General features: G+C 48.2%; 1 protein-coding gene across 1 annotated transcript; it reads right to left on the bottom strand.

Moving 5' to 3' along the window:
- Window positions 1-28,319: 28,319 nt before the first annotated feature.
- Window positions 28,320-40,020, bottom strand: Pdyn (prodynorphin). The gene is made up of 3 exons (XM_026409756.2): window positions 39,952-40,020; window positions 30,664-30,808; window positions 28,320-28,928 (listed from the first exon to the last, which is right to left on the bottom strand). The coding sequence occupies exons 2-3, from the start codon at window positions 30,790-30,792 to the stop codon at window positions 28,320-28,322; spliced, it is 738 nt and encodes a 245-aa protein (XP_026265541.2). The 5' UTR covers window positions 30,793-30,808; window positions 39,952-40,020.
- Between the last annotated feature and the right edge of the window lie 31,908 nt (window positions 40,021-71,928).

Below are 71,928 nucleotides of genomic sequence, written 5' to 3'. Positions count from 1 at the left end.
AAAATTATGGACAAAGGAAAACTACTGTGTCTTATCTTTTAAGACAAATGACTTTTTCCCCCTAGTGAGACGGATGAATAGCAAACTCAGATTTGACACAAATAGAAATTATTATTAATTAACTGCATAGACAGTGTCAGCGGCCAGACTGGTGGGCTACTGGTCTCTTTTTATTGTCTTGGTAACTCTATACAGGAGGTATGGGGGGTTTTGTATGCATTTTACAGGTGAGGAAACTGAGGCTCTGGGAATGTATGCTACCTGGAATTTACTCAAGGACACCGGGCTGGTCAAGGACACAATCAGGGAGCAATCCCCCATCCCAGGACCCTTCCTTGGCCCCTGGTCTTCGCCTGCCGTGGGCTTAGGATTAGGTCAGCCTAGAAAAACCCAAGTTCGGTTTCACAGAATTCCTTCCCCATTTGGTTCTGGGTTAACAGTGGCCATGTGCCAAATTTGGGGGCAGGTGGGGATGTACCAGGGATTGAATTCAGGGACACTCAGCCACTAAGCCACATCCCCAGCCCTATTTTGTATTTTTTTTAGAGACAGGGTCTCACTGAGTTGCTTAGTGCCTCACTTTTGTTGAGGCTGGCTTTGAACTTGTGATCCTCCTGCATCAGCCTCCTGAGCCTCTGGGATTATAGGTGCTCAAGGTTTCCAAGGCTGCAGTGAAGATGCCACCATGATGATGGGCACCGGGGCTGGAGGGGCCGCTGGTTCCCCACGTGGCTGCTCTGCTGTTCGTGGCATGGCGGGGGTCAGCGCTCCCCCTCAGCTCCTGCAGCCACGGCCAGTCCTCCTCCTTCCCCTGGGCCAGGAGGACATGCAGCTCCTATGGGCAGGTGCCAGGTCTCGTGTAGGTCCCTGCGGGGGCACACTGGAGGTACTGACAGACAGACGCATTCCCCTCTGTCCTTCCTTTCATCCGCAGCGGCTCTCCTTTCCAACTGGCTGCTGCTCCAGCTCCTCAGACCTTCCAGGTCCACCCTGGAGGCAGAGGTGGCCCCAGCCAGCTCCCACAGGGCACAAGGTCACAGGCTCAAGGTGAATCCCTTGTTCTGGGCACAACTCCATCTTCTGTGGGTGGTGGGTTTATTTGTTGTTGTTGTTTGTTGCCGCAGTCTGGCTGGGCACAAATCACGAGCCACTGAAGCAGGAACAAACTATTTCTGAACTCCACCAGCATACTCCACACAAGCTCCCGAGAACTCCCCGGAACGCCACGGGGCTCCTCCAGGAACCACCAACCGGAAATCCCTCCTCCGGCACCTCCCCAACCAATGCGAACTCTTCAGGAATCCCCGAGAGCTCAACCCAAACTCAATGGGAACTCCGCGAGAACTCAAAAGTCATCATCTTAATGGCTCGCTGGCGTCACCTCTCAACCACTACTTCTGGCAAAAATGCCATGCGTCATCCCAACTTGGCTGTGGCCCTCAACAGTTTGTCTGTTTTGCTTTTTGTTATCTGCAGCCCTGGGATTGAACACTGGGCCTCGGGCATGGTAGGCAGGTGTGCTACCCCTGAGCCACGCCCCCAGCCCCCTTGCCCTGGATCACTCACAAAGGCTCTGCGTCTCTGGTGGGACCCTGACTGCTGCACAGGGAGCTGATTTTATTTATTTATTTATCACTTATTATTGGCTTGCTCCCCTTCACCTAGATTTGACAGATTCAATTAAATTTCAATTTCAGAAAATTAATGAATACTTCTTAGTGTATCTCATGCAATATTTATGGCATATGCTAAAAATTATTTGTTGTTTGACTGAAATTCAAAACTAAGTGGGCATGGGATCTTGGATTTTACTGGTAACCGCCCTGTCTCCATCCCCCAGAGAGACCTCCTGGACTGAGCCTGTCCCTGTAGCCAGATGTGACAGAAGAGCATTCAAGACTGTACGTGAGCAACAGGCCGAGCTGTGGAGGCCGGAGCAGGACAGGCTGAGGTGCTACTGCAAGACCGCAGTGTCTCCCTGAGGAGGAAATGCAGAGCTGGGAAGTCCTCCAGGGGCCCCTAATCCACCCACTGATGACCACTGCCTTCAGGAGAGTGCCCAGCTTCCTGCAAGAGGCACTTAAAGGCCACCTCACCTTCTGCCCAGCTCATACCTCCACCTGGGGACTTGACTGACCCTAAAGACAACCTCTTCTCATGCACAGCCACACAGCACACCTTGGCTCCTCTTGCCTGTGTCCTGGGTAAATTTCTATGCATCCCTCACTCTCCAATGCCTACTTTCTTAATTAAATAAGGAGCACATGGGCTAACGGACCCACCCTGAGGAGGAGCTGTGAGAGACAGAGGCAGAACAGCCCTCTGGCCTCAGTCTCCACAGACTCTCATCCTGTAGGCCCTGAGGACAGGTTGGACTTAGAGATGAGTGTTTTGGCCGTGCAGTGGCGCGCATCTATAATACCATTGGCTCGGGAGGTTGAGGTGGGAGGATCACAAGTTCAAAGCCAGCCTCAGCAACCTAGTGAGGCCCTGAGCAGCTTAGCAAGACCTTGTCTCAAAATAAATAAATAAATAGGGCTAGGGCCGTGGCTCTGCGGTAGAGCGCTCGCCTTGCATGTGGAAGGCACTGGGTTTGATCCTCAGCACCACAGAGAATAAAAAAATAAAGGTATTGTGTCCAACTACCACTAAAAAAATATTTTAAATAGATAGGGCTGGGGACGTGTCTCAGTGGTTAAGCATCCCTGGGTTCAGTCCCTGGTATTAAACAATTTTTTTTAAAGAGTGTTTTGGAGTAGGAGGGTTGTTTTTTGTTTTTGTTTTTCTTTCTTTATTTTTTTTAAACTAGCAATACAGTGTGTGGGGACAAGTGCATGGAGTACTGCATACATGGCATACGTTAAGGGTGTCTGAGTGGCCTTGTCCCCATAGTAGTGGTCCAGAATGAGGGACGAGAGGGCTGGGCTGAGACTTGGTGGTAAAGCGCTTGCCCAGCATACAGAGGCCCTGCGTTCCATCCCCAGCACCCACCCTGCACCCACCAAAAACAGCACGAGGGACGTGGCCAGAGACTTGCCTAAGGTCGGCTTCCGGCTCTGCTGCTTACTAGCTGCCTTCCCTGGGCCTCACGCTGGGCATCTGTAGAATGGGCATGAGAAAATCCCAAGCTCCTGAGGCTGCTGAGAGGATGGTGTGAGTTGGATGCCTGGCTAAGCTCCCAGCAGAGCCTAAGCACACTGCGGGGTTGCACTGCGGCTGCCGTCACCCGGGCTTGGGGGCTGCATGAAGGAAGACGATCTGCTCCAATTCCCTCAAAAAATGCTGTCTGCGCCTGACTCTCCAGGAGACGTCTGTGTGCAGCCCTCTGCCTCCTAAGGGTTGTTAAGCCCTTCAAATTCCCATCCTGCCATTTCTAGTGTGTGGCCTTGAGCAAGCCAGGTCAGCCTTGCTCACTTCACCTGCCAAATGGGGAGGATGACACCACCCGGCAGAGTCCAAGCAGGGGGCACCTGCACCGCTACACGGGCCTGGAGACTTGGACCCTCTGCCTACTGCCATTTCTGATTCTCCCCATGGCTGTTCTTAAAACCAAGGAAAAATCCAGATAAACCCATTGTCCCTAGCCCAATTCACCTCCTCTCAGTAATCTCCAACCACCTTTCCCTGCGCTTCAGCCCATTAACACCCCCCAGTCCTCTCCCCGGGGAGGCAGAGTGGAGCTCGGGTCCCCTGTGTCCTCGCACTCCGCCGCCGCTCTGTGAATAAACTCTTTCTCTTCTGCAAAATTCATCCGTGTCAGTGATGGGCACATCGTGCTGCTGGCATAACGGGGCCTGGTTCCATGACATTCTATGTTTCCATTTCAGTTTGCATGTAACTCTCCCCCACAGTCACAAACCCGTAAGGACTGGGCCCCCATGAGCAAGTCTGTACCCAAACCAGAGGGCATCCAAATACGCAGAAAGAAAGCAGGAATTGAGGCAGCAATCAGCCATCCCCTCTCTCCTTTGACTGATGGCCCATCTGATCAGGATCTGATCAGAGGAATCGATCAACAGCCCTTGCTCCTTCCCCTATCTTTTCTAGGAATCACAACTTAGATTTGTAGCTGTCTAATTTATTATTATATGGTGCGGTGCAGAGTAATTACACACTGTGGTATAATTTGTTATAACTTGGGCTGAGGCCTATAACTGTATAATTTATTATTATACAGTACAGTGCTGAATAATACGAAGAGTATATAATTTATTTCAGGCTTATGAGCCTAACCTGTAATCCAAATGCAGCACGCCGACTCTGTGGATGAGTTAATGTTTCTACGGTAACCTCGACTTAGATCCTTCTTCCCTTCTAACTTCTTTCCTTGGGCCTTTCAGAAGACAAGCTGATAGTGCTGCCAAGTTCCTGGAACTTTTATATTTTAAACAAAAGTGAGATCTTGGATAATCCTGGCCCAGGTTGAGAAAATGTGTTACATATTGGGTCATGAAAAAAAAAAGACAGCCCAAAGCCGTCACCTTGTCCAGTAACAGTTGTCATTACAGGGAGGTCACAGCTTGCCCGAGGACATGCCAATAGCAGGTGGAAAACCATGACCCGACTCCAGCTTCCTGGGTCCCCAGCAGGCCCCTGGCACGCGGCATCTCCATTCATTTGATAACTAATTTTTGTTCTGTTTTCAGCCCTGGGAATAAGTCATTGGACCAGAAAATGTTCTGTCCTCATGGAGCTTGCTGGCTGAGGGCTGGGAGCATCAAGCTTCCAGGTCCCTGTTTCATAAAGTGTCCCTGGGATCGGCGTCATCTGTATGGCCTGGGAGCTGGAGAGAAACTGCAGCATCTCAGTCACCTTGACCTGCTGAATCACAGTCTGCATTATAACAAGACCCCCTGGGATTCGCATGGCTGACAAGCTGGGCTTGAGTTTCGGTAGCATTTAGAAAAAGCAATTTCTACCTGCGCTTCCCTCCCTGGAAAATTCACACCCTCTTGCTGAGGTTTAAAGCAGAGCTCCTTCTGTTTCTACCTCTCCTTCTCCTCCTCCTTCTTCTTCTTCAACATATAGAGATTTTCATCTTGGTCACAAAAGTTCATTGCATGCTTTTTGGAAATCTCAAACATGCAAACACATGCACACGTAAGCACATACACACACATACACACACACAAAGAAAATCAAAATCACCCAAATTGCTCATCATCTAGAGATGACACCATTAATATCTCCTCATCTGCCAGACGTTTTTATACACTTTTTTTTTCCTCAACAAAATGTCAAGAAAAGGTAGAATCACGTTGCCTGGTTAGTTCTCGACATGAAGCATGCACCCACAGGAAGGCTGGCTCAAACACAGATTGCTGAGCCTGAACCCCCAGGGTTTCAACCAGAAGCCCTGGGACCATGCCTGGGGACTGGCATGTCTAGTTTGTTCCAGGTGGTGTGGAGTCACTGGTCCGGGGACCACACTTTGGGAACCACTGGACTCTGAGACTAAGCATCAGTGGTTGGAATCCAGCTCTACCACCTGCTACCTGGCCACAGGGTAGCTTCTGCAGCTAGAAGGACAGTACCCACCTCTTAAGATGATTCTGAGAACTACATGAGCTAATTAAATTAGCAAGGCACAAAGGAAGCATTAATTACAATAAATATGCCTATAATTTTAAAATCTAGGTTTCTTAACAATCGTTCATAAGCATTTTGTCATGTCTTTATTCTTCTGTGTATTTGTTTTTAAAGGCTCCTGGATTGTCCCTCATGTTGATGCATGGGTCTGGTCCCCAGTCTTTGACTGCACAGCACTGTGATGAGCATTCCCGTGGATAAATCACCGCACCTGTCTGCCTATTTCCTGAGGACAGAATGTGCTAAATGTGAAATTGCTGAGAAAAAATCACATGACTGTGTTTAAGGCTTTTGATAAATTTTGCTAAATGGTCTTCCAGAAAAATTAAACCCATGCAAAATGCCACCAGCAGCCGATGAGATATCTTTTCTCTACAATCTCATTAATGTCCCATGTGACTGTTTTTTTTTTAATCATGTCAATATTTTGTTTGTTCATTTGGATTTCTTGGCTGACTACTGAAATGCGGACCATCCCTCCCTCGAATATCTTAGGGCTTTAAGTTTTTAAAAATTAAAAATCCCTCAACGACTGTGTCTGCGTGGTTAACCAGCCCTCTCCTCTGACTCAGCCTTGGCTTTACTCCATGCTTCTCACCCTGTGGGAGCAGAGGCGTCATCTCACAGGTAACAGCTGCCTGATTTAAATCCCACCTGTGCAGCTGGTAACATACCTCCCACTTAATAGACGGGTGTGCATTCGAAGAGGCTGGCAAGAGTAAGAGGGCAAACAGAGGAAGGGAAAGCATTGATTTGTTCAGCCCAAATCTCATCTCTCCACAGCCAGGCCCTCTGCTAAACATGGAGGACGAAAAGCCAAGGCAGTCTCCAAGTCCACGTTGGGGCTGGGGGAAAACAGGGTGCAGATGAAAACCAAGGGGTGGGGATTTCACAAAAGAAATGGTACCAGCTTTGAAGTCAGAGAGGTCCAGGGTTCTGTTTCTGTCTCATCCAACTCCTAACTTTGGGCAATAAAAGTGAACTCTTTTTAGACTATTTTTAGGCTTAAACCTGTTAAAATAGCAAATGGAGAAAAAATTTGAAAACAGGTAAGGTATGAATCTCAAAATGTCAACTCAAAGGCCAAATATTGTTTGGCTCATCCAGTGTTTTTGCAAAATTAAAAGAAAAATCGGGATGACTTAGGTTACTGATTTTCTAGAAATATATTGGTTCTTTAAGAGAAGATCAAGGTTCACTTATTGACTTCCACTGGCTGAACTGGAGTAAGAGAGAATGATCCTCTTTCTTGGAGCAAAAAACTGGGAAAATTATATATGTATATATATATATATATATATATACATATATATATATATATATATATATATATAGAGAGAGAGAGAGAGAGAGAGAGAAACAGCAGTTGTCAAGGCGTCGGACAGCAGACCATCCCCAAGAGGCACAGAACAGAAAGTGAGAACAGAAGCCCAACCATTGCCCCAGCTGACTCTTCCAGAGAGTGCTCAGGCCAGGGCCCAGGAGAGGGAACCCACCGGAGCTCAGTGCTCTCTCTGAGTTCAGGAGACACAACTGGGAGGCTGCTGGGTTTGAATATTTCTGTCCTTAGCCTCCACTATAGCAGCAGGGCATTTGGGGAGGTGTTTGGGTCATGGATTGATGCTGCCATAAAAGGGCTTGATGGAGCGAGTTCATCCTTTGGCCCTTCCACCTTCCTCCATGTGAGCACACAGCATTCCTCCCCCACAAAGGATGCGGCTTTCAGGGCGCCATCTTGGAAACAGAGACTGGGCCCTCTTCAGACACTGAAGCTGCTAGTGTCCTGGCCCTGGACTTCTCTGCCCCCTGATCTGAGAAATCAGTTTCTATTCTTTAAAAATTGCCCATTCTCAAATATTCTGTTTTAGCAGCACAAATGCACTAAGACAGGGGCCAAGGTGGCTAGAGGTCACAGGGCAGGTATCATGGAGAAGAGAGATGGAGGGAAAACGAGGGAGAAGGAAATGAACTGTGCATGTGCAAGAGCAAACGTGAGCTCTGGAGATCAGCAGAGAGACTTGCAGTCTTCCAAGTGTGGAGGAACATGTGCATGTGTGGAAACACTGAGGCCAGGAAGGGGCCACCTGGGAGCATTAGAGGGAGCAATCCCAGGAGTCCACACAGGGCTGAGAATAATCCCTGTCCTCAGAAGCCAGAGGAGAAAACCTCATCACCTACAGGGCAATAGGCAGAGTATTCACTCGAGTGTTTTTGCCTCATTAATAGGGCAAAAATTAGCTCTAAATTAAGTATTGTTCTGGTCCTACCTCATAATGCTTAAAAACAAAGATTAAACTGATCTCAAGTAACTTTGTGTTCCAGAAAAAGCTCAAAACATATATAGAAATTAAAAAACAAAAATCTAGCACCCAACAGAGTAAAATTCTCAATATCTGGCATCCACTAAGAAATTGCCAGGCAGGCAGAGAAGCAGGGAAATTCAACTCATTAACAAAGAGAAAATTCAATCATAGGACACTGACCCAGAAACGACATAGATGATGGAACTGATGAAGACATTAAAACAGGAGCCACCGCTGTCTTTCATATATTGAAGAAGCCAGAGGGAAGGCAGGATGTTCAGAGGTGACATGGAAGAGAGTACAAGAACTCACAGAGACTGGGGATGTTAACTTGAAGATAAAATCATAGAAACCATCCAAAAGGAAATTCAGAGGTGGGGGGGGGGAGTAGGAATAAAAATCAGGAGGAAAAAGATGATTCAGTGAGCCACAGGACAACTTGAAGCATGTTCTCTATTTCAGAGGGGGGAGTGGAGAGAGAGAAAGAGAGAGAGAGAGAGAGAGAGAGAGAGAGAGAGAGAGAGAGAGAGAGAGATGGGGATGGGGAGAGAGAGAGAGGGAGGAGTTAGACTTCTAAGGACAAATAAATTATGGTGCAAAAATTTCTACTCTTGATGAAAACTCTTAACCCATAAATCTAAGGAGCTCCATGAACCCCAAGCACATTGACTTACCACAGTCTTCCTCCTACCTCCAGATGACGTGGTGCCACTTCACCTTACAATGTCCCGCTTAAGAATCTTCTTACATCCTACTCCCACGTCTCCCCTCCTGGCCTTAGAGAAGCATTAAGAAAATGACATGAGACCCATTATGATCAAATTATTCAGAACCAGATATAAAGAAAAAAATCTTTAAAGGCAATCAGAAAACAAACAAACAAAACCGTGCCACAGATAAAGGAACAACTAGAAGGCGGGCATCCGAATTCTCCAAAGAAACAATGCAAGGGAGAAGACCCTGCAGTCAGTCACGTCTTTTGAAATATTTTTTCAAAGATCAACCTCAAATTCCACATCCACAAGAAGACAGCTTTAAAAAAAAAGGAAGGCAAAATAAAAATGTCTTCAGGTTTGCAAAAGCAGAAAAAATTCATCACTAGCATACCTGTAGGTAAGAAATGGCAACGGAGTTCTTGAAGCAGAAAGAAAATGATATTGGACGGGGGTCTGGAGCTACAGGAAGGAATGAGGAACACTGGAAATGGTAACTACGTGGGAAAATAAAAATTCTTTTTAATTTAAAAAATCACATTAAAAATAAGATCAACTATTTAAAGCATAATAATAATGTTCTGGGAGGTTCAGAATAAGTGTAGTAATCCTACAACAGTAGCACAAAGGCCAGGAGGGAAGTGGGAGCTTAGCACTGTCTGGTTTGATGCTATGTGAAGTGGTGTGGTGTCACTGGAGGACAGGCTGCACTGAGTTAAAGATGTATATTACAAGCTCCAAACCACTGCTAAAGTAACTCAGTGATCACTGAGATGGGCGTGTAGCTCAGAGCTAGAGCACTTGCCTGACATGTGTGAAGTCCTGGGTTTGATCCCCAGCACCACAAAAGGGGAGGGGGTGGGCTAACAACAAATAGGACAAACAGGAAACAAAGAGCAGCGTGGTCAATTTAAGCCCAACGGTGTCGGTTATCACATTAAATGTCAATGGTCTAAACATCCCAGTTAAAGTGGCAGAAATTGTCATATTGGATTAAAAATCAAGACTCATAATATGCTTCTGCTAAGAAACCCACTTTCAATACAACCAGGTTAAATGTCGGAAAAGACATGTCCTACTAACTGTAGCCAAAAGAAGGCAGGTGTTACTATCTTAACAGATAAGATGAATTTCAGAACAAAGAGGAACCTCTGGGATGGAGAGTTATTTTATAATAATAAAGGGTCACTTCACTAAGATACCAATGCCTGGCCCCATCCCCTAGAAATTCTGACTTAATGGGTCCGGGGTCCACCTGTGCTTGGTAGCTTTCAGCACCTCCCCAGGTGCCTCCAGCTGAGAACCCCATCTCCATCTGGCCCCTCTGGATTGCCTGCTGGGTTCTTCATGGCCCTGTAGTAGCTGCAGGAAATGATAACAGCCGAGTCTTGTGGACAGTCCCGCAGGCCTGCTGGTGCTTAAGAGCTTGGGATGCACTCTCTCATCTAATCCTTCCAACCGCTCCGTCAGGTTGGTAGGAACATTGTTCTGAGATAGAAATGTAGGGATACGAAGGGAACTCCAAGTCTCTGAAGAAAACAAAAAAATCTCTGTCAAATAATAGAACCAACAACTCATAAACCACTGGTAAACAGGGCAAAGGAGAGGCCTGAGGGACAGAAAAGGACCCGGAGGTGAAGACATATTAACACCCATCAGTCACTGTGTGATCCACGGTTCCCTGTGAGTTTCTGGGATGTAGGCCTCCACAGAAAGAGACCATTCACAGGGTGAGTGCAGGGGTTCACATGTGACTCAACCGTGATCCTCTGACTGATAACCCTGTGACCCGTCCCCACTGCCAGAGACTGATGTAAGATGACATTCCATATCAGGCCAGACCCCTCTGATGGGAAAGCGTGATTTTGGTCAATATTTTCCAACCAGGAGAGAAGCTGAGCCCCTTTGGATCATACATATTTCACTTAATTACTTTCCCTAATGGAAACTTGACCTTAAGCTCTGGTGGCACAGTCCACTCTCAAGATGGCGCCCATTCTGCTCTGAAGGCGCATGTTTTTACTCTCCCATAAACTTCCTTCTATGCTACTAAAGACCTGACTGGCCCTTAGGTTCTTTCCGGTGATGGATTCAAGCCTCTAGAAGGTTCTAGAAGAGCCCTCCTTGGTACTCTTCCCTTGTAGCCTGGCTCTGACATCCCACTCTGCCCCTTGGACATGTGATCCTTTCCCTGCAGGGCCAAGGGGAAGACAGGACCACCTGAGCCAGGGACTGAGAACGAAGATGTCCCAGCAGGTGCTCCAGGAATGTCAGTGCAGCGTGGCCTGAGTCAGCCTCACCAAGCACCTGCTGGCACCTCTGAAGGGATCTTTGAGGTTCTTGGCTCTGATCCCAGAGTCTACCTGTCAGCCCAACAGCTGGGTGGCACCTGGGCGACACAGCCCACCCTCGGGACGGTGTTTTTCTCATTAGCTTCAGAGACAGGATCCCTCTGTGAAGACAATGCCTTGGAAACCAGCCCCAGATGCCAAGCCACCAGATTGTCTTCCAGGTGCCGCGAGGTAGGCCTTTGTCAAATGCCTATCGAGTTGCTCTCACGGTAGGATAAATGACCAGGCTGCATCCACCATCTCCGGGGACCTAGGAAGAGTTATGGGTCTAATCCACATCCAAGCATCCATAGAGATATTTTGTTTGTTCACTCATTTGTCTGCAGGATGTTTATGGAGCACCTTCTGTGCTTGCTGCGTCCAACACAGAGAATACAGTGAAGACTGACGAGGCTTCTGCCTCCCAGGGGCTCCCTGCCTAGTAAAAAAGAGACATGCATCAAAGCACAATGACTGTCGAAATAACAGTCGTGACAAGGTCTAATGGAGGCACCCCGTCGTGTTTTGAAGGATGATCAGGAGTCTTCCAGGGGACACAAGCCAGGGAGCCCACGGCAGGCAGAGCCGGGGCTACAGTTGTGAAGAAGCAGGGGGATAGGGGCAGGTGGTTGGGGTCTTCTGGGGCTCGGTTAAGCACGAGGCAAGCCTGGAGACGTGGAATGTGCCAGATGGCAAAGGGCCTTGGGTGCCTGGCTGGGGAGTTCACACTTGACCCCCTGTCCTGGAACAAGGTGCCCTTGAAAGGCATTCTGGAGGTGAATGACAGGAGGATATTGCACCTTCAGAAAGGATACTCCACTGGCAGAGGCATGGTCACATAGGGGCGGCAGTGGCCACTAGAAGCAAAGATGGGAGACGGGCGGGCAGGAAGGTACTGGCAAGAGGTAATGGGGGCTTGAGTTGGATAAATGTCAGTCTGGCTAACAAGGAGAGGTTGATGGGGTGAGATGGAGCGGGCGTAGTTTAGTCACAGTGATGGGGTAGCTGTTTTTCTTGTCATTCATCACTATACCTTGGAGGTTAGAACTGGCTTTTACCTAGCTCTTAAATTTTAGGGTCAGCTGGGCATGGTGGCACACGCCCATGAACCCAGTGACTTGGGAGGCTGAAGCAGGAGGATCTCAAACTCAAGGCCAGCCTCAGCAATTTAACAAACCTCTGTCTCAAAAGAAAAAATAAAAAGGGCTGAGGATGTGGCTCAGTGGTTAAGACCCCTGGGTTCAATCCCCAGTACTTTAAAAAAAAATTTAGGGTCAACACGAGGACCAAAAGAATGGATGAGTGGATGGAGAGAGGGAGGAATTGTTGGAGGAATGGATGAATCGATGGAGGGAAAGAAGACAGGATGGATGGAGAGATGGATGGAAACATGAGGAACTGATGGAAGGATGGATGGACAGATGGATGGTTGTTTGTGCAAACAGGAAAGTATATGGAGTGATGAAGTTATGGGTAAATGAGTGAATGATTGATGCAGTAAGAGAACGAGTAAATAAACAGGTGGATAAATAAAGGAGTGAGTGATCGAATGGATAATTGGCTGGATGAGTGAATAAGTAAAACAAGGGGTTGAGAGAATGATTGAATAAATAAGTAAAATCTTTGCCTAAATAAAATAAGGATCTACAGGACAGGTGAATGAGTTAATAAACAGACGATTGAGCAGTTGACCACCGACGGAAGGCCGTGTGTAACCCGGGCCTTCAAGTAACATGGGTTGGCCCAAGGTGGTCATCTGATTGCAGACACTCTGGTGTCCCCAGTGCTTAGAACAGCCTCTGGTGCATACAGTAGGTGCTCCATTGACCCTTGAGGAATAAATGAAGGCTGGTAGATGAGCTGACCCAGTGCCGAACTAAACACAGGCTGGTATCGAGAGACTGGGTTCAGATCCTAGCCCTTCCCCTTTCAATGATGTCATTAGAGCTCAGCCTCTCTCTTCTCGGGGGCTTGGTTTCCCCATCATGGGACCATTGTCTTCCCCTGTCAAGTCTATTGTAAAGACGCCCCAAGAAGAACCACAGAGTCCCAAGGCAGCAGTAGGGACCCAGCACATGCTGGTTCACACCACTCCCCACCCCCGATGCTCTCCGCACTACTGGGAATCACTTCTGGATTTTTGAACATATTACGAAGCCCCTTCTCTGCCTCCTCTCTCTTGGAGTCATAATTTATCATTTACTCGTCCAAGCAACTGAACTTAACCTGCAGCGCCTCCCCAGATTCGGTCAAAGGAGGCAAAGACTCTCTTCCTTTGACCAAAACTTGGGTCAGGCTTCTCTGTGCCCTCTGTCCTCCCGGACTCCAGTTTGAGAAGAACCCGACGTCAGTTCTTAGAAAACCTCCCCCTTGGTATCTGGTCACACATCTTCCCACTCCGGCCCACCTGCAGCAATGATCCTATCGAGTGGGTTTAGCCAGAAACTCTTGTCCTTGATGTTTCCCTCAAGATTTTTCATCTGCTGGCCCCACCCTGCTCCTTGGTTATAAATCCCCACTTGTACAAACGACTGCATACGTGAGTACCCCCTGTATCCTGGTTGGAGTCACGCTTCAATCCAATCTCTCTCCTCCACCACAAGACCCCCTTGCAGGGGGCCCTACACCTGAGGCCAGGCTCCCCTGGAACAAAGTCCGCCTTGCCATCTTTAACAAGGGCCATGAATAATTTTTTCTTAAGAGGCTGCATTCACAAAACACTCTTTCACTTAGGCATTTCGATCTTTCTTGAGAGCCCTCCATATTTATGATCTGTGGGTTTTGCTTTCATCGTCATTATTATTTAAAACTTCCCCCCAGAGCTTCAGGCACAGCTAGGTAGACAGAATATTTGGGGACCTGTTTTTATCTTCATATTTAGTTTTCAATGGAGGAAAGATGGGATGGATAGAGAGAGGGGTGGGCGGGGGGACTTTGTACTTGAGTGAGGCTGAGATTTCTGGAAGCCAGCTATCCAAGGTCATTCTCTGCTGGTGCCCTCTGAGAGCTATAGCAAGCCTTATTCCTTTTCTTTAGTGAGAAAATTACTTAATCATTTGCCGCCAAAGGGAAAAGACAGCGCTGAGAACATATTTTAGCAGAAAGCACCAAGACTTTTCATCTTAATGCTAACGACCATCTCTTTAGATTCAATGGGCCCCTGAGTTCTCTCCTTAAATTCTCATTTCTTTTTTCTGCTGGAGTTGGAACCCTTGAGATCCCCTGGTCAGGGGGGGAACCTTCTTCAATGCGTATTGCTCCGTGTCGCCACGAGGGGGCGCTCCCAGACCAGACACAGGCGGCTGCAGCCACCTGCCTCGCTGCTGCCATCTATCTGCACAGGCTTGTCGGGGAGGGTGGGGCGGGGTCCCCTGCCCCATGAAGATCCCCATAAAGTTCAGATGCAGCCCTGAAGACTTGAGCAAGGCCACTACAGAGGAGCGGGATGTGCCTTGAGACTTTTCAGGAACTAAATTGAGGACCTACTATGTGCCGGGGCTTCCTAGAATAAAAACTGAAGGCCTGTACAGGATGCTGAGGATCCAGTGGACACTTGACCTTGGCAGCTGTCCCTGCGATCAATGTGTTGCTAAGCAAGAAGGGGGTCTCAGCTGTGACTTAGCTGCAGCCAGACCCCAGGTGAACTCAACAAGTGGGCACTGTGCTGCCACCAGGTGAGGGACTGGTTGTTGGCATCCCCAGGTCTTCAGTGGGAAGAGGACAGTTTTTATGAGAAGAAAACTACCCAGGCTGGTAGTCACTATGTGGTAAAGGGACAAGCAGGAACTTTGGGGTTACCTGCAAACCCCAACTTAGTTCCTAAGTGAGCTCAGGAAATGTCAATGTGGGAGAGGTTTTTCTGTATGCAGAAAAGTTTCCTTGTAAGTAATTGTTATTTAATTAGCATTCAATGTACTACAGTGGCTTTTAAAAAGACTAGTCATTCTTAAGCCTTTAAGCTCAATTTACAAAACTTATTATTCTTTTTCTACACAGTCACTTCCAAGGGGCTTTTGATTAATGGTCAGTGGACTCGGTGAAACCATCCATCTCACTTACAAACTTGGTTAATTAAATTATCTCGAACATTTTACGCAGGACTTTCTCATTTAACGGATTCAATTTCCTTTTTTTAAACACCTTCCTCCGCTGACCTGACAAGCCAAACTTTCCAAAGTCAAACCACTTTGGAAAAAAAATCTCATTTAAAAACTTCAACAATAGCACATCTCAAGATCTCTTCTACATCCTGGTCCCGTGAATAAGTTTAGTGTGAGAAGATTCATGTGTCTCTTGATAGAAGAATCACAAAGTCTGAAATCAATTACACATTTTAAATTGGAGTCTCAAGGCTAATTTGTTCATACTCGAGGCAAAAGAAAAAAAGACCCTTTTCAATGTTCTGAATACTTTAAATACCAAATATATAACAATATGGATTTGATCTCTAAACCTTTTCAGGGTAAAAGGCATTTGCCCGGAGTTACAGTTTGGATCTGAAATGGCCCCAAGGTTCAGGTGTTGAAGGTGTGGTCCCCAGCTGGTGGTACTATTGGAAAATGATGGAAACGTGGGAAGGTGAGGTCTACGTGGGGGACATAGGCCACTGGAGGATCCTGGGATCCGGGACCCTGACCCTTTCCCACCCTCCTCTCTCTCCCTCTGATTGCTGGCCATGAGGTGAGCTTCCTGTCGTTATGTTCTGCTCACCAAAGGCCCAAAGCCATGGCACCAAGTCACCATGGACGGAACCAATGAGCCACAATCAATCTTTGCCCCTTTTCCGTTATCTCAGGTATTTGTGTCACCGGGGGTGGAAAGCCAATATGCCCGGTGAGGAGAAAGTTCTCCATCCCCACAGGAGCTGGGATGAGCTCTCTAGCCCAGGTTCCATCCCAGGGGCAAAAGCTCCATGCTCCCTCTGCCTCCTCAGAAGTAGGACCTCAGGCTCTGAAGGCGTTTGGCCACCTGGAATAAAGATGGCACTCCTCAGCCTCCCTTGCTGCTGAGTGCGGCCTACGGTCCAGCCAGCGAGATCAAAAATGTTAAGTGGCCACGTCCAGAATCCTCTCTGAGAAGACAGCAGGAGTGTGTGTCCCTTCCCCTTTGGTTTATCCACTCCTCCATCTGGCCATCCGGACCTTAGGTGTGATGCTGGACTTTGGTCACATCCTGGACCTGGAGGACCGGGGCCCCCCTCTGGGCTGGAGGGGTAATCTAGAAGGATCCCGGGATTCTGGTGACTTCATGAAGCTGCCCATCGGTTCAGCAGGGGATGGATGGTTGGAGAGATTCCTTCCAGCGCCAGCTTCTTGGCCATGCGATTTCACCCTCTTCTCATCTCCTGCCCCCCCCCCCCCAGTCTGGTCTTGTCCTGACACTTGTTTTGATCAGTGACACGTGGCAAAACTGGCACTGGGCAGCTTCTGAGGCTGGGCTTTCTGGGGGCCATGCAGCTTCTACATCTGAGCCCTTGGAGGGCCGAGCTGAGACGCTCGGGTGAAGGAGCCAGTCTAGCCTACGGCAGGACGCGGGTCTCCAGCCAGGAGCACCAGCTGCCAGGCACTCGAGTGAGCCCCTGCGGAACCTTCCAGTTGAGACAGCCCTGCGGCTCTGGCTGCAGCTGCGTGAGGGAGCCCAGGCCGGATCCACAGGGGAAACAACACTCCGCCAGTGCACAGAATACGAGACATAAATTGTTGTTTTCAGCCAGAGTTTCAGGGTGGTTTGTTTATGCAGCTCAATAAAATACCGGTTCTAACTCTTTCTTGAAAAAAAAAATTAATCCTATCTGAGCTACGGTTGTTTTGAGTCTTAAGTGAACCAAATCCTGACGGATCTGTAGACCAGAGATCTTTGCTGGGATGTGATACCTCGGTGTCTGGGATTATTCTCTCTTGCTGGTGATGGATGGATATGCGGAGCCCTTTTTTAATTGGTTGCCATGGCAACAAGGGACTCTATTTCCTCTGAAGAGGTTGATTTTGTGGGCAATTAGATTCTGGCCATACCATTACCTAATTCTTCTGTGTGATCTAAGACGACAACCCCCCACACACACTCCCTGCCTTGTTCTGCCCCCTCCCTTCCCCCCACCTCAGAAGGTCAAAGCTGCTTCCTTTGCTAATCTCTTTATTGCCTAATTGAATTCTGAAGCTGTTTTTTGCCTGTGCCGTCTGCCCAGGCTGTGACTCCAATAGATATTGACTGCCTTTTTTTTTTTTTTTTTTTTTTGGATTCTGCATCTCTCTCTCTTTCTGGGCTCTGGGTGATACTCTCCCCAGAGTCAAGTTAGGGAATAAAGGTTTTTCTCACTCTGAGCCTCGGTTTTCTTCTGTGCGAGATGGAGACCACACACGGACCTGATGGGGTGTCTGGCTATGAACTCCTAGAAGCTCTCAGTCCCTTCACTCCCTGCTCTGAGGTCCCAAGTGGCATCCAGACCTTGGGTGATCAAAGCTCCGTGGCTTGCTGTGGCCAACAGGGCTGCTGAGCTCCCGGCCTCCTCCACCCCACACCAGCCATGCTAGGCTCCGGTGCCTCCCCAGGCCCCCCGGGGTGTCAGTCAGCTTTGTGTCTTTGTGACCACGATACCTGATCAGGACAACTTCAGACAGGGAGAGATTTATTTTCGCTCCTGGTGTTATGGTTTGGATGTGAGGTGTCCCCGAAAAGCTCCCGCGTGAAACAGCGCAAGAAGGATGATTGGGTTGTAAGAGTCTTAACCCAATCCAGTGATTTCACCCCATAGGGATTAACTGAGTGGTGACTGAAGTCGGAGGGGGTGGCTGGAGGAGGTGGGAACTGGGGTGTGGTTTTGGGTGTGTGTCTGTAGGTGGGTGGAATCTCTCTCTCTCTCTCTCTCTCTCTCTCTCTCTCTCTCTCTCTCTCTGCTTCTTGATCACTGTGATGTGAGCTGCTTCTCTCTGCCACACTCCGCCTTGATGTTCCGTCTCACCTCCAGCCCTGAGGAATGGAGCCGCCTTCTGTGGACTAAGACCTCTGACACCGTGAGCCCTCACACAAACTCTTCCCCCTCTATAGCTGTTCTGGTCAGATCCTTTAGTCACAGCACAAGCGGACTAAAACGCCTGGTTTCGGAGGCCCCGGTCCATGGTGCGTTGGCTCCAAGGCAGGAACATGGCGGAAGGGAGTGGCTGAGGAATGCTGCTCAGCTCAGGGCATCCAGGAAGCAGAAAGAGGGGTCTGGAATGGATCAGGGACAGAGGTAGCCCCCGAAGTCATGCCCCCAGTGACCTGATTCTTCCAGCCACACCCACCTCCCTGTAGTTTTTACCACCTCCCAGCAAGTCCATTCAAATGATTAATTCATCAAATGGATTCATCCACAATGAGGTCAGAGCCGTCATGATCCAACCATTGTCTAAAAGCCTCACCTCGGAACCTTGCTGCACTGGGGGATCATGCTTCCAACACAGGAGCCTTTGGAGAGACCCAGATCGTAACACGCACTGTGCCCCCACCTCAGGGCCTTTGCCCCTGCCAGGGCTCTCTCCCCAGCCCAGAATGCCCTCCCTCTGCTCTTTCCTGCCTGCCTTTTTCTTCATCCTTTTTTATTGGGGGAGGGGGGGTGCTTGGGATTAAACCCAGGGGCACTCGACCACCGAGCCACCTCCCCAGCCCTATTTTGTATTTTTTTTAGAGACAGGGTCTCACGGAGTTGCTTAGTGCCTGGCTGTTGCTGAGGCTGGCTTTGAACTTGGGACCCTCCTGCCTCATCCTCCTGAGCCGCTAGAATTACAGGCTCTTAAGGTCTTTTTAAAATACCATCTCCAAGGGGCCATGTTCCCTGACCATATTATCAAAAGAGCCAGCTCTTTCATGTCACCCCCACCTGTCAAAAGTAATAATAAACATAGCCTAATTAAATGATGACTGAAATAAATCATGAAAGCTCTTAGTTGAAAACTTTGGTCCACAAGAATCCTGCACATGGATGTTTCTAGCAGCTTTCTTCAATCACGATCAAGACTTGGAAGCACCCGAGATGGCCTTCAACCGGGGGAGGGACGAACCGTGGGCCACACATCCAATTGAATGTTATCCAGACAGAAGGAAGTGAATTCTCAAGTCACAGAGGCCGGGAGAGCCTCAAGAGCGCGTGTCTAAGTGGAAGAAGCCCGTCTGCCAAAGGCTTCATGCTGCCTGGCTCCAACTACATGACACTCCGAAAAGGCGCGACCAGGGAGACGGTAAAAAGATCAGCGGTTGCCAGGGATTTCCAGAGCAAGGTATGAACAGGTGGAGCACAGGGACCCCGAGGACTGTGGAACTGTTATTCTATGTGCTACCACAGCGGCAGGTACATGTCATTGTACATTTGTCAAAACCCATGGATTATGTAGCACAAGGAGAAAACTCGAATAATGTGTCAGTACTGTCTCATGGATTGGAACAAATGTCCCCCAGGGATGCAGGATATGGTGGGGGAAACTCCAGATGTTGGGGGAGACGAAAGGGTACCTAGGCACTCTGTGGACTCTCACTCACTTTTTTTTTTCTGTAAACCTAAAATTAAAAAAATAAAGCATTAATTTTTGGGGTTTTTTTTTTTTGGGGGGGGGGTACAAGTGATTAAACTCAGAGACACTCGACCACTGAGCCACCTCCCCAGCCCTATTTTGTATTTTATTGAGAGACAGGGTCTCACTGAGTTGCCTGGGGCCATGCTTTTGCTGAAGCTGGCTTTGAACTTTCGATCCTCCTGCCTCGGCCTCCCGAGCTGCTGGGATGACAGGCGTGCACCTTCTATTACTGTTTTTCAAGATTAAAGATCTTATTGCATGTAACTTATACAAAGGACGATGGACTTTATCTGTTCCTGCCTCATCCTCTGCAGCAGGAGCTATGGGGCAGTCCTGCTGGTGAATGATCCAGCTAGCCAGTTGACAGGACGGGGTTGACACAGAGTGGCGTTCATTCCCTGGCCATAGGGTGGACCATGCCACTCACCCTGACACCCTTGGAGTAAGCGCCCAGCTCGTTACTACAGGGCACAAAGCCTGTTGTGACCTGAGGTCGCTGCAGCCCTGCCCCATACAGCTCCCTTGGTGATGCTGGGCGACACTCTGCTGCCTGGGGCTGGGGGGGGGGGGAGGCGGTTTCCAGCGCTCTTTGAAACCTTCCAATTCTACAGCAGAGAAAGGCTCCTTTTGGAACTGGAAAGTCTCAATCGCCCTCTGATGCTTGCAAAGTGTCCTTTTTTGTGTGTGCTATCTCGAGCAGGTTCACAGTGGCCCCTCCTGTGGTGTTATTCCTTGAATTCATAGTTCCACCACTTTTATTAGTGGGACATATTCTCTGTTTTCCACTCATGGCAATAACATCGAGTTTCCTTCGTAAATCAAATTACAGAGGTTTTTAAAAAGTAAGTCATTACAGAAAAGTGTTAGGAAATGGTAATGCCCGTGCGGGCTCTGGCAGAGGTGACCTAGATGTCTGAGTTTGAGAAACACTAGTTGAATCTCGGTGGCCTTTTAGCAATGACTGCTTGTGACGATGTGGTTCATTGAAGCTCATCAGTTGGAATACATCCATCGCAGGGTTATCGACAGCAGCAATAGCCATATAATCGCACCGTAAGCAACTCAAACGTCCATCCCATAGGAACGGCAACCATTGAATTTTTCATCCAGGATTCTTTCAAAAGTGCAAGAGATACGATTCATGATGACAACAGAATGAAGTCACAGGCTTGGAAAATCAAAGGCAAACCAGGTATTCGTTCCCCCCGCCCATCAGGAATGCTTCAGGAAAGTGTGGCATATCCAATTTGTCAACTGTTGTGATTGTGCAGATTTATATCTCACACTTACGAAGAATGTGTAAAAAAAAAAATACATAATGTTACATGAGAAAAGCGCATCATCCAGGATTCAGAGACGAGTAACCACCCTGGGAGGAGATATGTTAAAATGGATTGATGATTGATATCTTTGAGAGGAGATCAAGGGAGATAGCTGTTTTCTATATTGAATGCTTAGGTATAAATGTTCATGCTTCATCTTGTCCAAGAAAACTCTGATTCAGTGCATGTGGGGCCATGTCATTTCTTTGACTGAAATCCTCCACTTGGCAGCTTCCCGTTCATGCACCGCTCCCCAGAGTAACTCTTCATGTAGTTGCCATCGGTGTTTGCTCTGCGGGGTCTCCCTGGCTCACCTGAGGGCAGAGGTCCCCCACTGTGCCTTGGCCCAGGGGAGGACTCAGTGAGCATTCACTGTCTGAACCCTGACCATTGATTGGTTAATTTCACGTGAACATTCTTGATGCTTTTCTGGACTTTTCAAATGTTTCTAAATGGGCAAGAGACATTATTATGGTCTGTAAAATCGATAAGGAAATTGAATAGCAATATTCCCTCATGCTTTAAAAATACAATTCGATTTGCACAAATTTGATTTGCACACTTGCCAATGATGCATCTTTTATGTAAAGCCAGTCCTCATTCAGAGGCCGTTCTCCCAGGGAGTTCAAACCCCGAGGCCACATTTCTCAAGACTGAGATAGAGGGTGTCGGGGTGGCGCTCTGAGCTGCCCTCCTCCTCCATCCCATCAGTTCTCCAGGCCGACTTCTCCACTGCCACCTGGCACACACTGAACTCACCCCGACCTGATGAGCCAGGGAGCTCGGTCCACCCAGGGGCCATGGTCTGATGCCCATGTCTGCTGAATAGGAAAAGAGTGTTGTGACGGTGGCTTTGTTCCCAAGGGGAAAACAAAACTCCTGTGCTGTTCCTGGTCACCTCTGTCTCTTATCCTTACTTTGGATGGTGCCATTTACTGGAAGATCACCTCTGGTTCCCTACAGCCTGCCCCTCCTCCATGAGAGCCACCGCCATCTCTTTACATCCAGCTCAGACCATGTCTCTCCTGAGCTTACTCCATTTCATCATAGGTCAAAAGTCAAGGTCATTTCCAGGGCCCTCAGGTTGGGCAACAGTATGATCAACGGTCCAGACCAGGATGCTTGGATTGCACAAGAGGCTCCACCATGACCAGGGTAACAGTGGGCACAGGGACGGTGCTGAGATGCAAGAGGTCCTATGCCAGCTGGTCCCCTTGATTCGGCAGCCTCATTGCCCACCCTCTGCCTCTGCACGCCAGCTGTTCCTTCCTCCCCTGGGCCTGTCTGTGCACTTGCCCTTCCCTCTGCCTGGGGGCTCTTCCCCCACCCACCCAACCCTGCCTGCACAACCGCAGGCTCCCCACTCAATCTCCCACACATCTCGTCACATGTCACCCCTCTGGAGAGGCCTTTGTGACCTCTCTGAGAGACCGCTCCTGCTCTCCACCAGTGGCACCCTTACTCTTGCTTTTCCTTCCCACCTCTCGGAACCATCTGACACCCTGAGACCTACTGAGGACTTTGCCCAATCACCACTGAATCCCCTGGTGCTCATCCAGTGCCGGGTATACAGCAGGTGCTCCATAAATGTCTATCAGAGACCAGATGGCCTCGAGTGGGGAAGACACGGACACTCAACAACTTTGGGCCAGGCGCCACCCTTGTCTTCTCATCCCTGACCTCCTCCTACCCCCCAGGGTAGAATCCATCACTGTCCTTTCGAGATAAGGACACGGAAGCTGTGTTCGGCATTTCCAGGCGGATGCAGATCAGATACTAGACATCAGCTCCTGAGAGGACAAGAGATCCTACGATATTGTTAACATAATTTCACAGAAGAGAATCTGTGTCCTGGAGAGGTCTCAGGCCACCTCCCACAGCGGGCTAGCAGGGCGCGGACGGTGCTCGGGTCTCCAGGCCCTGGACTCTCAGTCCAGTGCTCCTTCCTCAGGTTCAAAGGCTGCACGGCTCTCACCAATAATCCAAGCACCACTTACCCCCCCAGGCCCCAGGACAGGTGTCCTCCGGGGGCTGAGACAGACAGTTGCACATCGAGGAGGGAAACTTCCCGTCAGAGCGATGGAGCGTAAGGGGGGCAAAGAATAATGGGCTTGGCTTAAGTTAGAGAGAGTACAGGTGGCGGGAAGCATCCTAGGTGCACATTTACATTTTGGGGGAGTAATTATAAATCTCCACAGCTAACGGGAGGCGACGTGGACCCAGTACATGAATCAAGAATGTGAGATGACACCTATTAGGGAACCGTGGTTCCCAACGCAGTCGTAGGGATCTCTGTTGTCTTCACTTTGGGGTCTTTAATTAGCAGACCAGCCAGGTCGGTCGCTGGGCTCATTTGTACAAAGGGCTCGGAGCTCGAGGGCGAGGGAGGAGCAGTCCAAATCCGAGGGATCATAATGACTGTCACGATCATTATGACAAGACGTTGCTCGCGCGTGATGGTGTACAGCGTTGCCATGGGAACCGCTCGCCTATTAGTAACGTGCATTTTTTAAGGTTACTGGGACGTTGGCATCCCCTAACCAAAGCCGGCTCTGTGGTGGCTGCACGGTGGCCTTTGTGGCAGGACAAAGGGTCGGTGTTCTGGAAGGCCTGCCATGCTTTGGTCCTGATTCCAATTCTAGCTTGCTCCCTGTTCCCCACAAGCAGCTCATTAAAATGTCCTTGTGGAACCCCGTAGGGGGCAGGAATGTCCTACACCGTGGACAGAGAGGTGGTCACACAGGGGTGTGTGTGCGCTCAGCAACTCCCTGGATCACACTTTATGGTAGGCACGAGACACCTCAATGACAAATATTTATGTTTTAAATGTCACTGTCTTCTCACTCCCAACAGAACGTTTTCCCTTCTACAGGGATGTGTGCCTCACCCCAGAGACTTCCGACCCAACGCCACCAGGTACCGCCCTGTGAGAGGGGAACACAATGTATGACGCACACCTCCATCAGACCCTCCATCACCAGGCACCACCCTGGGAGACAGGACCGCCATGGGTGTCACACACTTCCTGTGTGTCGCCAGCCTTGGAGACTTTCCAGTACTGAGTCTTCGCTTCCATTTAGTGAAGCCCATGTCTCTTCCCCCCCTTGACAGATTGAAAACCGAGGCTCCGTGGAGAGCAGTGGCTTGTCCAGGGTCACACAGGGATGCGAGGTCTGAGCCCAGGTCCTTCCTGACCCCTCTACCCTCTGGACCTGCCTCGTGGTGACCCAGTGAGATAAGCTGAGGATATAAGGGAGGCCAGTGCGATAGTGTTTTGAAATCCGCAGCTCAAGGGAGGGTTTTTTAAAATTAAAAGGAAGTCATTGAATAATGGCAAGAGAGTGATTTGTGTCATGCCAACATATTCTTGTTTGTCATGTTTTAAAAAACATGACTCGTCCACATTGAAACCCCGAGAGACGTCCTCTGTGGATCCAGGTGTCTGCAGTATCGTGCGAGTCAGGGTCTGGCTGCTCTGGGACCACGTTCCCGTGGCACTAGTTCTCCAGCTTCTCCAGACCCCAGCAGCCGGCTCCGCTCACTAAGTGGGTGACCATCTAGTGTCCAGTGGTCCAGCATTTGTCCCTCACCTACCGGGAGCCACGTTTTGATTTCCTTCTCCAGAATGACCCACTTCTTCCCCTCCTCCAGGTCACCTGTGGTTGAATTCAACCCTGTCTCCTGGACTGTCGATGTGGCTTGGTCCTGACCAATCAGAGCCCCACATTAATCTGTCCACAAGATTGGCATTAGCTCGTGACTGGATACAGGAGCCAATGAGGTCTAATGAAATTTTGACTAGAATCACTGTGAAAATAGCACATGGGACTTCAACCTGCATGGCAGAGCCTGGCGCTTCTGGAAGTCATCTAAAAGCACCTGGAACTTCACAATGAATCCAACACCCAGGAGAAAGGAGTCCCCTGACGGGAGGTCCTGAGGTTCTTAATGAGCTCCTCGATCAAGCTCTACCCAAAGCAAAATATTGCCATACTTTTCATTTACATAAGCCAATGAATTTCCTCTTTTGTCTCTTCATTTCACCTGTTTGAGATAGTCAATATTTACTTGTTTGCAAGTGACAGAAAATCCTTCCCTAGAGGATCTCCCAGGCTAGCATACAGCAGGAGCGGGACCCAAAGGGTAAAAGTGACGGGAATCTAAACGTCAACCTAACGCAAAGATGGGAATTTCCAATGTTGAATCGGCAAGGAGTGGCAACGTGTTGTGAGACCCAAGTCAATAAAATTATTCAGGCAGGTTAAAGTTTACTCTCAATGTGTCCATTTTGGCCCAAGGTAGGTGGTTGGATAAGATGAATCCAAACCTCAGTTTCCTTCCAACTTGATTTTCCAGTGAATATCAAGAATAGAAGAGTCCAGAAAAAATGAGAAATGATACCCCATTTATGTATGATATACCAAAGTGCATAAATGCATGCTACTGTCATGTATAACTAATTAAAACAAAAAATGAAAAAAAAAGAGTAGCATATTCCTTAGAAAATGGTCTCCTCGATACCCTAGGGAGATGCTTCCCCCACACCTGTTACCCCTTATCAGTGTATCCCGATTCTTTTCTTTAGAGCAATTACCACTATTTTTAATTCTATATTTATATTTTGTTGACTTCTTTATTTCTCTCTCCCCCACCAAGCGGTCAGTTCTGTAAGAGCAGAGAGGCCTGGGTTTTGTTTTCCTAGCAAAATGCTTACCACACACAGTAGGTCTGCAGCTTTGTGCCTTGAATGACTGAGACCTCCCTGCCCCTGTGTTTTCCACGAAGTTGTTCAGAAAGCCAGTGTCCAGATGGTCCCTGTGGGGTCTGTAGCCATCTGGTCCCTTGCACGCTTGACCCATTTAAACACATCTCATCTGTACCCTGTAGTGAAGGATGTATTTCATATTTTTGTTGTTGTTGTTGTTGTTGTTTTGCGGTGCTGGGGATGGAGCCCAGCATGGCTCACGCATGTCAGGCAAGTGCTCTACCACTGAGCCAGGCTCCCCGCCCTAGGATGTCATTTTAGTACAGGACATTCTGCTAGCTTGTCACTCAAGCACACACATCCTCATTAGGAACATCTTTCTCTCTCTCTCCTTTCTTGGACTTTTCCAGCATAGAAAGCAGTTCCCTTCCCAACACCCCTCCTTGTGTTCTCTATCGTGTGGCTGCACACTGAGCTTTGCTGCTGTCCCTTAAGATAATGGAGGAAAGGAAACTCTCATTTTGGGGGCGAACTTTATGTGCTAGTGCCGCAGCCCGGCTGCAGCAGAATAACCGGGGGGTGACGAGCAACTTGTGTACATTGATACAGCAGGAGTGGGAGCCATTTATTGTAGGACAGGAGCGGTATTTATACATTCCACACAACTTATCTTAATTAGCATAAACTAGATACAGCAGTCAACCAATAAGAAATCTCCACACTTAATGGCTCACTGGTGTTACTTCACAAACCACTCCCTCTGGCAATATGCCAGGCGCCATCCAGACTTGTTTACAGACTCTAACATGCTAGGAGCTTTACATATATGATGTCATTGAACTCTCACAGCCACTCGACAAAATTGGCACTTTAACTCTTTTTTTTTTTTACATTTTTTTTGGTTGTAGATGGACACAATATCTTTATTTTTATTTTTTTTATTTTTTTAATGTGATTGAACCCAGGGTCTCACGCGTGCGAGGCAAGCACTCTACACTGAGCCACAACCCCAGCCCTGTAACTCTTTATTTTTATAGAAGAGAGAAGTAAAGCCTAGAGAATCAATAATTTACTCAAAATTCAACTATCAAACTTAAGACTGTGGCACTCTGAAAATTTTGGCTCTATCATGCCAGTTTGTTTTCAAACATGGCTGTATATGTGTGTGTGTGTGTGTGTGTGTGTGTGTGTGTGTGTGTGTGTATGTGTGTGATGAATGTGCTCATGTGTAAACTGTGTATGGATACATGATAGATATTCATTCCCTAGCACTCTTTTCTGCAAATGATCTTTTGTTCTCTCTGGGCCTTCGGCTCACGAGGGCCTGGTGCACACGCACTCGCACACACAAATCATTAGCATCTATTATTTATTGTACTGGAGGAGAAGGAAATTACACAGGCCTATTAAGGGCAAAGCAAATTCCAAGTAAATTGCATAAATGGGATTTTTAAAAAGCACACAAAGTAACCCAAAAAAACAATCTGTACATTTCCAAACACTGAGAGAGCCCCAGAGGCTGTGCATGAAGAGGTCTGCTCAGAAGCATCTTGTACAAATGACCCAAGTTTGAGTCTGTTTTCTCTCCTGTCCAGCAGCATCTCCTGGACCACAAACCCAAACCTAGTGTCAGGGAGAGAGAGTGGGGGGACTGAAACCCAAGCACCAGGATCTCTGCCTCTGATTCTGGGTTATTTGAATCAAGGGAACTCATTTGGCCTCAAACACTCCATCATGTCTTTCCTCTTTCTGGTTTTATTTGGAGACACAGAGGAAGGAATTGCCCAGGGAGTGGAGAAGGGCTTTCTCTTTCCAGGCTCTAACTCTGGACTCCCTCATCCAATGCCCGATGCATACGCTGGGCCAGATGGCTTGGACTCCTGGCAGCCAATTCATCTGCTCAAGAACATGGCTGTGCTTAACCTCATCCACTTGACTCTGCTTCAGTTCATCATGGGGGAAGGAGTGGGATACCAACCGGTTTAATTAGCTTAATGAGAGCTGAGGGAACCGGTCCACATTCTGAATTTGTTGCACAGAACAAATTGGTTTGCTCTGCTCCCTCCTTGATCATTTAAGAATTCAGAAGGAGAACAGATCTGGCCAAGGTACCACAGGAATGGGACTTCCGGGAGCTCAGCTCCCAGAGAGGTGGCTTTCCAAATCACAAGGGCTCAGAAGATGCAAATCAGACATTGAACCCTCTAAAAGACTGGACTCCCCCGTGGCAGAATTCCTGATCCAATGAAAGGCAAAACGTTTAATCTTTTCACCTAATGCTCAGTCTCCAAGGTGAGGTGCGCAAGGAGATTATTTGAGGTTTGAGCATACAAGGCTAGGATTTCTATTTATTTATTTTTTCCCTTTGCTAATTTTATGGTACATATGTATACTGCCTGCCTGGGGGGCATGCTTATTGGATTTTTTAGTTGTTGTTGTTTTCTGAGAGGGGCATGTAATCAGGAAAGTCTGGAGATCATACATCCAAAGAACAAGTCCCTCTGGATTCCTGGAGTTGGGGGTGGGGGTCATAAGATCGGGGTGGAGGAATATCAAAAGCTGCTGGTGGTTGTGAAGGTCGAGGGTCTGAGCCAAGCACTGTTGGAAGGGGGATCTCCATTTTTTTCTCGTCACTGACCCCAGGCAACTCCCACAGTCCCCGGCGGAAGGGAGGAAGGCTGCTCTTGGAGACTTTGTAGCCAGTGCTGAGCTGAGCACGAGGGCAGGGCGGGTGCGCGGGGAGGAGGAGCGCTTGCGCTCGGGGCGGGAAGGTGGCGGGGGAAGCTCCGACTCAACTGCACAGGGAGGGGCTTACGCGTCGGAGAGCTCGGCGGAGTAGGCATAGGGGTCTTCCTGGGACCGAGTCACCACCTTGAACTGGCGCCGGAGGAAACCGCCATAACGCTTCTGGTTATCCCACTTGAGCTTGGGACGGATGCGCCGCAAGAAGCCCCCGTAGCGTTTGTACAAGTCCTCGTGGCCCGCCCTTTCCCCGTCGCCGTCCCCCTCCCCGGCCACCTCTGAGCTCCTCTTGGGGTATTTGCGTAGAAAGCCCCCATAGCGCTTGACCTTGGCCTCCTCCTCATCCATGTCCAGCGCAGCAGCCTCCAGGGCGCCGTTGTTCGGCTGGGCACCCCCGGGCAGCTCGGATTCCGCTCCGTCCCCAAACCCACCAGGGAAACCCCTGAGCTTCTCCTTCGTCAGGGTGCCAGGGAGAAGTTGGCTTCTCTCCGCCTCCTTCAGGAAGGGCCCCAGGAGCTTGGCCAGCTCGCTGTAGGCCTCTTCCAAGGCTGCCTGGCCCTCCAGATCTTCCTGGCCAGCAAGCCCAAGGGTGGACGGGTTGAGAGAAGACAGGAGGCCCTGACATCTCCCCCACTCCTCCGAGGGCAGCAGGGCGTCCTGGCATTCCAGAGAGCAAATCTGCAAAAGACCCCGGAGACCATGGTGGTAAGGTCACCCTCATCCAACTCTCAGTTATTTTATTTTAATATATTGGTACTGGGGAGGACAGAACCAAAGGGCGCTTAACCACTAAGCTACATTCCCAGCCCTTTTTATTCTTGATTTTGACCCGGGATCTCACTAAATTTCCGAGGCCAGCCTTGACATTGCAATCCTCCTGCTTCAGCCTCCTGAGTCGCTGGGAATACAAGCGTGCAGCACTGTGCCCGGCCCTAATAAATTATCAAAACACATGCTCTGAACTTAGCAAGGGCCTGTCTCTAAATGAAATATAAAAAAGGATTGGGAGCAGGGCAATTACACCTGTAATCCCAGCAGGTAGGGGCGGGCTGAGGCAGGAGGACCACAGTTCAAAGCCAGCCTCTGCAACTTAGCAAGGCCCTAAGCAACTCAGTGAGACCCTGTCTCTAAATAAAATACAAAAAAGGGCTGGGGATGTGGCTCAATGGTTAAGCACACCTGAGTTCAATCCCTGGTGCGCCACACACACCCACACACACCCACCCCCCCACACACACACACACAAACCCACACAAACCTACATGCTGTGCCCCACCCTGGAGCCCCTTTTCCAATATCTGAAAAAATAAAAATGAGTGGCTTTGGCTAAGCACTTGGCCACCCATTTTAATGCTCCCAATGATGCATAAAGGTAGATGCCTTTTGTGTCCCTGTGAAAGAAAACAGACTTGGAGAGTTAAGACAGCTTTCCCAAGGACACGTGCCTACAGGTGGCAATGCCAAAATTGGACTCAAATTGATCAAAATCGATCTTCCCACGGAGCTCTGCGTGCTCCTCCAGAGGGAGAAGATAGTTCTCCTAACGTTCTCAGGGTGTGAAGGATGCTGAGAACACTTGACAGACACGGAGCAGGGCAGCATGCTGTGAAGAGCACGTGTGAGGGGTCTCAGAGGCTTCATCAAGAGTGGAGTTGGGGGACACAGTATCTGCCTCATGGGGGGGGAGTGACTATGAGGATGACCGCAGTGGTTGACGCTGCCACGTGAGCCCTGGCAATCTAACGCCACAAGTCCTCATGCTTCACCATCTGAGACTGTCTGGGCTCACAGAATTACCCTCCTTTTGCAGAAAAGGAAATTGAGGCTCCAAGAGGGGTTTCCAGAGTCAGAGAGCCAGGAAGGGACACCCTGGGCACCTCTTCCCCAGGCTACCTGCCATCATGGGCGAGGCACTGGGGAGAGTCTGCAGAGTAAAGGCCCCAAGCCTGGCTGAGAGATGCCGAGACCCAGAAGAGGAAGCAAAGTTTGGAGCCTGCCACACAGATCCCAGCTGTTAGAGGTCCGGGAGACAGCTCTTTTCATGAGAGTGACTGGATTTAGAGGTGGCCATCAGCCCGGGGCTGGGGAGGGAGCAGCCCTGAAAAGTGAATGTAGATCTGCTGACTGCGAAGTCAGTGCCTCATGATTGACAGACACTCTCCCTGTTGCCAGGCATCCAGCTCCCTGGGAACCTGAATCTCTGTCCCAGCCGGAGGGAGCCCATGGCGGTGAGGTCTTGGGTGTGGATGGGAGCTGGGAGACAGTGGCCCCTGGTGCCTCGCCTTGTCCAGGGACAAGCCCTGCACAAGGTTATGAGTACCGCGAGGGCACAGCTGCCCGGGCCTGGGACCTCCCCTCCCTGGGCTCCACACTCAGAAGGGCCTGGATATCAGGAAGCTGTCCGGAAACCTACCAGGGGGTTGACGGGTTTGGGTCCATCCTGGGTCTTCACGGCACACCAGGCGCAGCGGGACAGGCAGTCTGCCGCGGCAGAGGGGAGAGCGAGGAGGCACGCGGCCATCACCAACTCTGGCCACCCCATTCTCTTGTGTCTCTTCCTGTTGGGAAGGAAGAAGGCGAGGGTGATGAAATCCAATCACCTGGTTCCAGGTGATCAATGCAAGCAATTGACAAGTGCTGAGTGCCTGCTGTATGCTAACACTTCAGTTCTGAGCACCAACTGTAATTCCCTTGATGACATTTCAGGCTCCGTCCCACAAAGGCACAAGCTGTTCCCTCCACCTTCTGCCAGAAAACCCTTCCTCTCCTCTTCTGTTACCTGTCACTTAGATCCTAGACTAGACATCACCTCTTCTGGGCAGCTTTCCCAGGCTAAATGAGATGCTCATCTTTCCTATTCTCCCAATAATTTGCATCTCTTCCATCAAAACAATGTACTACTTGATAATTAGCTGTATGAGCCTTCAGAGTCTGGTTCCACAAAGGCAGTAACCGTGTCTTGTCTTCTCTGTAATACTTGCTCTGTGTTCCTCAAACAGGCCAAGCTTGCTCCTGCCTCAGGGCCTTTGCACTTTCTGCTTCTCTGTCTGCAGTACTCTGACCTCAGATTTTTGTAAGATTCCCTCTTTTGCGTGTTGAATGAGTTCAGTGTGGCATGGCCAGAGAGGCATTTGCTGATCCCTGTGTCAGCTTCCTCCGTCTCCCACGTCATCTGCTTTGATTCCGTTACACCCATGGCCTTCCCTATTTATTTGATATTTGTTCACTTGGTGGTGGTGCTTTGTTAGGCTCGGGCACGCTCCCCCTCTAGAATGTGCACCTCCAGGGACACAGCTCGTACCCAGCTGCTTCTGTGCTATATCCTAGCACCTGAAAACCCTGGCCAGCACATAATAGGCCTTCAATAAATACTCCCCCGACGAAGTGCTGCTTCACCAACAGCTGTTAAAACCCACCCCTTTCAGCCAACTCCTTTTATAATCCAGAAGTGAAGACTCAAAGCCATTCAAGTGGGCACGCAGTGCAGTTCTGTCCTGTGTGCTCAGGTGTTTTGGGGGTGCAAAGATCCCATCTCATGAGCCCCAGAACCCCATGCTGTAGCCTGAGGTGGGATCCAGTCTCCATTTACTGAGCCCTGCCACACTGGGCCCTCACTCCATCACCTCATCCCACTCCTCACTGTGAGACAGGCACTTGGGATGCACAGAGCCACCCCCACGTCCCGCCTGCTGGGGTGAAGCTGGGGTGCGAGGCCAGCCCACATAGTGCCGCCAGGTCTAGAGCAACTTTCACTCATTGAGAGTGGGGCCCTCGGGAGACCCGGGGCTGGCTGCCCGCACAGCACCCCTGACCTGTGTGTTGAAATCAGCCCGTCAGCAGCTGAGAAGTGGTCCTGGAGAGACTGGAAGGCTCTCCCAAGATCACACAGGGGCTCAGGGTGGGTCCCATCTGCTCCCGGAACGGGGACGCCCAGAATGGGAGACTCCGGGAAGTGGACTTGTGTCCACCTGCGTCTGCCTCCTGTCCTCGGGCTTCTCTATCAGCAGCTGAGCGGATTAGTGTTCCGGGTGAGCGAGCCGCACCATTTATATGGAGACACAAACAGGTGGCTCACACTTTCTCGGATGGCAGCCACAGCTGGTGTGACACGGAGCCCCGGCCACCCGTGACGTCCTGGCTGGCGGCTTCCCGTTCTGTTTTGCGGTGTTTTGGGGGTGTAAAGATCCCATCTCATGAGCCCCAGAACCCCATGCTGTAGCCTGAAGTGGGATCCAGTCTCCATTTACTGAGCCCTGCCACCCTGGGCCCTCACCCCATCACCTCATCCCACTCCTCACTGTGAGACAGGCACTTGTGATGCACAGAGCCACCCCCACGTCATCGGCAGTCTTGTGTCAATCTCGTGGGAATCTTCTCTCTCTCTCTCTCTCTCTCTCTCTCTCTCTCTCTCTCTCTCTCTGCTTCCCTGAGCCACACAGATGTTCCCCTGCGCCCTTCCTCCACCAAGGCCCACATCCACAAAGGCCCAGAAACCATGGCGCCCGCTGACCCTGGGCTGAAACCTTGGAACCCAGGAGCCGAAATAAACGTCCCCTCCTCTCAGTTTTCCCAAGTGTTTTGTCACCGTGATGAAAAGCTGAGGAACAGAGACAGGTCGCTCTGAGAGACCTCAGGGGTTAGGTCATACACGCAGACTCAAGGCGTGAGCACTGGGTCACACCCACCCGACAGGTGAGGGAACGGAGCCTGCCCAGACTCAGAGCCAGGAGGGGCTCCAGGCGAGAGACACACCCAGGCAGTCCGGCTCCAGAGCTCTCCTTCTGGGCCAGTGGGTACTGCCCAGGCCCCTAGGTCCACCCCACTCAGCCTCCAAGCCTCCGCTCTGGGAGTCCGCAGCAGCCTCCCCCTGGTTCTGGAGCAGCCTCCAATCTTGTCCTCTTAGACACACTTCGCAGGGCACTCCAGGGCTTCCCTGATCCAGAGGCAACATTTTCGAGGTGCTCACTGTGAGCTGGGCCCAAGCTCAGTCCTGCGTGGATCTTAGGGAAGGGGTCCTCGTGATGAGCCATAACTGGACTAGCATTCTCCCCATTTTCCAGATGAGGAAATGGAGGCCCAGAGAGGTTGTTTCACCTATCCAGGGCCTCCCAGCAGGTACACAGCACCCTCACAGACTGGCATGAGCTCTTGACCCAATGACCAATTCCCGACCCGTGCCACCAATGCTGCTGCGCTCCTCCCCCAAACCTTTGCAACACCCCTGATTTCTACTCCCTGGAAGCTTCTCTCACCCCACCCACCCTGCTGACCACCTGGCTAAGTCCTACTCCCCCTTCAGATTCAGGCTCCACTGCTTCCCACCTGGATTAGGCCCCTCCTCTGAGCTCCCACAGCCACCTGTGCTGGCCCTGTCCCATCATTACCTCTGAGCTTTCAAGTTCACTGCCTGGGGGCACCTTGCAAGTGGAACGTCCCTGAGGTTGAGTGGGGGGGGGTGAGGATGGCAAGGAGACCAGGGTAGAGGAAGGGCAGAGAGGGGTAGAGGGAGGTTGGAAAAGTGCAGGGGTGGGCAGAGGCTGGGTAGCGCTGCCCCCGTGGCCAAGGCCGATCTGCAGCTGTTCTAAGTGTGATAAGACCAAGGACGTTTGGTCCAGGCATGAGTGAGTGAACCGGTGGTGTCCCTGCACCTCGTCCAGGGCTGCAGTGAGAACAGGGGCGCTGTGCCGGGTCACTGAGTACACAGGTGGCATTTTAAAAACCAGCAAGAATTTTGTATTCAAATCAAAAAATTCAATTTTCAACGCCTCTTTAAAAAATCAAACTCCCTGGAGACACTGGGCTTGGGGTCCACTATGGCAACAGACACGTGCTACCTGGTCACCGCTGTCCCTGCTGAGCACCTGAGGGTTGCAAGCCCCAAACAGCCGACTCCAGCAACTTGGAGAAGCAGAGGGGGAGAAGGAGGGGAGGAGGCCTCCAATTCCCGTTGACCTGCAGCAGGGTCCCCAAGTGAGGTTAGTGACGGGGGCCCAGACCCCAGCCCACCACTCACCACTGCTTTGGGAAAACCACTTAACGTCGCCAGGTCTCCATCTCTACTAAAAAATGGGCCAATAATAAGGTCTCAGATGGTTGTGCAGGAATGAAATGTGAGACCCTTATGAAGCACCAAGCATACGCGTGGCACACAGTAGGTGCTTCAATAGTAAAGTACGGTGGCTTTGGCCTGGTCTTACTTGGGCTGTAAGGGAAGGGGAGAGAGGAGCACAGAAGAGAGAGAACATAGAGCCCTGGCATGCGGTGGGAACCGAATCAGTACCTGGATGAACTAATAGTCGTGGGCCCCTGTGACATCAGTCCTGCAACTGCCACCAACTCCCAGGAACCTCGGAGGTGGGAGTTTTTATTCCCATTACACAGGCTCTCCACAGCTCCCCCAGGTCCAGCGTGGCTCAACCAGTGTGACCTGGTGGCCTGGAGATTCTTCTTAGCGATCTTGCTTCCTTTCCTTTGTAGCATAAATAAATGGTGAATAATGTCAGCTGGGCCCTGGGGAGAGCGTGTCCACCTCTCTAATGGGGATCTGCTGAGGGATGGAGCTTGGAGGTCAGAGGTCACAGACGGCCCTGCTTCTTGTCATCTCTGATTGGGGACGAACTTCATCCTTCCTCAGGGGGAGAAGCGGAAAGTGGAAAGTGAACGCACTCGGCAAGTGTCAGGGGTGACATCCAGCCAAGGACCCTGGCGGAGGCCATGCTCAGCCCACCAAGCAAGGAGGGGCCCCTCTTGCAGAGGGTGGACCAGGGGGCTCACCAAGAAAGATCCTGGCCTCTGGGCCGTCCCTGAAGCATGTCCGTGGCCACCACCTGACCACTCAGCAACAGTCCAGTAGGGAATCACGGGCCGATGGGGGGCGAGGGGAGACTGTCCCCTAACAAGAAGCAAAGGACACTGGGGATTTGCCCACCTCCGTAATCCCACCAGCCAGTGCCTCTGTGGATGGACGCGTCCTGCTGGGCCTGTCCTCACCCAGTGCCCAGCCTCGTGAGGAGTCTGTTTCCAGGGCTGCTCTCATGCTGATTGTTGAAGCAAGGATCGCGTGGCCCAGAAACCAGAAATATGTCCCCCCTGTTCCTGGACACGTAAAGTGTGTGACCCCGCTGCCTTAAGCTGATCACCGCGTTGTGGTTCTGATGGTCTTTGGGGTCATTTGCTTGGGCCCCCAGGCATTTGCACATATTACCCAATAATAAGCCCTGCCCTAGGCCTCGTTAGCGTGGACAGCCCGTGGGCAGCTCCTGCCCGGAGGTCAGCGCACTGCATCTCCCCCACCAGGAGTTCACAGCCCTTTCTGTCACTCCTGCTGCTGTCCCGGCCAGAACAGAGAGGACCTGGGCCGCTCGCCTAGGACTTTCCTTCTCCTTAGGAGAGAACGACATGGGGTGTGGGGTCAGAGAGACCCAGTGCCCTCTCTGTGACAAACCCCAGTCTTCTCATCTGCAAATGGGGGTGGGGGGTATCAGCTCCCCACAGTGTCCCCTGAGACGGCAGCCTTTAGAGGGCCCTCACCCGGGGACCCTCTTTTCCCCCAGGGCCCGGAGTTCCTTGAAAGAGGACGGGTCTTCTGGCCTCTCCCCTCCTCCGTGATATTTCTACCCGGGAGTCAGCCAGGGGCTCAGAGGAGCAGCAAGCATTTTTATTAAAAAAGCCAGCACGGAATAATAATGGCTTGATTTAACGTCGCAATTATCTCTCTGAGCACTTTATCGCATATGATTATCCCTATTTGATAGAAGAGGAAATGGGAAAAGGTAGAAATGAAGTCACTTGTTTAAGGTCACATCATGAGTCAGGAGGGAAGGGGAGACAGAGCTGAGGCTCCCACACTGGCTGCAACTCCCCGGAGGGGCTGGCAGTGTCTCGGTGGTCCCCCAGGGACAACCACCCTGCGGGCCAGCGCGACGGGGCCACTGCCATGTCCCAGGCCCCCTGCACGCCAGATGGACCCCGCAGATCAGGGACTAATATTATAGCTCAAGGTCTAGGGGCCAGTGCGGGTCCTGACGCAGTCCCTCCAAGGTCGCAGAGCACCCAGGGGCAGGGATGGAACTGGTCCAGGGCACCCTCCTTAGCGCGCCAAGCTCTTCGCTATACTTTGGATCTCAATTATTTCATTTTTGCCTCCAGTGGATGGGGTGCAATTAGCCCCATATCCTAGGAAAAGAGAGGCTCAGAGAAGGGAAAGGATTCAGCCAAGGCCCAGAAACCAGGGAACAGCAGAATGAGGCAGAAGCACCCCAAGAAGTCACAGAGGCTCAGATCCACAGGAAGGTCTTCCTGATACCTGCCAAGCTCCACATTCCTCAAGACGAAACCATTTCAGGAGATTTTACTTCAACGTCAAATAGAAAGTGCATCTTTGTGGGTCTGCCAGGGGGCAGGCAAAGACGGACCCGAGACAGAGAAACTGTGTCCTTATTAGGCTTTCGGGTCATTGACCGACTAGCAGGGACGGGGCCCAGGTTCTGCAATGAAAGCAAAACCACCGCCTGATGCAGCAACCCTCAAACCACAGGACGCAGGACCAGGGTCTCACGTCAAGGGTCGGACACATTTTGCTGTGCAGAAGCCAAAGATAACGGTGGCCCTGACGCTGTGGTCAGGGTGTGACCACCAGCTGCAGGGTAAAGGGTGCTTTTCCAATGGCAGGATCTCTGTGGAACCCTCACCCCTTTTGTCATTTGTGCCATTAAGTGCTGGGGAGAAAGGCAAAGGAGGGCCACCAGGGAGATGAGGAGAGACAGAGGGAGGCGGAGAATAGAGACAGACACAGAGAGAGGGGGGCAAAAGAGTGACGTCCATGGGACTCACACAGCCAAGATCTAAAGACGCCTAGAAGGGCAGAGAGAGGGGCAGCCGACCAGGACAGCAAATGAGGATGAGAGAAAGGGTGGGGGGAGGCTGCCTGGAGGGGAAGAGGGAGGTGACGGAATGAGGGACAGGGAGAGGGCGGGCAGGAAGCCGGCTTTGAATCAGGAGGCCAGCCCGCCATGGGAGCCACAGATGCCCATAACTCCCCTCAAGTCCTTTCCCCAAAGAGGCCAGAGACCCAGCCACATAATAACTGCTCAGTAAACACCATCGAACTAAATTGAATTGCCCAGGAATAAGACAGGGGGCAAGGACAGATCAAGCCACTGCATGGACAAACAGTCCCTGGTGAATACGTCCGCAGCTTGTGGTCAACCGCTCTGGTCCGCAGAGTGCACTGGTGGACTGAGGGAGGAGCCCCGGCACCTGGCCCCGAGCCTTTGTCCCTCCTTGGAGAGCCTCAGCGGAGACTGGAGGTCCAGCATCAGAGGACCCCATCTTGAGGGGCTGACCTGTGTCCACCTGGCTGCCCCGGGCCAATGCTCACTGGCCACCTCTGCCTCACAGAGACCCTCTGAGATTATCCCCCCTCTTCTAGGCTGCAATGAGAACCCTGAGGGGGGCAGCCTGGGGACCACACTCTCTCAAGACGGCGCTGACATCAAACCAGCAGCTATTGATCCTTCGCAGAATGATGGATGGGGACTAATAAATCCAGCGATTGTATAAGAATAACCCAGGGAGGAGGGCATGGGGCGGGCGGGGAGGATCGATCAGGAGGAGACCTGGTGGCCCAGATCCCGTGGATGGAGAAATGAGGTCCTCTGTTGAGGTGGACAGAAAAAAAATACAGGTGTTGGATCCGGTTTCCATCCAGAGCAGGATGGAAGGGGAAGGTGGAAGAGATCATGAAAGATGGAGGGGGAGGTCCAACCCTGCCATTTTAAAACTGAAGGCTCAAAGGGACTTGGCAGCATTTATTGAGTATCTACTGAATGCTGGGTGTATTCCAGTCTCCCTGTTAATGGAGCCTCACAATAACCTCAGGGAGTGAATAGTATTATGATCCTGGTTGTCTAGGTGAGGAAGTTAAGACTCAGAGAAGGACAGCTACTGTCCCAAAGTCACACAGCCGATGAGGGGTGGGATCTGGAGCTTGAACCCAGCACTGTCTCGGGTGTTGTCATTTAGATGCTCTATGATGGGAAATCCCTGGCTCTCAGGAGTTTCAAGAAACTGATGACCAATTCCTCAAACAGCCCAGAACCATTTCTTTGCCCGTTCCCCTGTTAACCTGTCAAAACGGACTGGGTCCCACCACGTGGCCCCAGGAACCACCAAGACATCCCACTCCCAGCTGCCGGTGGAGACAGTGGAAACCAGGGATGTGCCTGCCCCCGTCACACCCAGCGCCAGCAGGGCAAAGCCGTGGGCTCGGAATCGTGTGGGTAAATGCGAACCTCCCCCGGGCAGCGCCACTCACCCGGCTGGGGCTGCTGCAGGAGCTCCCCACGCAGATCTCAAAGCTGGGAGGTGAATGACCTGGGAAAATAGAACAAAAGGCAAGGTGGGGTGGGCCTGGGGGGCGAAGGTGAGGGGGAGGAGGAGGAGGGTGCCCGCAGAGGGGTGGGGGCACGCGTGGAGGGGAGGCCCCTGGGGAGCAAAGAGCATTGACGGGCGGAGAGGCTTTGCAATGATCTCCACAGCGATGCCTGTCAAATCAGAAAGACAAGCCTGGTGTGTTTCACCAGAAAGACGGTAACAAGGACTTTCAGTCTGTGGGAGGGGAACTGAAATCAGATCCAATAACCTAAAGAGCTTGTTTCCCCCTGGGAAGCTTGGAGGCTTAATTAAGGCGTGTTTGTAAAGCTTGGGAGATTCTCAGAAAAAGACACTCAGGGAAGAGTAAGAGCTGGCAGAATTGTCTATGCAACCTTGAAGTTATCAACTGGCTTTGTTTCCTTTCTTTCTTTCTTTCTTTCTTTCTTTTATTTTTTTAATTTCTTTCCTGAAGCTCACCGCTATTTGCCGGAGTCCAACTTCCAGATTCTGTAGGACTTCCTTTGAATGTGGGTATCTTCACCAGAGAGCAAGTGGCTTTGATTTGGAGCTACCGCCCCTGCCTAACTCAGCTGCCTCCGGCTGTAATTTACATGAAAGCAACAAGTCCTTTCAAAGTAAAATAGACACGAAAAATCCTGCTCGGCCTGGGTTTCCGGGCATCTTGTCATCACCCCCCCCACACACACACACACAACTCCCTCCAACAAAACAACCCCAAACTTCATTCCGTGTAAAACTACGTCAAAGGAAGCTGCTCACATCAGCACCTTATCAGCAATTAAAAGCCATCAGAAAAGAAGGCCAGGGCTGAACTTGGTGGTAGCACTGATGTACATGATACATGGTAAATGCCAGCGCCCTGAATCTTATTAATGTCCCCAAGCCCTTGTTCTCTAAGTCCAGCGAGGATCGCTGACTTTTAAAATCACCCTGATTAGCGAAACCTCTCTTGTCCTCCAGCGAGGGGCAACCCGTTTTCCCCGCACCCCGGAAACTGGCGTGGGAAACTCTGTGTGGCAGAAGGCAAGCCGAAGAAGACCCCGTAACTGAAACCAAGGACCCCTCTGGGGAGACAACTACCTGTGTCAGGCAGGACTGTTCAGGGAGAGGGAGATACCGAAGTGCAGCCAGCCCCTCTCCAGTCTGGCTTTAGTAAACTGGCCTCAAAACTGTAACTCCCTTTCCAGACAATCAGCCCCAAATCCACCACCCCCAGCCCAAGCCCCTGCCCTCTCTGGATGCAGAGGACCAGAGGGACCCAAATAAAACCAAGAGCAGGAATTCCAGCACTGCTTCCCGAACTCACCTGTGTGCTGCTTTGTTCCTGGGCGGCTTCTGGGGCAGCAGGTCACGGTGTGGTGGTGGGGTGGCAGGTGGCTGGTCCCAGACTCAGGGGCTGCCCGGACTCCACCTCAGAGGTGCCAAGGAGGCAGCTGTGAGCCCCTTCCAATGGCAGTCTGGTGCCTCGTCCCCCCCCTTTTATGGACTAGAGCCTCCCCCTGTCGCTCAGTCCTCGCTGAGCACAGGCTGCTGGGAGCCAATGGGGAAGTCGCTCAGAGCAGTCAAGAGCTCAGGCCCCCAGGCCCTTCCACTCAACTCCCGGCCGACACAATAGCTTCTCTTTCCGAGATGTGGAGGAGGAAGCAGCCGGGTTGGGGGGTGGGGGTGGATTCTGGGTGTAGTGCTGTTTGTCACTTGAAATCCGGCCACTTCAGCGTTGGAAGCGTTTCCAGGAGAGTGTCACAGGAAAAAAAAAAAGAGAGAGAGAGACAGAGGTAGGGGAAGACAGAGACAGAAAGAGTTAGAGAAAAGACAGACCAGGAAAGAGAGGGAGAGAGCCAAGCAGAGACCCACAGCCAGGCGGGTACAGAGACAGATGGAGAGACAGAGAAACGGCAAAATAGAACTGGAAACAGAGAGAGAGAGACCTGGGAGCCTGGCAGACAACGCAGGGGGGATAGAGAGAGACCAAGAGACCCAGGGGATGGGATGGGGACACACAGAGGCACAGGTGGAAACAGAGAGGGATGCAAACACAGGGTGGAGGGACCAACTGGGGTGCAGAAGACGAGAGCCTCCTGATAATGAAGGGAGGGGATGGGAACAGGAGAGGAAGCCGGCAGACACGTGTGTTGCCCTGTGTCGGTGCCGTGGCAGCGCCGTGCCGGCTGTGGCATGCGTGTGCTGGAATGTTTTCGTGTGCACATTTTGCCTGCAAATGCCAGTTGACTCCGGTACATGCCCAAGCCCGTGCCAGGCACACTACCCCTGGCAGAAGCTGTCATTCCCGCAGCCAGAAGCTGGGGTTGAGCTTTCTCTGGCAGAGATGCAAAAAGGCGTCCCGCGAATCCCCCTCAAAATGTGGCTTCGATGTGCCTTTGCACATGCTCCATGTGGGTGGCGGAGGGCACACCCACCTTGTGTCCCCTCGGCCTGGCCAGAACACAGAGGGACTCGGAGTTTGGAAGGAAACGTGTTCCTCTTCTCAAGTCAACGGCACAGGAGTGGTCTGGGGGGGAGGTTGGCGGGGCTGCCCAGTCTGTGGGCACCTATGCTGCACCCGGCAGTGAGCTAAAGTTGTTGCGTTCCATCCTCGTGACCTGGCCAGATAGGCAACGGCCTTCCCATCATGCAGAAGAAGAAAGACTTGAAAAGCAGACTTGAGAGCTGAGAAACTTGCCCAAGAACACACAGCAAGTCAGTCCCCAAGTGAGCATTGATAACCAGGCCCCAGCTGGGCGTGCCCGTCTGTCAGCCCAGCGGCTCTGGAGGCTGAGGCAGGAGGATCGCAGGTTCAAGGCCAGCCTCAGAAACTAAGCAAGTCTCTAAGCAACTTAGCAAGATCCTGTCTCAAAAACAAAACAAAACAAAAACCTCTGGGGATATGGCTCAGTTGTTAAGCACCCCTGGGTTCAATCCCTGGTTCAAAAACAAACACCCAAGCCCCCAAGTCCTGCTTCCTTCTCTACCTGTCCCTAGGCTGGAAGGTTAGAATCTGCTCACTCTGAGACCTGGGGCTCAGGAGTGTCCTTCTCTGGGAGTCCATCTCTCCACTTTTAAAAGTGAGTTTGGTTTCCAGTTCTGTCTCTTGCAAGTGATGCCACCTGAGCCAGGTTAGTGACTTCAGCCTCAGTTTGTTCATCTGTAAAATGGGGACAAAGCCTCCAGCTGGTTGGGCTCTTGCAAGAGTAAAACGAGGACAAGCGATAGCACTTGTCTCGGCTGACCCTGGGTGAGAGCTCCGTCGCCAGCGTCCCTGTGATTGCTTATTCATTCCAGTGCCACCGTGCGCAGCTTCCCCAGGGTGTCACCCTCTCCCTGTCCTGGGTCATTATGCTCTTCATAGAGGAAGGACAGAAGGGGCCGTTCTCTGAGCTCCTAATGCATCTCAGGCATTGCCAGCCATTTCGTTACATCCTCACCAAAAGCGACCCGTGGTGTGACACCATGATGTCCCCAGGCAGACAGGGCAGCTCAAGTTCAGGGAGGGAGGAGTCGCAGCCGCAGCACTGTCCCCTCTACCTTGAGACCGTCCCCCCACTTCCAAAGAGGCCTCCTCTGCCCCACGCCTGGCTTTCCCTCCCCACCTGGGCGCGTGGGCTCCGACAGGCAGGTGCCTGGGCGGAAGCCCCTCTCCCCAGCCCTAGCGGCTGATGGCTCCCCAGGATCCGTGGCCACATGTCAGGTGGCTTCCTGGCTGGCATCCGGAGGACTCCGTGGAGTCTATTCACTCTCACCTGGGGAGCTGCTGCGTGTCCCCAAGGCCAAGTCCTCCCGCCAGCCGCTCTCCATCCTCCTAAGTCCCCGCTGCCCAACCTCTGCCTCTGTAAGCTCCTGGTGAAGGTCCTGGGGGCAGGTGGATGGCTCCCACTGTGGCCATCAGCAGCTGGAGGGACAGAGGAGCCGGGGCCTCTCAGGACCACTATTCATTAAAAAGAGAAGTAGGACGTGGGGAGTGGGGACACTTGGGCCTAATCCTGCCTCAACCCCTAATGTCTAGTGTCCTCCACCTCCGGGGTCTGTCGCCAGCCTCCAGGGCACACAGTTCACGCATCTCCTCTCCGTCTCCTCCCGCGATGTCCTCTGCACACACGTGGGACAGGGATGGCCTTCCCCTAGTCCTAGAGAACCTTGACCTAGAGCTCAGGACTCTCGGGGTCACGGTCAGGGGCCCAGGCAGCAGCACCGAGGAACCCCAGGCTCTGCAGGGCTCACGCAGGCGCCTGACTCCAACCCCCTGCCTACTCGCCGTGTGACAACGGGGGACACGTCGCCTCTCTGAGTCATCTTCTGAAGGCAGGAGATGGGACTGGCTTTGTACGGTTGTCAGGACTGATTCCCAAGGTCTGCCTTGCTCCCTGCCTGTCCTCTGTGCATGACGATGTCGAGATCTCGAGGTGGGCAAAAAACAGAAGGAAAAACTCGAGGGGACAGCCGTCCAACCATCGGCTACAAAGAACGCGGCAAAGCAAAAGCCAAATGCACAATAACAAAACTTTAAAACAAAGCCACCATCTTCTCCTCTTCCTTCCTTTCTTTCTTGCTTTCTTTTTTGGTACTGGGATTGAACCCAGGGACGCTCTACCATTCAGCTATATTCCCAGCCCTCTTTATTTTATTACAGGGTCCTGCTCAGTTGCCGGGCTGGCCTCGAGCTTGCAATGCTCCTGCCTCAGCCTGGAAGTACTACCTGGGATCAAGCTGCAAGCTGGTATCTCTTAAAGGCTTCCTCCGTGCAGGGACCTGTTGCAAACCCTCTATGTTTATCAACCACCCTGCAATTAGAAGAGATTCCTACTCCCACTCTACAGATCGGGAAACAGAGGCCAGGAAAAGTAAAGTCACTTGCATGAACCCAGGAAGCTAGAAAGGGGCAGAGGGCAGCCTGAAGCCACCACGACGTGTCGCTCCCTGCGTCTGCCTGGTGCTGAAGCTCCGTGTGTGTCCTGCACTCACCTGAGGCCTGGAACAGCAGGCCACACAGATCACTAAGGCGTAGGCGGAAGGTGGTCCCTCCTTGGTCAGCTTGACATCTCCTGGGTCCCTGTGCATGCTGAGATGCGTCCATGGGAAGGCCAGAGACCCCCCAGGGGCCTGGATGGGGAGAGCAGGCCAGACCCCCGCTGCCCCAGACGTGTGTGTGTTCAGCTGTCCTGGGAGGAGTCGGGGGCTGTGTTCCCTTGTTTCTGTTTCCTTTAAAAAAAATTGTACATCTTTATGGGCTACGATAGGATGGTTTGGTATTTATTTACACTTATATATTGTGTATTGATCGACTCGGCATACTTAGGTTATCCATCATCTCATGCATTTATCATTTGCTTGTGATGTGGGCATTCAAGACCTCTCTTCTAACCGTTTTGAGTTTAATAATACAATATTGTTGACTGTAGTCACCCTCTGGGAGCAGTACGCCAAAACTTATTCCTCCGATCTGGCTGTGACTTGGAGCCCTTAACAATCTCTCCCTGTCTCCCCTTACCCTCCCTGGTTCTGAGTTCAGCTTTTCAGATGCCCTAGATGCTTAAGGTCATGCAGTTTTTCACTTGGCATGTCCTCCAGGTTCATTCAAGTTGAAGCAATAACCCCCGCTGCCCGCCCATCCTTTTTTATGGCCAAATAATATTTTATTGTGTATGCATACCACATTTACATCAGTTTTCATAGAGTCTCAATCATAACGGACAAAGGTAAAAACATACCAACAGATGAAGGGATAAATACAATGTAGTTGAGTCACACAAAAAAAGTTCTAACCCACGCTGCAACCTGGATGCACCTGGAAGACACCATGCTAAGTGAAACAAGCCAGAGACGAAAGAGCCAATCCTAGCACGGGTGCATTCCTAAGGAGAGAGCAGACAGGATCCCTGTCCTCCTAGAACTCACGTCTAGCTGGGAGCAGATGCACTAATAGCATGCAAATAAATATGTAATTACCGATAGGGTAGGCTCTAAAGAAAAAAATTCAGGAGTTTCTAAAAGTATTTACTAAGGAACGTACCCAACCCAGAGGTCAAGATAGACTTCTCTACAGAAGGGAGCTTTGGAACCAGGATCTAAAAGAGAAATAGGAGTCAAACAGTGAAGCAACAGAAGAGATTTCCAGGAATGTGAAATGGATGTGCAAAGGTCCTGAGGTAAGAGGTACATGGAACCGGAAAAGGGCCAGAGAGCTAGAATGTGGAAACTAAACAGGGGTGAAAGGAAGGGATGGAGACCAGACATTCAGGACCTTACAGATCACTATGAGTCCATCCTTTAGGAACGCTCTTTGTGAAATATCTGGAATTGAAGTATCTGGAAATAGAAACACATTTGTTGCTTGCTTCGCCTGAGGTTAAGGTTAGAGGTTAAGATCTACAGTCTCTGCATTGGCCCGGAGGTTCATGATCTTCTCAGAGACCAAATCACTTGGGAAAGACCTGAGTTATTCTTCCCTTCTCTCCCCACTCCCCAATATTGTTGACTTTTGTCCCCAGACTGGTTGCTCCGTGGTTCAATGATGACTGTCACAGTTTGAAGCATCGGGGGCTCAGGTACCTCCCCTGGATGCAGGTGAGGAGGTGAGAGAAAGGCAGGGCCGCCCTTACGCTAAGCAAGGGTTGGCTTGGCTGCGGCACAGACAACCAGTCATGTCTATGGGAAGAGGTTTGGTCCTCATCCCAAGAGCATCTGGAGGCTATTGAAGAAGCTGGGCTTTCACAGTGAGGTGCTAAGACACAGCGTGGGTCTCCCGAGGCTCACTCCCTCCTCAGGATGCTCAGGGTCACGGCTGAGGAAGCAGGAGGCGGTCAGAGAGAACGGTCCCGTGGGTAGGACTCCCTTTCCCTCCAGGCGAAGAGCTTCAAGCTACCAAGCCTGGCAGCAAGGCTGGGCAACCCTCTAAGCTGCCAGGATCTGCTGAACCCCAGGCCAGGCAGACACAGCAAGACTGGCTTCTAGCCCGGGCTCCTAACCATGTGCTATTTCCTGGGCAGAATCATGCTCATCTGCCCGGGAGAGGAAAGCTCTCTGTGGAATGAGGTTATGAGATTGTGTTCTTTTCCTAACCATGAATTCAGAGTCCTGGTAGCCCATGGGCAAAACCTCCCCTGGTCTCCTATCTAGTCTCAGCTGGCTGTGCTGGTCTCCCACCCTGTCTGACAGTGACTGTCTGTCTATTTGGCACCCATCTCTCTGCCAAGTCATCTCCGGGTACTATCTCATTTAATCCCCCTGGCAAACCAATAAGGTAGGTGCTATTTTTTTCCCTTCATCTGTAAGAACAAGAAACTGACTTTGGAGAGGTAGAGACTTGCCTAAGATCACACAGCTCATATGTGGAATAGACCCCAAGTTTATCTCGCTCCAAAGCCCAGTCTTTGAACAACTACCTCACTGGGGGCAAGCTGATACCTAAAAGTGGCAAATGCACACATTATATGATGCACCAAGGGTTAGCCTGTGCAAGCCACAGTGCCAGGAACAGGGATCAATGATCTTTAATGCCCCTTCCTTAAGCCTGTTAGGTAAGTATAGTAAATCTCACTTTGCAGATGAAGAAACTGAGGCTCAGAGAGCTAAAATGACTTCCCAAGTAGCACAGCAGGTTCCTAGTGGAACCATAACTTGCAGCAAGGTCTGCTTAGCTCCAAAGTCTGAGCTCTGTTCTGCTATGTCACACTCACCCTCTATCCTCCCCAGTCACCTAGGGGCAATCCCTGAACAAGACTCCAACTAGCACCCAGCAAGGAGAAGGGACAGCAGTTCACTGAGCACCTGCTATGTTCCAGGACTCATGGCCACACCTCTGGAGCAATGCCCTGGGCCTCTGCCACCAGTCATACAGTAGGTCAAGGTGGGGGTGGATGTCGGGTCTAGACTTCACCGCACAACAATGTGGAAGGATTTTACCCAAGTGACAAAGAGAAAGCCCCTAAATCTCAAGCCACTGAGACTTTATCATAGCCCCTCACGTCCAAGCCCTGCTACCTGCTAGGCGTGTCTCCCAAACTGTCTCATTCAGCCATTGCGTCCCCACGAAGTCACTATCACCTCCACTTTGCAGACAAGGGGACGGAGCTGAAGGCTGCAGAGTCACTTGCTTGAGGCTGCTGGGTCCATCTGTGTGTGGGGACCAGGACAGCACCCCAGGGAATGGCCTCCAAAGCTGCCTCCAAGCCTCCAGTTCTAGAGTTGCTCAGCACCTGCCAGAGGACAGATCCACCCAGGAAGCCTGGATACGGGATCTGAAGCCAGACCCTTGATCTAGGAGATGCTCCCCCTGTCCCGTGAGCTCCACGAGGACATCACTCCTAAGAAGAACTCTTCACACCAAGCAAACTTTTTTTTTTTGTTTGTTTCCAAGAGGGGAGGTTACATAGCTTCTTCCGGGTCTGCAAAGCTTAGTTTCTCCTAAAGCATGTTGAACTAACAAGTTGTGGCATTTGTGATGTCTCTGCTGTTCAACACCCTGGGTACCCACCACATGGGCCAACCCCTCTGCTCGACACTCAGACACACAGCTGGGAAGACACAGGCTCGGCCCTCTAGGACCACAAGGTGGGTGCCATTTCAGTACCACATGGAAAGATCCCAGAACATAGTAGGTGCTCAGTAAACAGGTGCTCAGTAGGTGGAGACAAGTGTGAAGTCATAGAAGAGAGGTACTGAAGCCAGTCTGGTGGATATAGGAAGTCACCCAGGAGCTGGAGACAAAGGCTGGGGTTGAGGGCTGCTTGGGAGTGCTCCATGTTATCATTAAAGAAACCGAGTCAGGGTTTTTTAAGCAGAAAGAAGGAAAGAAAAAGAGTGGAAGAGGGAGGGAGGAGAGGAAGGAAGGAAGAAAGGAGGGGAAGTTGATTGAACATAGGGGATTAGAAATTGAAGAAGGTGCTGGGGAGGAGGGTCACTGGAGAAGAAGTCTGGGTCTCCAAGAATGATTTCCAGATCACAGCACAACTGTCCAGCCACCAGCCAGGAAGTGGCAAACAGGAGGCCGCTCCTGCAAATAGCCTATCACCACTAGATCCAGAGATCAGGACAGTGGGACCAGGGAGCCACCATGAGGCCATCACAACGGCCCATGGTGACCCCCTGAGCTCTGAGATGCTGCTACAGAGACCCCCCACCTCCAACACCGCTCCTGTTAGAGCAGAGTGTCACAGCCTCAGGAAGCTGTGCCCGTTTCATTTCCACCTTCTAACCTCACCAGGTGCAGCTCACTGCACCCAGGCTGCAAGGGAGTGTGGGGAACAGGCTGAAGTCCCACCCCTGCCGTACAGGAAGGCACGCTGAGAGGAGAGGGGTGAGGAGGTGGCTCGGAGGACCTGCCACATACGGGAAGGAAAGCAATGGGTGTCCTGGGTGAGGTGGACACGTGCTGTGAATTTCCTCTTCTGTCCCCACCCAGAGGTCCTTTACCAGGTCAGTATTCCCCAGGGGGCAGGGAGGCCACTCACAAAGACCTCTGTCCTGTGGCCCGCACAGAGTGGGGAAAATCTATCAGAGCAGAGAATTCAAGTTTCCTCTCTAGCCATGAGAAAACGGAGGTCCAGAGCAGAGAGCTGAAGTCTGCAGGCCACACAACCACGTGGCCACACTGAATTCAGAGCCTGGCTGGGGCTGGGAGTGGTACCTGGTGTCGGTGATCCAATACAATCTCAAGTAGTAGAAAATGCGGAGACTCTGGAATCAGACAGACCTGAGTTTTCTTTCTGACTTCACTCCACCTAACTGTGTGACCTTGGGCAAGTCACTTTACCTCTCTGAGCGCCAGTTCCCTCCTCTGTGAAATGAACATAACAGAAGCCCAAGTTATACAGACAGAAAATGCACAAGAAAGGGCTTATAACAGCTACGCTCTGAATGGCAGCCAGTGCACGCCGTCTACAATATCATTGTTAATGTATAAGCTGCTATTATTATTAATAGTGGCTAATCTTCTAATTCAAGATTTAAAATGTTAAAGGTCTTACATGAGGTTTAACCCATGCTTCTTTTTCTTTTTCTATATCCTTAGCAGCTTCAAAAGAACTTCCTTATAACTGCTGCACCCACCCTAGCCTGCCATTCCCAGCCGAGCCAGGTCCTAGCCACAGAAATGCAGCAGAGGGGACCCCAGATGGCAGGATTAGAGGTCGAGGTGATGGGGAAGAACTGGTTAACTTTAACTAAACAGCCTGGGTTCGTCTCTTATAGAGGTTCTCAAAAATATGGCCCTAGAGACCCACAAACACCTACGGGCCTTGTGACTAGAGTTAACCAAACACACACACACACACACACACACACACACACACACACACCTCAATGTGCACAGACACACTTGAACACAGTCAAATATGTAGGCCTCACCAGCACCCTAACCCTAGCCCTTGCCCTAGCCCTAGCCCTAACCCAGCCCACAGAAACACAAGCCTCCTGAGGCCAGCACACAGCAACTACAGCAGCACCCAATAAACGCGGGACCCCCTCACGCTCCCTCCTGACTGTGACACCTGTGGGGAATGGGACAGCTGGGAGCCCGGTTCTTGACCTCCCTTTAACTAAGCCCTCAGCCTCTGCTCGGGACTCCCTGGAAGAGGCCCTGTCAGCCCAACACTGAGCCTTCAGTCCAGGTCTCATGTCAAAGAAGATCATGAATCCCCAGGTAGCTCCTCCCGCTCTGAGTCACCTCTATGAGCCCCTGTAATAATGGCACTCACGAAGGGAACTTTCTGCACCCCCAGTCCCTAGCGCAAGGCTCAGCACTGACGTGCCACTGGGGGAGGTGCGCCGAGCTTCCCACGGTTGAAGAAAGCAAGAGGAGGGAGCCGCAGACACCCGCGCACCACGAAGATCACCTTTAAATAAATCCCCACGGGGCTCCTCGGCAGCGTTGAGAAGTGCTGCGTGCCTCGTGAAGTTGTCACAGAACACGGTCTCTCCTTTCTTCTGCTTGCCTATTGAGAGAGGCACCCTGGGGTTGGATCCAGGATCTAAGTCTGATCGATCATGGGGACTCTGTATAACTGAGCAAGTCACTTACCTGAATAAGGGTGTCTTTCTTGCTCAGCAGAATACAGTGGTTAAGAGCAAGCAAGGGATCCAGAGACAGCTGTGTGACCTTTGGCAAGTCACTTAATCGCTCTGGGCTTCAATTTTGTTGTGTGTAAAATGGGTATAATAATGGCAATTCTTGCAGTTGTCACAAGCATGAATCAATATACATAAAATGCTTATAATAATCCCTATTATATATATATATACAATGCTTGATAAATGCTAGTTGTTATTCTCATCATCACTACCTTCCAATGTTTGGGGGAGGGTTAAGAAAAGTTAAGAATGAGATGTGTCAAATAATTAATTTTTGAAGATATATAAGTGCTTATTTGATAATTACACATTAATTGTATGCACCGATTAAATTACTATAAAGGACTACACAAAGATGTACAATATTTTAAATAAGATATCAAAAAAAAAAAAGAATGAGATGGTGCCATAAAAGGAGCAGAGATATCAGGTGCTACCAGTATCAAGGTTGGTTCTGTCAATGCAGGGGATTTCTTTTAACAGAATAATGAATTACGTGCTAGATATCCAGGAAAAAAAAATTAAGATGACAAATGACTCTGGGGTCACACAGAGTTGGGACTAAGTCCTATTTTATCTCTTATGTACTCTGTGAGCCTGGGAAAGACACTTAACCTTTCCAAGCTTCAGTTTGTCAACTGTCAAACGAATAAATGACTCTGTTAACACTTCTAAGAAGGTTGAGGACCCTACAGAAGGCAGGGTGTGTGAAATCCCTTTGCATCCCAAGAACAGGAAGGAGAGTTCTCTTCTTGCCTGGCGGGGGCGGCGGGGGTCATGAGCAGGATGCAGGAGTCTCCCTATGGGGATGACGAAGCCCCTCTCCCTCCTGGAGTTGATGTGAGGCCAAGTTAAATTCTTGTTGAAGATGCTGGGAGGTGAAGTTCCCTTTTTTAAGCTTCCTGGCAGGAATTAGCCCCTGCTTTTTTCCCTGGGGACTGACTAAAGAGAAATGGAGCCTCACTGGTAGAGGCTTCTAGATCACCTGGACGCAGCCTGTGTAGACCACTGTTGCTCCCTATCACTCAACGTGGAGAATGGGAAGGGCCAGAGTGAAGTGGCTTTGTCTCAGATTCTGCTGCCCAGAGATACTTCCTTGCCTTTAGACATTCTGGTTTAAACCAGTGACTCATTTCCTCCTTTCCCCAGCAACTAGATCTGAGATTTGCATTAGACAGTGGTGCTGGGGTACATACAGTATGCACTCAAAAATTGTTGGCTGAATGAATAGTACATTTCTAGTTCTTACTGTCCTCGCTTTGTTAGATTTTTGGACTGGCAAGCTCTGTAAAGGCAAGGACTGTGCTCTAATTATGTTTGTCTTCCTGGTGGCATCTGGTGTTGGAACTTATCCATGGCAGGTAGAGTAGGGACTGTCATTTTGTAAGGGTAGGCTTCTCATCCCATCACTTTGCTTTGACCTCCTCAGGACCTGCAGGATCCAGACCTCTCTAATGTCCCCTTTGTTAAATCTGCTCCACTCACTCTGACCTCTTTGCTGTCCCTTAGACGTGCCATCTTGTCCCTACCTCAGGGATTGTGCTGTTCTTATCACCTCCAATATGTACAGATCTATTGTTTGTCCTCCCTGCTGGAACGGAAGTCCTAGGAAGCCAGAGACAAGGGAATTTTTTTGTACATGGAGAGCCTATCACAGTGCCAGGTCATGGTGGGCACTCAATAAATATTTATAGAATGAATGAAAGAATAGCCAAAATATCAGCATGGTAAATACTGGTCAAAATGAATCCCCTAGCCAGTTGGAACACTCACCCAGCTCCAGCCTGTTTCTACCAGACCTGATCTCCCTCTGGTTTTCCTATAGCCAGTTCTGACTCAGAGCTACCTACATTTTTGTGTGACAAACATGGATGAAATCAGCTGGAGGAGGCATCTATGACTATTACCTCGTCATTACCCAGCAACGGGCCGGGGAAAGGGTTCACCAATTCTCTAAAATGCTTTAAAGCAGGGATTTATGGGGACATGGGGTCCCAGTTCCTCCCTCATTGTGAAGATGATCGCTCTGTGGCTATTAAGAACATCTATCTGCCCAGTGTCTCCAGCTAGCAAGAAATGCCAAGTAGTGACAGCTGGAAAAAAAATATATACATATCACATTTGGATTCCAAGAGATGGCAAAATGAAGATGTCACCAATCACCAGTGAAAAGTTGGCTCATTCTTCCTCTCTGTACTCACTTCCCTTGGGCTCCATTTTCTGCCTCAGCACCTGCGCTACCTCATGCCGAGCAGCAGGAATTCGCTTTTCAGCACCACGGACAGCGATCGGCTGGCAGCCAGGGAGGCAGAGGGAGCCAGAACCCGGGGCTTCCATGCAGCCTAACAAATATTTACTGAGTACATCCTGGGGCCAGGCACACGAGAGAATACAGAGATTTTTGTGGTCTTGACCTTCAAATGCCTTAATCTGTTCAAAGCACAACCTTCTTAGACTGATAAAGCTGGGGCGAGGCCCTAAACCCCCTGATACTCAAAAGTGGGGAGAATCAAAGGGAAGATGGTTTCCCTTGCTACGGTTCTTGACTATCTGCCCTGTGTTTGCATATATGTCACCTAATCTTCTCACTAGACCGCCACCTTCAAAGAACACAGGTACTGCCATGTCCTCTTCGCCGCTGTACCCTGGGTGCCCAGCGTGCTGCCTGGCACACGGCTGATACCGAATCGGTTTTTTGCAAGGATGTGCAGATGAAAGAATTCTCACAAATTTTATTGTCTTCTTTTCTCTTTACTTCTATTTTACAGATGAGAAACAAGCTCTGCGAGCTGCCTTCTCACAACAGATGTAAGTGGCAGAGGTTGCATCTCCCAATCCAGAGCCTCTCGGTTTCATGCGGGGCTGCGAGTTACCCCGTGCTCAATAGGGCATTCCTGGAACCTGCGACAAGTGACAGCCCGGCAGAGGCTGCCTGAAACCTTCACCCTCACTTTCTACTCAATCTGAAGTAAATCTCATTTTTCTTTCTGGCCTCAATTTTTCTCATAGATAAACTAAAGAAAGAGAGGTCGGAAGCCCCTACTCCTTTTGCTCCCCAGGGGGTCCCTGGTTTGTAAGGAGCCTCTGGATCCTGCTTCTACCTATTGCAGTTGGGTAGGGCACCAGCAGGGGGCGCAAAGAAACGGGTCAGAACCGCCGCCTCTTGCCTCTGCAGGGCGTCAAACGAGAAGTATATTGATATCCTAACAGACCCTGGGCTCCTTTTTCATCTTTCTTCTATCACCAGAATGTGCGTGCCAGCCGCGCAGGCTCTCTTCTTTTCTGAGCGCAACAAATGAACTTCAACCCCTCTCGAGAAGTGAGTAAAGAGACCGCCGCAGGACACAGAGACTGTGGAGTGAGGCTGCGGTGACTTATCGCCCAGGAACCCACTGGTTGAGTAACTTTGGACAAAGCCTCGAGCAAAGATAACTGTTTAAATGGCTGCGGCAGCGGAAAAATCAGTTTGGCTGATTGATGTCCTGGGTTTCTAGTTAGTGGGTGGCTTCCAGCCAGGGCTCTGCCTCAGCTCCCAGAATTACTCCAATAAGAGATTTGCTCATCTCTGACTCTTCCCAGGGGTAGGGAGGGAGGCTGAATCAGCTCTCTCACAAGCCTGATTGGGACTTAATGGGGACCTGTGGGTATTTGTGCGCTGAGGGCAGTGTGAAGGGAGGAAGAGATCTGTCAGGCCTGGCAGAAGTGTCTGGCGCCTGCCCTTGGGTGTGGAGGGGAAAATAGAATCAGGAAAGGACTGATTGCCGAGCAAACGTCTTTCAATTATTTGTAAAGAATACAAATCCAATGTGTCATAAAGGCTGTTTTTCTAACCAAGTCCTAGTCATCGAAATCTATGGGACCAAGATTGAGGAACTGTAATGAACAGCCTGGGAGATGTCAAGTAGGCCTTTGGGATAATTGGGAGAGAGAGGGCTCTGTAATTAGGCAGAACTCTGGTCAGATTTGGCTCTGCCATTGGCCACCTGTGCAACCTGGATCAAGTTGCTTAGTCTTTCCGAAACCCAGTTTACTTGTCTGTAAAATGGGATAATACTAAGAATATCTACTCCTCCAGCTACCTGTTCCTGCATAACGAGCTACATTAACACTTTGTGGGATATCAAGCAATCATCTTAGCATGCTCTTAGATTCTCAGGTTAGGAATTCAGACAGAACAGGACACATTTAGCTCATCTCTGCTTCGGTGTCTGGGGTCTCAGGTGGGAATACCCAAATGGCTGGAATTGGGATAACCTTGAATCTTCTTGACTCATATAGTCCCAGGAGGGGAAAACTCAAAGGCTGGGTCAGGCACTACAATGTCCTGAACATATACCTGTGAACTTTCCAGCATGGTAGCTCAGGATTTTAAGAGCCAGTAGCCCAGAGAACAGGCTGAAATGGCATGATCTTCTATGACCCAGCTTTGATAGTCACTTAGTGTCACTTCTTTGTACTCACTAGGTCAAAACCGTCACAAGCCTACCAGATTAAGAAGAAGAGACACAGACCCCATTTCGAAATGGGAGGAGTATCAGTTTGTAGCCAAGTTGTAAAACCATCATACCTGCCCCCCATGGATGCTGTAACAATTAAATACGTGCCAAGTGCCAGACATAAACACTTCTGTTTCTTCATAGGTGCAAATGAATCTTTGTAAGAGATTCTCATCACTCTTAGATAAAATCTGCAAATCTGGGGCTGGGATTGTGACTCAGCAGTAGAGTGCTGGCCTCACACATGCGAGGTCCTGGGTTCGATTCTCAGCACCACATAAAAATAAATAAATAAAATAAAGGTATTGTGTCCAACTACCACTAAAAAATAAATATTTTTTAAAAATCTGCAAATCTTTATCATGGTCTACAAGGCCTTGCATGTTCTGGCTTTGATTTCTCCTCCAGTCTTTTTCTGCCCATCCTACCTCTCAAATTTCTTTGCCATTCACCTTTCTTTAGCAACTAAAGGGCATCGTACATTGTCCACCTGCCACCCCCTCTGCCAAGAACTCTGCCAATCAAAAATCATGCACACTTTAAGTCACTGCTTCAAAGAAACCCTCTCTTATCCCCAAGACCTACATGTGTCCCTCTTTCCTATGCCATTGGAGTACCCAACACTTTCTCATCATAGCATTCATCACAGATGCTGTGCAATGATTTCCTTATATCCAACCCTAATTTTCCATGCTCAACCTGACCACCATTATGGCCACTGATGGACAGAAATTCATGTCTGTCTTATGTCCTCAGTATCTAGCACAAGAACTGGCACAGAATGGATGCTTGATAAGTACTTGCTGAACAAATGAGTGAATGGATGATTAAGCCACCACAGCTTTAAACTTGGGCTTAAATCACATTTGCTAGGAGTAATTAGCCCATGTTTATCAGAGACCTGATTGGTTTTGATGTCATCATGGAGCTTACTGCTATTCAGAGGAGAAGCTTGTGGTATTGAAACGAGACTTCCTGGGGTGTACTTTTGAGGGTTGATTTCTTGGAGAGGACTTAATGTTCTCCATCTCCACTGTTACACCCTGTACTCCCTGAGACAGCAGAGGAGAATTTAGGGGGTGTCTAACTGAATTCATAAGGTGCAATAAGAATGTTTGGGCATTCACTCATTTGAGCTCAGCTTCTTTTCAGCCAAATGGTGCCAACAACACCATAAGCATTGAATGAATAATTAAACCATAGACTTGTGTGTCCTTAACACTTACTGTGTGCTGGGCCCCGTGCCAGGCAGTGAAAATACAGCAAGCGAGAAAGAGCAAAGCCTCTGTTCTCATAAACCTTACATTCAAACAAGATTGAAAAGAGATACTTAGAGATAGCACAAGGTCTGTAATTAAGGAGTCCTGAGGACCTGGGAGAAGACAGGGTGTACCAACATGTCTACGATGGTTAGTGAGGGAAGGCTTTACCCAAGAGGTGCCATCCAAGATCTTCAGCGATACAGGTATCATCAAAGAGAAAAAGAGGTGTCAAGAAGAAGTTCCAAGAGTGGGAATGGCATGCAGGGACTAAAGGAGAAAACCAGCATGGCTCTGTCACAAACGTGGAGAGAAGGAGAGGTACAAGATGAGATCAAGTATAAGGAGAAGCCCCCCAATTAAAGGCAAAGTCTAGGCCACGTGAGGAAGTTGTACTCTACTCTGAAGGCAGGGGAAGCCACAGAAGGGTTCTGATCACAGAGGGATAAGGCCTCAGTGTGGAGGACAGTTTGGGTGAGGAAATCCTGGAAGCTGGAAGCTAGCTGGAGGTTGGCTGCTACCCAGGCAGAAGCAACAGTGACGGTGGAGTGAGGAGAAGTTGGCAAGCTCCAGGAACAGCTGGGAAGAATAACGGTGATCCATAGAAATGGGAAATGAGGAGAGAGAAAGAGTCAAGGAGAGCTCCAGAGCTCTGCCTTGAGCCTCCGGATGGAAAGGGATGCAGATCCTCAGGGGTAAAAGCAGGTCTTTGTAGGAGGAAGTGACACATTGGGCTTGAGGTGCCTGTGAACACTCACGTGAAGTATTATGCTGGTCTAGAAATTCCCCTTAGTCCTTGGCATCATTGAATGGGCCAATGGAGTCATAGGTTTTTATGGTTCTGTTTTGGTCAAGAGCCTCCTTCAAACTCAAAAATCTGACTTAGTCTTCTGAGTTCCCCAAATCCAATCAGCTTTCTCAAGGACCATCTTGGGATGCACACAATTTCCTGAACTGGGCCCTCTCTGTGGTATAAATAGAAAATGATGTAAGAAGACAAAATCTAGGGGTTCTCATTGGCCCTAGGAACCAATGAGTTCTCTCTCAGTGCATGCACGGAAGCACAGGCTTCAGAGAGATGTCGTAGAAAAAGACTCCGGTACTGGGAAAGGAATAGGATAAATTATCTTGAAGGACCCTTAGAGCCCTGGTCTCTACCTACTGTAATCCTATATCTGCCATTTTAATAACAATCAAAAAATCTATCTTATTGCCTCAATTTCCTCATCTGCAGAAGAGGGTATACAGTAAAGATTTTTGAAGCACTCTTCCAGCTTGGTAACCCAAACTATTTTCTCAAGAGCCTCTTTGTTAATAGATTCAAAGGGCCCTTCTCAGCTTTTTTTCCCCTAATCATTATTATTTTTATTCTCCTTAGTTGCCTTCTCAGCTTTTATATTGACTGATCATCCATAAGTATTTTACATTGTTAATTACTCTCTATTTCTTGACTCATTCCTTTGGGGGGGGCTTCGAAGAACACTCTCTGATCCTCTTATGCTTCTTCGTGGACTCCTCCTTCCTCTATCTATCCTTTAAAATGTGCTCCTTCTTTTCTTCTCTCTCTTGACACATTCTTATTTCACAGTCTCATTCAGCAGTATGGCTTCCATACCTACTAGATGCTCATATATCAGTCAGAATTTTTTCATCAGAAAGATAGCAAATCTGATTTGCCCTAGATGAGAAATATGGAAAGTACCAGCTCAAACACTTAACCAGTGCAGAGATGGAGCAGTCTTGCTAGAGGCTCATCTGCTACCCCTGAAATGTGCTCTTTCCAATATCCCTCCACTCTGCTTTCTCTCCTGCTGATGTATTTTCAGATGATTTTTCCTTCAGGAAACAAAGAGTGCAGCAGCCTCCTCAGACCTCACCTCCTATCTGCATCAACTCCAATGAGAAACAGAGCACGTTTCCCCAAGACTCCGAGAAAGAAGTACTGGAGTTTGTTCTCATTGCCAAATTCAGTCACAAGTCTAACCCGAAATTAAACCCTGTGACCAGGAGGACTGGGATATAAAAATTAGTTCAGTTCACTCAAGGGCCATTTGTAGAGTTGAGCACAGGTTGGTCCCTCTCAGGTGGCCAAGCTTCAGGGATGAGTTGCCAGAGGCTGACACTGAATGGCAAAAACGACAGATGCTACCCACAACCGATGACTTGCAAATCTAGCCCCAATCCCAGGACCCCTCCTTAACTTCAGACTCGTGTGGTAAATTGCCTTCTGGACATCTCCACGTGAAAAATTTTCAAGTATCTCAAGCTCTACATGTTCCAAACCACACTTATTTTCCCCAGACCTGCCCTTCTGTCTATACTCCCCCTTCTACTCAGGTGCCGGATCCAGATACTTCAGTGTCAAGCTTAAGGCTTTCCTCTCCTCCACCCTCCCACTCAATCAATCATGAGATTTTCTTCCTTGCATGCCTCTGTATCTCTTGAAGTCACTCACTTTTCTCCACTTTCCTAGGAGAGGGCACCATCATCTCTTCCTTGATTTTAGAACAGCCTCCAGTAGTAATTAAGATATGATTGGTTTCAAGTTCCAGGTAAGATGGAGTAAGCAGCCTCTTCCAATGCATGACAGTAAAACTTGAGCAGAATGCATGGAGCAGCTCTTTTGTGACTCAAAAGTAAATGGTAAAAGGTTGATTGGGGAAGGAAATCAGAAGACTTAGTGCAAATGATCTAAGTATGGCAGGCATTTTCGGTTCCCTTTTCTTTCCATATAATTTGGCATGAGCAGGAAAAGCACCAAGAGAAGCAATCTCTTCCTGGTCTAGTAATGGGAAGGAGGCTCTTTTCAGCATAGAAAGAGTGGGTGAATTGCCTAGATTTTGTTGTTATTGTTGTTTATTTTATCAATTTATTTTTCTTTCTTTCCAACCCCTTGTCCCCTTGCCAAGCTCTACACCAAAGCTGCAATCCCATAGTGTCTGGGCAATGGCTGTGCTGTAGCCAGGTGGCAAAAACAATAACTTCCAAGCATCACCTAAAATCCTGAGGAAACGGATTCTTCACTTTGACCAGAGCAATGGTGGTCTAATTAGAGGATCAGGAAAGGGGGTGTTGAGAGCCAGTATGTTGGTTAGATCAAGATGAAGAATCAGATGGAGAAAGGGGTCTAATAAAGTAGTCTGTGTATTCCTGTGCTTAGTCCAGAAATAAGCATGTGTGGATCTGGCTTTCAAAGCATTTCAAAGACTTTGGGAACAGTATAGATCAAAGACCACCACCAAAATCCCAGAGTGGTCACAGAGAGATCTGACTACATCTGCAAATGCTTTGAGAAAGAAACTAACATTGAAACAGGTCAAAGAAGGTGAATCAGAACTTGCAACCAGAGACCAACTGGGACAATTGCCTGCCTAAAAAACAATTAGTATTATACATGGGATTTAAACAAAAGTGAGATCCAGAGTCTCACACCATGATATACCACTGGCCAGGATAGAATCACAGAGTGCTCCACATATATAGAATCAAGGGGAAAAAATGATCAGTTTTCACTTGAAAAAGCAATTAGCAGAAGACAGTGGCAGGAGGATTCACATATTGGAATTACTCGACAAAAATTGTATAGCAGATATTACAACTATACTCCAAGAAGTAAAGACAAACTCTCTTGAAATTAATGGAAAGCTGGAAAATTTCTATAAGGAAATAGAAGCTACAAAAAAAATTTTGAAAGTCCATAATGGAAACATATAATAATCAAATTTTGAAAGTCCATAATGGAAACATAATAATCAAAAATTTAAAATTCACTTGATGGACTCTATAGCAGTTCAATCCCTGGTACAAAAAAAAAAAAAAAAAAAACTTCTTCAGAAGTGTTAAGTCTTCAGTTTTATTTTGTGACAAAATACTGAGATAATCAACTTTTTAAAAGAGGAAAGATTTATTTTGGCTCACAGTTTCAGAGTTTTCAGTCTCTGGTCACTTGGCCTGTGCTTTGGGCCTATGCCAGCACAGTACACCACAGCAGGAATATGTGGTCAAGGAGGCCTATTGATCTGAGGTGACCACAATGCAAAGTAATTAAAAAAAAAAAAAAAAGAGGAAGAGGCAGAGCCATGGTCTTGATATCCCCTTTGAGGGTATGATTAATGACCTCACTTCCTTCCATTAGACCCACCTCCTAGAGGTTGTATCACCTCCCAGCTGGCCTCGAACTGGGGACCAACACTTCGACACATAGGCCTTTGGGCAACATGTGAGATCCAAACTATCCAAGAAGGAAGGGAAGTGCTACCAGGAGGAGATTCAGAGCATGAACGATGAAGGAAGAGCACTAAGAATAATTAATATCTGGGTAATGATACTGCCTTTCTCCCCTTGACTTTCCTTAAATATATGGCAATTGAAAGCAGAAATTATAAGAGTGTCTGAGTTTTCAACACATATATATACAATACATATAACTAATATAACTTAAGAAAGGCAAGAGAGCTTGTCTAGTGGTAAGGTTATATGTAAGACTGGAAGTGACAAAATACTGATTTTAGTAAACCATAAAGTCAAGAATATGTATTTAATCCCCATAGAAACAGGTAACTATATGCAAAAAAATTAAAATATTTAAAATACAATATTGAAAAATACTAAAAAAAACCAAAAAGAAGCCAGGAAAGGGAAAACATGGCAATGAAAGCAGAAGTTAAAATAAATAACATGTTAGACCTCAATTCAAAATGGTCGATAATTTAACAACCACGAGCCACGTATCGTTTTAGTTCCTAACAGACAGCAAATCCAACGGTGGTCCCATAAAATTATGACCGATTTGAAAAATTCCTATTGTCCAGTGAAATCGTAGCCATGGTAATGTTGTAGCACAAGGCATTATTTGTGTGTTTGTGGTGACACTAGTGTAAACAACCCTACTGCCCTGCCAGTCAAATGCAAGACTGAAAATAATCTTAACAGAGGAGTTAAAAAAAAAACTGAGATTGTCAGATTTGCACACACACACAAAAAAAATGTAAAACATGATTCAAGTAGAAGCAATCTACAAGAATTCCATTTAGAATACAATGATGTAGGTGGTTACAAGTAAAAGGATGGACACAATATACCGTGTAAACAGTAATAAAAAGAAAACTGGAGTGGCTCCAATAATATCAGACAAAGTGCACTTCACAAGGAAGAAAGTTACCGGGGATCAAGAGGGCACTGCAAAATGACTCAAGCACCTATTCACAAACAAGACATAATGTTCTTAAATGCATCTATCTCACAACAGAGCTTCGAAATGCACGAGCGGAAACTTCCAGAACCGAGGAAGAGACAAACAATGCCACAATACAGTTGGAGATGTGAATGCCACTCTCTCAAAAACTGGCAGAACAAGTCTGCAGAGAATTAGCCAGGACACAGAAGAACTGAATGGTCCCATCACAGGAAGCCAATTCTAATATTTGCATAATACTCTATCTAAGAACATCAGATTTTCAAGGAACATTCACCAAAGCATGCCATATTTGGTGGCAAAAGAAAATAAAAAAGAATCCTCATGGATTTAAAAGATTTAAATCATCCTAAGAATGTCTTTAAGAATCATGGACATAAATTAGAAATTCATATTAGAAAGTTATCTGGAAAATTTCTCAAATACTTAGAAGTTAAAATAAATAAATAAATAAATAAATAAAACTTCTAAATAGTCCATAGGTCAAAGTAGAGGTCTCCAGGGAAATTAGATATTTTTAAACTGAAGGAAAGCAAAGATGGAGCTCAAAATTTGTGGGAAGCAGCTAAAGCTGTATGTAGAAGAAAAATGTATATTATTAAATACTTATATTTGGAAAGAAAAAAGATGTCAAATCAACAACCTCAGAAACTGGAAAATAAACTCAACGCCATCAGAAGGAAGGAAATAATAAAGATAAGGCCAGGAATCAATGAAATTGAAAACAGAAAGATAATAGAGAAAATCAATCAAGCCAAAAGCTGCTTCCGTGAAAAGATCAATATAATGGACAAATCTCTAGCCAGACTAACAAAGAAAAATAGAAGACACAAATTTCTAATATCCAGAGTGAAATAAGGACTATCTCTATAAACTGCACAGACATAATGGATAATCAGTAAAGATCATGAACAAGTCTATGCCTTAAATCCAACAACTTGGTTGAATCAATTTCTTGACTGCTGCAAACTACCAGAACTCACTCAAGAATGAAAAAGTGACCTAAATATTCTAAAACCTATTTTTAAAAAAATCAAATCAGTAGTTTAAATCATTCTGAATAATATAACTACAGATTCAATATATAGGGTTTCAACAAAATATTAACAAATCATATATGTATTTTATAAGCAAATCGCACACATGAACACATAGTAGGTCTTAACCAAGTCAGGTTTGTCTTGGGAAAATAATGCTGATTCAGCATTTAAAAATCAAGGTTATCCATAATATGAACACAGTAGCAAACAAACAACAACAACAAAACCCAAATGATCTTATTAGCTGATGCAGAAAAAGTATTTAAGCACATTCAATATCTGGTCATGATCTTAAAAAAAAAAAAAAAATAAAGGTTAGTAGCAAACTGGGATTAGAAGGGAACTTCCTTAACCTGATAAGGCACATGTACAAGCGCCTCACAGCTAACTTGATGCTTAACTATGCAAGTCGGAAGCTGTTCTCCTAAGACTGGGAACGAGGTCACTCTCAGTACACCCATTCAACACTGTACATCTGAGCCACGGTAATAATGCAAACCAAAGAAATAACAGGCATCCAGATTAGAAAGGAAAAAATGAAATTGTCCCTATTCATAGATAATACAGCTATCTACAGAGGAAACTCCAAAGAACCCAGAAAAAGGAAAAGCTTCTAGAACTGATTGGTAAGGGCACAGGACGCAAGGCCACTGCGTAAAAATTTATCCTATTTCTGCATACTATCAATGAACAATTAGAAACTGAATGTTTTAACACTAATGCTTGCAATAAATACCAAAACAGTAAAATAGAAAACTAACAACACAGCCGGGCGGGGTGGTACATGCCTATAATCCCCGGCTCGAGACTGAGGCAGAAGGATCACAAGTTCAAAGCCAGCCTCAGCAATTTAGTGAGGCCTTAAGCAACTCAGCAAGACCCTATCTCTAGATAAAAAATAAAAAAGGGCTGAGGGTGTGGTTCAGTGGTTAAGTGCTTTCTAGGTTCAATCCCCAGTACCAAACAAACAAAAAATCCCCAACAACACATATAGAATCTACGAAATCTATGAAACACAAAAAACACAGACTTAACCATTCTCACTGATTGAAAGACTCAGTATAGTTCAGATACCAATTCTCCTCCAACTAATGTAGTTCTAATCATAATCACCCCAGGGATTCTGCTGTAGGCAAAGACAAGCTGATCCTAAAATTTGCATGGATAGGCAAAGGAATCAGAAGAACCCAAACAATTTTCACAAAGAAAACAATGTTGCAAGGTTCACAGGACTCCATTTTGACATTTACTCTAAAGCTGCAGTAATGAGGACAGCCAGGCAGTGAAAAAGATAAAGGAAGACAAATGGATCAATGAACAGAGGAGAGTGCACAGAAAAGGACCCACATAAATATGATCAGTCGTTTTCAGCAAAGTTGCTAAAGCAAGGAGAAAAGAGAGTGTTTTCAGTAAACAGTGTTGGAACAACCAGGCATCTCTATGCAGCAATAAGTGCATTTGTAAGTAAATAAAACAAAAAAAAATCAACTTACATCTTATGACCACAGATAGCATGCAAGACAGGAAACTTTTAAAACATAGGAGGAATTTTCATGAGTTCTGGTTAGGCAAAAACTCACCACACCAAAAGTGTGATCCACTAAAAACGTTTGATAAATTGAACAACATCAAAGTTTAAAACATTTTCTTTGCTAAGAGCATGAGACATCAAGCTACACATAAGGAGGTCATATTTGCAAATAAATCACTTATTTTGCAAAAGATTTATATTCAAAATATACAAAAATCATTCAAATTCAACAATAATAAGACAAAAAATTATAATAGCCATTTACCAAAGATATATGTGTGGCAAATAAACCCATAAAAAATGCCCCAAAATTATTAGCCCTTATGGAAATGGAAATTAAAATCACAATGAGACACTACTACACATTTATTAGAATGGTTAAAATTTAGGGGGAAAATGACCTAATATCCAGTGTTGATTAAGGTGATTAAGAGCACCAGGAATCTCAAACATCTCTGGTAGGAGGAAAACATACAGCACTCTGTCCTCCAATAATCACTAAACAAATTGTGAGCCACCAATATAACATAATACTACTAAGCAGCTGGGCACCATGACACACACCCCTGTAATCCCAGTGGCTTGGGAGGCTGAGGTGGGAGTATCGCGAGTTCAAAACCAGCCTCAGCAAAAGCGAGGCGCTAAGCAACTCAGTGAGATTCTGTCTCTAAATAAAATACAAAACAGGGCTGGGAACTTTGGATTGAGCAGAGGGGAGGGAGAAGAGGGAAGATGGTAGAATGCGACGGACATTATCACCCCCATGTATGGGTATGATTGCACGAATGGTGTGACTCTACATCATGTACAACCAGAGAAATGAAAAGTTGTGCTCCATTTGTGTAAAAAATAAAATATAAACAAACAAATAAATAAAATTAAGGGCAACTCTTAAAAAAACTAAAACACAGGGCTGGGAATGTGGCTCAGTGGTTGAGTGTCTCTGAGTTCAATCCCCAGTACAAAAAAAAAAAAGAAGCTACTAAGCAACAAAAAAGATGAGTTGTAGATACACCCACCCACATCATGGATGTATTCCAGAGACTTATGCTGAGTGAAAGATGTCAGTATCTCAAGATGACATATTATAATACCAATTATTCAACATCTACTTGCCAAAACTCTAATGACAGAGAATAGAGTAGTGGTTGCCAGGGTCTAGGGCTTGGGAGGATTTGTCTATAAAGGAAGAGCTGGAGGAAATTTTAGGGGATGACAACACTGCCTTGTGTTCTGCTTCTGGTTGTGATTATATGAGTATTGCACTATTCAAATATATAAAAACAGTGTAGTCAGCCCACTATATGTGATTTGTGGGAAGTGGGTACTGGGAATAGAACTCGGGAGCACTTGACCACTGAGCCACATCCCCAGCCCTATTTTGTATTTTATTTAGAGACGGGGTCTCACTGAGTTGCTTAGCACCTGGCTGACTTGCTGAGTCTGGCTTTGAACTCAGTCCTCCTGCTTCAGTCTCCAGAGCTGCTGGGATTACAGGCTTACACCGGTTATATGTATTTAAAAAAAAAAAAAAAACTACCATGTAAGAAAATATTAGAGCTATGTATACAAAGTTTTAAACCAAAATCCCAGAATTTTGTACCCAGCCAAGTTTTCATTTGTAGATAATGGCAACAAAGACATTTCAAGCCAATAAAGAAATAAAATAAAGATTCTGGGAAACACAAGGACCAGCGTGCACACTGTAGCAAAATACATAATTAAGATCAAACAGCTCCAATAATACTTGTGACTGCCAAAATGGATGTAAATGTTCTCGGTTTTGACAATTTAAAGATAATTAAGAGAAATTGGCTAGTTGGGGAACAACAATGAATGAAGGATGTCATCATGGAAAGAATGAAAATGTCATCATGTTTCATAACAGGGAGTAATTCTGTACTCTCTAGAACAAAAAGGTAATTAAAAACTACTCCAATCTCTTGTATTTTACAATTTTTCCTATTATTAAAGTGGTCTTTTAAAACCTTTTTCATTTTGGAATAACTTAAGAATTACAGAAAGGTTGAAAATATAGGACAGAGAATTAATGGGCCCTTCATCATTTCCTCTAGTGTTTTTTTTTGATTATTTTTTTATATTGCAGGACTACAGTACAATGATCAAAAGCAGGAAATTAACACTGATACAATACTATCAATACCATGAGCTACAGACCTTATTAAATTGTTGCCAACTTTACTACTGATGTCCTTTTTCTAGCCCAGAATCCAATCCAGGGTTCCTGATCGCATTTAGCTGTTGTATTTCCTTGGTAAACTCTTTAGAGTGATCAATTAGGGAATATCAACTCTTGAGTGAAGGAAAATTGCTTGAGAATCAGCAATTACTTCAATTTCATTTAGTTTCTTTTTTTTTTTACTTTCAATTCAGACAAATCTAAATTTAATAATTTTGTTGAAAATACCATTACAATAACCAGCGTCCCATGAATTGAATGGGGGAAATCATTGCCTTGTTGATCAGGAAAAAAAAAAAAAAAAAACACTGATCAAGGTGCCAAGATGGTCTTTGGAAACTCTAAGTTAGCATTCATCCTCATCCGTGCATTTGTAATTCTTTTTAAAACCTGCTACACATCAGGAAGGGCACTGGGCACACGGAAGCATGAGGTACAGGCCTGATCCCCAGGGTTCTCCCGCCCGTTTGGGAATACAAGCAATCTGTAATTACACGACTGTGTGCAGCACGAGATCAAGTAATTCCTGGAAAGAAAAGAACTTCCGTCTATGGAGGCATCAGGGAAGATTCCCTGAAGGGCAGTGATTTGAGCTGAATCTAAAGACAATAAGCATTTGCCAGAAGGAGCTGCAGCTTTTGATTAGATTAATTTTTTTCCCCTAGAGGCTGGAAAATTCTATCTGAGATGCCTTAAACAGAAAGGGCATTTATCAGCTCACAAAACGGAACCGTCTAAATGTCTGCTGGGCTTCAGCTGTGGACGCAGAGGTCAGCAACACCACCAGCCCTGCAGTTCCATTTCCTTCTATTTTCCTGGACTTGGTACTCCTGTGCCATTGACCTTCCCCAGCTGGAGTCCTCAATGGCTCCAGACATAGAGTACATCTCCACCCCTCAGCTCATAATCCCCTAAAAAAGCAATGAGGATGCATGTTTCCCAAAACCCTCAGCAAATACCTCCAGGCACTTACCGGGTCCTGTGCCAATCTCTCAACCAGTATCTGTGGCCAGCAAGAGGGAACACTCTGGTTGGGTTAAACCTGAAACCAAGGGTATCATTAGCCCCTCCCAAACTCCACAGATAAGAATGCACCAGGGATCATTTCTAACTATCTGAAATCTAAGTACCTTTGGCAGAAGAAGAAGTCTGGGAAAGCCATCTATATCTATCACAAAAGAAAGGGCGTTTTGAGCAAATGCAGAGATTGAAAGTGTGAGGTGGACATGCTTTGAGAAACGCAAAAATGCCATGTGCAATTGAAGAATGAATTTTTGTATGAAGGTAAATAAATTTTCTGGGACCCAGAAAATAACACCACGTCCAGGTGATGGAAAACCTTTGAAAATATTTTAGTGTAAGATGATCAAATTTGCATGTTTCAAAAATTCCTGTGGATGCTTATAGAGAAAAGGAATTAGAGGGCCCAACTTGGAGGAGATGAATTGAGAGACTTTTGTAAAACTTCAGGTAGACCCGTTTAGGAATCCATGTAGTCTAATAGAAAACCTGACTAATGATGGTATACACAAAGAGAGAGTTTAGCTGGGCACAGTGGCACACAAAACCCAAGAATTTGGGAGTCTGAGGGAGAAAGATTGCAAGTTCAAGGCCAGCCTGGGCAACTTAGCAATATCCTGTCTCAAAATAATTTGGGGGAAAAAAGTTGGGGCGGGGGTGCTGGCGATGTAGCTCAGTGTTAGAGTACTCCCTGGATTCAATCCACAGTACAGTACCATCCCCCACCAAAATAGAGATTGAATCACAAGAAATACAGAGGTCAGCCATTAATGATGCTGTCAGATTGTTCTCCGGGGCCATCAATTATCCAGGCCCTTTTCTGGTTTTTTTGGTCCCATCTACTGACTTTCATCTTCATGCTGTCACTTCATGATCCCAAAAGGGCTGCCACAACTTGAGACATCACATTCATGTTCAAAAAAAGAAAACCTCAGGTCAGGTACAAAGGGTTATATCTTTTATAAAACAAAACAAACCAACAAAAAAACCTCCAGGAGACTTTGTATTGCATTCATCAGAGCTATCGTTCGTTCCTAAGTGCAAAAGAGGCTGGGAAATGAGTGTTTAAGCTGTGATCACTTGTGTTACAGACACAAGCAAAATCACAATTCTTTCAGTAAGGAAGAGGAGGGAATGTATGGTTCCTGCAAGCGATTAACAATGTCTGTCTGCCACCTGAGTATGAGATTAAGAGCCCCAGACTACGTCAGTGGATGGCATCTAGAAACGAGGAAGCACACTTGAGATATTTAGAAGATAAGAAGGGAAGAACTGGATGACAGATTGGCTCTCAAGGGTGAGGGAGATGAATGAAGGACACCGCTCAGGTTTCTGGGTTGGTAGAGTAAGTGAATAAGGATCGGAGGGGAAAATACAACCTGTTATTTCCTTGGGGATCCTAGTATATTGAGCAACATTAGGATGGTGATGCTTGACTAATTTTTAAAATAATAATCAAAATAGTCACCCTCTAATAAGCACTTTTAATGGACCAGGCATGAGGCCAAATGTTTTATATGCATTATCTCATTCAGACCCTAAAACAACTCAGTGAATTCAGTCTGTTTCAGTTATTGGAATAGCACCAATGTCCAGAATAGCACCTGAGACACAGTAGACACTCCATAAATACTAGTCAAACAAAGGACCAAAAGAAGGAAGAATTATTATTATTTTATGGGTGAAAACACTGAGGCTCAGAGAAGTTAATGACTGGCCTCATTGTACCCATACATCTTAGAACAGGAGAGCCCAGAGGCCAGCCTGGCTCTGTGCTTCTCCACCACGATGTATCACCTTCCTGTTAAACAAAGCCCCAAAGAGTCTACTACTTCTGGAAAAAAAAAAAAATGCGACCACATGGAAGTGGGAACATTTCCAGATACCAAGGCCTCCACACCCTCCAAAGTCTTGGGTGTTCCAGCTCCCCTGGGTCTTCCTAGCCCTGTCACCTGTGACCCTCCTTAATGCTCTCAGGTCACTTTGCACAATGCCCATGCCAAGGTTTCAGCCTCAAAACTGCCCTCCAGCTCTTCTCTCCGCTTTGAAAACTCCATCTGGCTTCTAGATGGATGATGGCTCCTCACATCTGCCAGGCCTTCCTTGATCCCAAGACTAGAACAAGTTCCTCAGGTAAGGGATCTTTATTTTATTTTATTTTATTTTTGTACCAGAGACTGTGGCACAATTGGGAGGTGGTGGAACCTTTAGGAGGTGGGGCCTAGAGGGAGGAAGTTAGGTCATTGGGGGTGTGGCCATGTGGGAACCCATCTCTCCTCCTCTTCTGTCGTCCTCATTGTCTCCTCCTCCTTCTCTCTCTCTCTCTCTCTCTCTCTCTCTCTCTCTCTCTCTCTCTCTCTCTCTCTCTCTTCCTGACTTCCATGTGGTGAGCACAGACTCCTGCTGCCATGATGTATTGCCTCACCACAGATCAAAAAGTGACCGGACCAACCATAAACTGAAACCTTAGAGACTGTGAGCCCAAACAAATATTTCCTCCTTTTAGGTTTATTTGATTAGGTCTTTCAGCCCAGCACGGTTATCTGTTCTGGATGTGAGCTCATGCCTAAGAATGTAAGCTCCATGAGGACAAGAGCTATGTGTGATTGTTCCTGTATCTCCAGTGTCTAGCACACTGCTGGCACACAGTAGGTCCTCAGGACTATTTTGTACATGCCTGAATGGAAGGAGGTGTGAATGGGATGGATGGGTGGATATAATGGATGGAAGAGTGATGGGTTAACTGATGGATAACTGAACACGTGGATGGATGGATGGATGGATGGATGGATGGATGGATGGATAGATGGATGTTATAGATAGACAGATGTTCTGTAGAGGCAGAAAGATGAATGGATGGGCTGAAAATGAATGAATGGATGAGTGAATGAATGAATACATGAATGAGTAGAAGGATGGGTGGATGGATGGATAGATAGGTGATGGATGGAGGAAAGGCTCTCTGTAGACCACCTATCCCGAAGCATTTTCCATCTCATATTCCTAGGTTTTTTGGCAAGCTTCCACTGCTACGGTTCCTGATCACTTCTTCCTGTGCTACCAAACTCTGCCTGGTTAGCTCTTACCTGGGCCCACATTTCTGGGAAAGTAGCCAAGAGACTCCAGATCTGACTTGGGTACACAGCAGCAGGAGACTGTAGGCTGATGTGGAAATATCCTCTCCCTGGGGAGAAGGTGGGCCCACAGCAATTATGCAACAGAAAGCGCTCGTGAAGTAAATCTGTCTTGCACAAACAGGTTAGAGTTAAATTTGACCTGAGCCATGAATCACACTGTCAGTCTCGCATTCAATTGCATCACCGAGCTAGCAACCTTTGTGAGTGCTACTATTTATATAGATACAGATGTATGCATTTATACAGGCAGAGGTATGTGCGTAACTGAAGCATTCTGATTAACTGTATCCTTGGAGAGAAAGAGGTTTTTCAGAACCTCCTCCTTTTGTGTTCAGTAAAGGCTGGTTCAAGGCTGTAGAGAAGGAGGCCCCTGAAGGATCAGGGGTGCCAGGAGTGGGAGGAAAGATCAACAATTCATTCAGCAAACATTTCCTGGTGCCTACTCAGGGACAAGTGCTTGGGAGTGGGAGTCGGGTGGTGGAGAGCATGGAAATTAATAAGACATCTTTTTCACCTCCATGTTATTCAAAGTCTGACGGAGCTGCTGACTGGCAGGAGGAAGGATAGTGGGTGGTTAAGGATTTAGACTCTGAAATCAAAGAGATGGAGATTCAAGTTCCAGTTTCACCATGTACTTTCTGTGTGACCTTGAAAAGTTATGGAAGGTCCTGAGCCCAAGTTCTAATACTGAGTAAGATAGAGATAGAGACATACAGTTAATACAGCGTATTGTGTCTACCTTTTAGAGTTTTGTGCGTTTAGAATAAGACAATGGATGCAAAGCCTGACACAGAGTAGACACTCAAGAGTCAGTGTCACCACCATGATCACCATGATCACCATCACCATCACCGCTGTTGTCTTCGCCACTATCATCATCATCATCATCACCACCACCACCATCATCACTATCACCATGATCAATACCATCATCAGCACCATCACCATCACCACCATCACCATCACCACCATCACCATCACACCATCACCACTATCGTCACCATCACCATCATCATCACCATTACCACCATCACCATCGCCATCATCAACACCATCATCATCACTACCATTATCATCATTACCATCATTACCATCACCACCATCACATCGCCATCATCAACAGCAGCAGCAGCAGCAGCATCACCACCATCACTATCACCATCATAATCACCACAATCATCATCAATGCCATCATCATCATCATTATCATATCTTCAAAGTTAACTTTTTTTTTTCAGCGTTCAGTATATTCCAGGCACAAAAAGCTCTCATGTGTATTAACTTGTTTAATCCTCACAAAGACCCTAAGAGAGAGAGAGATTATTATTTCTCCCTCACTTTCCAGACAAGAAAAGGGTGACACAAAGAGGTTAAGTGACTTGCCCAAGATCACACCCCTACAAAATTGGAAGAATCCGAATTTGAACTCAGAATAAAAACCAAAGGATCCAAAGGATCACAAATTCACCCCAGGGATCCTGGAGAAATGAGCAGAAATTTCTTCTTTGATTATTATTTATTGTTACTTTCCAGATATTTTTATATATAGGAGAGGCAGTATTATGTAGTGTTTATGGATCCAGTCCATATTTTTCTCCCCTATGAAGTGATTAGCTCACACTGGTAATCAGATGATCACTGTAACTTGAAGGACACTGCATAGGAGAAAGGCTTTAATTTAGATCAGCCTCTGGTGCCACTTTGCTCCAGTCACTTACCTGCAGCGACTCTGAGCAAATCAGTTCCCCCCAGGGCCCTTCCAGGTACTGTCAGGTGATTTACTCATGTAGTAACTATTTCTCTAGGCACTGTTCTAAGTGCTTTACTAAAACCAAGCCTCACAGTCGTATGAGGTGGGAACTACTGTCTCTCCATTCTGTGGGAACACGGAGGCACAAAGAGGCCAGGTAACTTGCCTAAGCTCACACAGCTGACCAACAACAAAGCCAGGATCAAAACTAGGCAACCTAGCCCCACGGTCAGTCCTCTTATGCATGACACTGTCCTGTGTCATGTGCCTTGTCACATTTTGTCTTCCCAACAACCCAGAAGGAGCCAAGAATATCATCTCCATTATACAGAAGAGGACTCTGATGATCAGAGAGGTAAAACCACTCATCAGGAATGTTCTCGCTTATAAGTGCCAACGCCCCAGGACAGAGGACAGGTGTGCTGCAGGTAAGGTGTTCCCATCTCCGCCACCTCCATTTTCTGAGTACAGATCCAGTGGGGCCACTTTCCTAATCAGCTTCACTGCGTGGCTCCTCATGCCTTTGGGATTAATTCCAAGTGCTTTGACCTGGTTTACAGAAGCCTGATCTCCCAGCAGTACCCTCCCAGGCTTC

Source organism: Urocitellus parryii, chromosome 6, assembly GCF_045843805.1.
Source record: "Urocitellus parryii isolate mUroPar1 chromosome 6, mUroPar1.hap1, whole genome shotgun sequence".
NCBI classification, from domain to species: Eukaryota; Metazoa; Chordata; class Mammalia; order Rodentia; family Sciuridae; genus Urocitellus; species Urocitellus parryii.
Note: the sequence above shows the minus strand (reverse complement) of the source record. Positions and strands in the feature narration are given on the sequence as shown.

Bases quoted from the DNA above. Each gene is read 5' to 3' on its own strand.
- Pdyn (XM_026409756.2), bottom strand. From the start codon at position 30,792: ATGGGGTGGCCAGAGTTGGTGATGGCCGCGTGCCTCCTCGCTCTCCCC. The intron at 28,929-30,663 runs GTAGGTTTCCGG...GGTCTTTTGCAG, and splicing joins CCAAACCCGTCAACCCCCTG to ATTTGCTCTCTGGAATGCCA.